The following is a 72,089-nucleotide window of genomic DNA, read 5'->3' as shown; positions in this document are numbered from 1 at the left end:
GTCTTCTGTGGTTAGAGTCTGGCGAAGCTTGATTCTGCGTCAACTACAGGAGATTGAATGAGGTGAACGTTAAAGATAAATACCTGATGCCTCAAGTAGATGACTCCATAAGACTTTCTGTCGACTGGACATAGCTTCTGAATATTCACTAGTGGATGTATACCTTCACAGCAGCAGCAACAACAACAACTTGTATTTATATAGTGCCTTTAACATAGTAAAGTGTCCTAGGGTGCTTTACAAGAGTGTTTGAAGACAAAACAAATAAATTTGACACAGAGCCGCATCAGAACAAATTATGGCAGATGACTAAAAGCTTGGTCAAAGAGGTAGGTTTTAAGGAGCATCTTAAAGGAGAGGTAGAGGGGTGGAAAGGTTTAGGGAGAGAGTTCCAGAGCTTGGGGCCTAGGCGGCTGAAGGCACAGCCACCAATGATTGAGCGATTATAATCAGGAGGGCAGAATTTGAGGAACACAGACATCTCGGGGGGGTTGTGAGGCTGAAAGAGATTACAGAGATACGAAGGGCAAGGCCATGGAGGGATTTGTAAACAAGAATGAGAATTTTGAAATTGAGGCATTGCTTAACTGGAAGCCAATGTAGGTTGGCGAGCACAGGGGTCATGGGTGAGCGGGATTTGGTGCGAGTAAGTACACAGGCTGCAAAGTTTTGGATGACCTCAAGTTTACGTAAGGTAGAATGTGGGAGGTCAGCCAAGAGTGCATTGGAGTAGTCAAGTCTCGAGGTAGCAAAGGCATGGATGAGGGTTTTAGCAGCAGATGAACTGAGGCAGGGGTGGAGACGGGTGACGTTACGGAGGTGGAAATAGATGGTTTTAGTTATGCCGTGGAAATATGGCCGGAAGTTCATTTCAGGGTCAAATATGACAGCTAGGTTGCAAACATTCTGGTTCAGCCGCAGACAGATGCTAAGGAGAGGGTTCAAGGTGTAATTTCACTCCAGCTAAGGGTTGTTCCAGTTCAGTACAAATTTCAGGTGTGCAACATTCCCACAATGTTTGTGCCTTATGAATATTCTGCTGCCTGGTCTCATTTACAGTTATTGTGGGGTGCACATGGATGACATTGTTGTAGCATCACCAACAGTACTAGAGCACCTGAAGGATCTGTGGCAAGTGTTTTGTGAGCTGCAGAATTGACTGTAAAATTAAGAAAGTGTAAATTTTTCAGAAAGAAAATAATATTCTTATAACATATTGGCCGAGAAATTCCATGTCATTTTGAAGTATAATTTAAATGTTTCAAAAGAAAAAGAAAGACTTGTATTTATATAACACCTTTCCTGACCACCGGATGTCTCAAAGCACTTCACAGCCAATTAAGTACTTTCAGAGAGTAGTTACTGTTGTAATGTAGTATTCGCGGCAGCCAACTTGTGCACTGCAAGCTCCCACAAACAGCAATGTGATAATGATCAAATAATCTGGTTTTGTTATGTTGATTGACAGATAAATATTGGCCAGGGCACTGGGGATAACTCCCCTGCTCTTTGAAATAGTGCCATTGGATCTTTTACAGCCAGCTGAAAGAGCAGACAGAGTCTCAGTTTAATGTTTCATCCAAAAGACAGCACCTCCAACTGTGCAGCAGTCCCTCAGTACTGCACTGTGTGTCAACCTAGATTTATGTGCTCAAGTCTCTGGAGTGGGACTTGAACCCACCATCTTCTGACTTAGAGGTAAGTATGCTACCCACTGAGCCACAGCAGACACTCATGGGCAAGTAATTTTTTGGGGTAGCAAAATGGGGCAGTAGCCCTTGTCACAATCCTCATGCCAAGTCCCAAGCAAGGTCATTTACATATAATCAGGGCCAATGGCAATACCCTAGGGGTAAATGAGGCATAGCCTATTGCTCAAATCAGCTGAGACAGTGGAAACGAGGAATTCGTGAGCCTGAAGTGTGTGGGGAGTTTCAATAATGACATCTGCAATTGGACACAACTTGTTTTGCCTTGGCTCAGTGGTAACACTCTTGCCACAAAACAATGCCCCAACTCTGACAAGAAGCTTAGGTAAAGTCTTGTGTTATACGTCAAGTTTCAAGTTATTGTAGTCTCAGCAAGCGTAAAGCAGCCAATCAGAATGTACTTACGTCGATGGTCATTTTCACACTTCACAAATAGGCTACAGCCTGGCTTAATCGTCATAGCTGGATTTTCTTCTGCACTTTTCAGCCTGTGATTTCCCCCATTCATTTTGAAGGGTAGAAAAGTAGGGGTTAGATAATGCAGAAACAGACAATCTGCCCTCATTTCTTCTTAAGGGCCATTAAATATAATGTTGCTTTGAGGAAATTAGAATGCTCAAGCAATGGCTCTTCACACTGCTTTTAAACCATTTTCTTGCCAATGGCCCGAATGCTTTTCTTGATGAACTCCTTGAAAAGTAGGATGATCTTTTCAGGATCAGAGAGCAGCCCATAATTCAAGGTTGGTGCTATGGTGTGGATTGCTGAGCTTGTCAATGTTTGATAAGAAAGACAAAACAGGGTTAATGGTCGCTACGAAGCCTACAACTGTTAGGCAGTATCTGGGGATGGACTTTTTTGAACTGCTTTGCCTGATCCAAGAAGGGAATTTGTTACTTATTTCACTAGCTTCTCCAAATTAGCAGGGATATTGCCCACTTGGCACATACAGCTAAGTTAGCTGCTGAGAAGTTGTTGCAGGAATTTCTTTCCATATTTTTGGACTACAACTGCCCAGCATATGACTAGAGTACCCTACTTACAAGTGTAGAATCTAAAGAATAACATAGCGGAATTAAGCACCATGGGGTAGATTTTGAGGCCTCCCGCCTGATGGAGGTGGGGCAATAGCACTCCCAAAATGGTGATGAATGACTTACCACTCCATTCCTGCCATTGTTGTGCCCGCCGCTATCATTTCCTGAACCTCCTGCTGAGCGGCCAGTGTGTCAGCAATATGCCCATTTAAAATGCAAATCTGGATCCTTTCCCATGTATAGGACCTCATTTGCCATTTTAGCACAGTACTGTGTGGAGTAAGCACTTTGTGTGCTCCGTCTAGCATCAAAGTCCAGCCAAAGAGAAGCTGACAGGTAAGTTTGTGGTTATTTTTTTTTTTTTGAAATTCGTAGCCAATCGTTCCAATTCTTTGTCAAATCACAAATGCCAGAGGTCACCTTGCACACGCCAAGGATCACTCTACGCCAATGCTCTTAGCCAAAAGGCCTAGAGCCACTGCACCGTTCCTGGAAGTACTGCAATACCAGGTTCGTGCCATGGAGGTGGATGGGTCAGGTCCCCCACACACCTCCGTGGAGGTGGATGGGTCAAGCCACCCCACCCGTTAGGATGGGATAAACAGGTGCTCTGAGCTCCCAAAAACCAACTTGGGCCCACTGCCACTTCAGGTTCTCCCCACCCCTTACCTCCCCCAGGACCGAGCTTCTTTGGGCCCAGAGGTCAGCTGGGCTCCACTTGTTTACTGCCCACAGATCACCGGCTAAATGTTAATGAGGCCTAGCCCTCAAAATGGACCTCGTTCCGGGGGCTATTTTAGTAGAAATTCAAATTAACCTTGACAACTAACCTCAATCCCATTATCCAGAACTTAGTTCAGCAAAAGACTTTGGGGGATAAATTGGGTGCATTTGTGCCTCTCGTTAGTGCCCCCAGGGGGTACTAATGGGGTGCAAATGTCTTTGCGACCGGGCGCGGTGCTGACATAGACTCCCCCAATATTGGGCAGGAGTTTAGCATCGGCACGACGGCATTGCGCCCCGATCTCCTTTGCCCGGAGATCATGACATCATCGACATGTGCTTCGCCCTGTTACTGGCCCAGACCCGAAATTCACTTCTGCCCTCTGCAACTGCGCCAGGCAAAGACACCAGCAGCGCCCAGTGTGCAACAATGCTGAGGTCTCCGCTCCACCCGCATCCTTTAGCGTTCCAAGAAGGAAGTGGAGTGATTTACCGCTTCACTACCTTCCTGGAGCGCTAAAGCCAATTTTTTGAAAGCTGGAAGGAATTAGCGCCTGCCGTTAAGTTTCCCTGCTTTCAAAAGCTACCGCCCCTAAAGGCGGCGATAATGAATTTCACCCCCTTTTTCTTTAATTTTATGCATAAAGGAAAATATACCCCAGTGCAAAGTTAGACTGCCCTGACCACAACGCTCACTAACAGGGATAGCAGGGCTCAATGTATGTACACTTGGATATGTGAAGAACTGGCCTGGAACTGCTGGAGAAATGTTTGGGTTTCCTCACAAATCTTCTCCAACATTTAAAACTTTAACATTAAATGTAGGTGGCTCAGCAGTTCATCCGAAAAATTTCAAAATTGGTTGCAATTTAACTGGTGTTGTGCACCGATTAACTCTTGTTGATAATAGGTATCTAGTCATATTTTATGCAGTTCAGTAATGAGAGAACCACTTCAGACCAGTGTGGGGTATGCAGTATAATTGCCCCATTGAAATCAAGTTTAAAAACAATGCAAGGTTGTATTTTTAAGTTGAGTCTTGTGCAGATTTGGGTCTTTTTTGTAGTGCTCAGCACCCATTGTGATGTCCTCTTGTCTGGGGCTGCGTTAATGTCCTATTTTAATCAGTGTTTACTTTTAGATATATAGGAGCTAGATGGTGAAACATGTTTAATCTAGTGATGTTTAGATATGATCTGTAAAATAAAATAATGTTATTGTGCTCCAATATGATAGGACATTTATCAGATAGGATGATAACATTATGACCAGAACCACTTCTTCCTCCCCACTACTTCTATAAATCTACCTTATTCAAGAACTTCATACTTGCAGTATCACACTTACAGCCTGCTCTGTGGAATTGAAATGGAGAAAGCAGTTTTTCTTTCTGTATAGTGGCCGATAGAAAATTTCACAAGAGATTAATTTTTTTTGTCTTTTTATGGAATCACGGAACTAAATATCAAACTAGTTGCATGACTCACTCATAAAACAAAGCAGTATTCAGGGCCATCCCTACTAAAGGGACTCTTTATCACTGCCGAGGGGATTTTAAAGATGGTGGACAGGCAGTGACGAGGTGACGAGCAGCTCATGTGAGACAGTGAAACAGTCCTCGCATTAATTCCTATTAAAACAACAAAAATAAACTCCTTAGTGTAATTATAATAAAATGATGTCTACACTTATTGTACAAACAGATCACGCAGTCGGGAACACTGCGATACCTCATTTATTCCACTTGCGACGAACCCTTCATAACACACTTTTGATTTTGTCATTTCTGAGTTATCAAATATTCTTCATAAATGAAATAAGCTGGGTACTTACTGTTTGGCATTGTGAATTCCCCTATATATCATAGCAAGTTACTGATAAAAGGATTTTTTTTTTAATCTTAAAAGATATAAATTATCATGGGGCTTATGTAAGCTCACCTCGTGAGGATGCAGCTTCGCTCATTTCCTGCAGCAGCACCCAGTGTTGTAAGTTCACTGAAGGTGAAGTGATTCCCGTGGAAGCAGGCAATTGTACCAACTGCAATGTCTGTGATTCATGAAGTGTTTATGTAAAGAAATTAAAATTCCAGTGGAAATGAAGTACTGTGCTCTGGAAGCAATTTCATTGATTGGGTTCAGCGGCAAGTAAAGGGTTTCCTCATCTTTTCCTGTCCTCTCTAACTACTTTTTGCTATTTCTGCCTATGATTTGTTCTTCATATGATTGTGTCCTTCAGCTCTTCCTTCCTTTTATTGTGTTCCTCCATTTTGCTCTGCTGTCATTTATCCAATAGTTTATACAACTTGGAACTGATGCTCCCCATCAGCCACTACCATGACGGCTGTGGGTCTCCGGGGAATCAATTGCTCTTGCACCTCCAGAATTCCTGTCTCTTCGCACCAGCATATCTTGGCTCCATCCCACACAACAGGAGGTCTGGGTGATACACATGTTCGAAGTAAACACATCAAAATTTAATGCTGTTAAAAGAATAAGTGAAGGCTCACTGTATTCTTAGCATTGCAGATAAACAGAAATACAAATGGGCCAAAGTAACACTTTTGCGTTGTTAACCTGTTTTATTTTATTAAAAAGAAGCCACAGAGTCCACAGATCGAGTTCATCCCAGCAAATCCATACAGACTTGTCAAGTCTCATTAATTTCAGTGAGACTTGCTGATTTTTTTAATGAAAAACAATTGATTGGTTTATCTGTGTTTCACTCTAAGAAAATAAACAAATGCCTCTTTATTTCAATGGGTTTTCCATTTAAACTCACTGTTGTCCCCAATATTATCATTTATTAATCTGACTTTCGCAAACATAGCAGCACATTGCTTTATACCTGTCGAGTGTTATTGTTTATTGCAAACATGTTAATACAAAAGGACTCAAATCTTTTTGACAATTTGTCCTCCCCTGGGTGTAAGCATTAAAACTGTCCCATCTCCCCCGAGTGTAACCTAACAAGTTATTATAGCCCTGCACACAGTGCAATGATATCTTCAGGACCCCTGCAGTCTTTCTGTGGACCCCTGGTTGAAGATTTCTGTGCTAATAGTTTATCACATTGTAATTACATTGGTTTTGGATCCTTGTGCGTGTTCTTTTAACAGTGAGCCACTGGTGATTTTCATGACCGTTATGATTGATAATCAATTAAACAGTTAAATCCTAGTTATCACTGTAAAGATATTTCTGTACGTTACTGTCATTTTTTAATGCTAATGATGTTGTAAGAAGGAGCAAATACTCCTGTACAAAGTATGATGTAAAAGATATGATTATATTTAGTCAAGGATCATTTGCTTCAAATGATAGAATAATTATACAACTACAAGAAATATAGCTGACGTCGGGAGAAATTTACTATTAATAATGTTATACATATGCACTACATATACAAATTAAAATAACTCAAAGTTAACATTATACCATTGGGATTTGGTCAGGTTCTTATTGGGCTGTTTTGTTGGAAGGGTATTCTGCTGCTGTGGAAAAAAAAACTTAAATGCATCATTGTTCCTGAGAACAAACAGTCATATTAATGCCAATGGCTGGAGGAAATGCCAAAAACTGCTGGTGCAGTACAGTTACCAGAGCTTCTGATCTTTCACTGGTAGCTGGGCTTTTACTATGGCTGGAATGGACTACCCAAATTCTAGACTTGATTCCCAAAGTATATAATATAAATATAAACTGATTTAATATTGTCTTGAAAAATACCCAATAGTTACATACAATCTTAGCAAAAGTCTTACAAAATAATGCAATTGTGTGAGTGCATGTATCATGTCATTTTATTGACAGTGCTGCAAATGATGTGGGCTGATAGCACCACTCTGCTGCTGTAATGTGACTGGTTATTATACAGTGAACATAACTAGTTGTACGTTTTCTTGCTCCTTCAAAGACAATGGGACGAATCAAATGTGTGTCATGCAAGAATAACCAAAATGCATTTGTTTGCATTATAAATGTTTATAATAAGCCTAGAAACTACAGCTAACGATATCAACAGACAATTATCGACTTCATTTTCTGCTATTTTAACAGAGGCGTTAAGTCATTTAAAATGACATCACTGACAGTAATGTATAGACTTTTCCAATAAATATATAATATATAAAATATTTTACCTTAAAACATTTAAAAGCATTAAGTTATTTCATAGTGCAGGGTTGGGAATGGGTTGGTTTCCCCACCACCTTATCACCATGTAATGCAATTTAAATTTATTAAATTACCATAGGATCAGTTACTTAAGCTGAATATTAATTTTCAGTCTAGGTCATGTTTAACATAATTCTGTGTAGCCACTAGCTAATTGTGTATTTAAATATAATACTCTGATGAAAGTGCAAGATGGGAACTGGCCATGAAGCTGTTCTCTAGTATCAGGTGACTCAAATTGTGGGAACTTATCTTGGATGTTTCGCCTTTAACCCTTTCCCACTGGATCAGGTCTCCAGACATTTGAAAAGAACTTATTGACAAGTCTGGTTTCCTGAAAAAAATAGTGCTGTTAACTTGGCTTTGGATGTGTAGCCTGAAGCCAGTGCCAGGGTAAGGTAACAGCCACACTATTATAGCCACTTCTTTTACCACACCTCTCTGCTGGCCCAGATTACACAAACTATTCCATTTATTGGGTCATATTTCCACAATCCACTCTTATCTCAATTTTAATTGTTCTGTTGTATATTCCTTTGGTATGTTTGATGATCAAACACTACGGTGCAAATCATAAAATGATGAAAGAGGGGCAGTGAATTTTGTGCCTTCGCCAACTGTCTTTAATTTAAATGTCAGAATGAAATCTAATATATAAATGGATCCAATAGAACGTAATCCCACAATTGGGTTTGCCTATAAAGCTCAGGTTCCAATAGCTATGATGACCAGTATAGCAATTTGTGTATTTAATATTTAAATTAATGTTTAACTTAGTTTATATTGGTTATACTTGCCACTTTATTTCATTACTAGTGGTGCTTTACTCGCTTCACGTTTAATAATGAGGGCATTCGAATTTAGACTGTCGTCACCTTCCTCATCAAACATCTTGCAATACCGTCTACATGCAAAGTCTGATTGTTCACTTTCTTTGAAGTAAGCCATCAATGCAGCTTTAATAACAAAATAAGTAAAACAACAATCTATATTTAAAAATGACAAGAAAGTGCATTTATTTCTGCTAGCTAATTTCATGTTCCAACATTTCTTACTATAGATTTTCACCTTTATGAAAAGTTATGATCAAATCATTAGCATAAGATGGTGGAGCATTGGTCAGACATAACCACTCTTGCATCTATAGTAATTTGACTAAATTATTATCATGAAACTGCTGCTCTTTATTAATAATTATTCCAGTACCTGAATCTTGCTGTATAGAAATCTTGCAACTCATCCTGATATGAAAAGCAGGTGTGTTAGAGTAATTTCGACACAAAGAGATACTAAATGCATGTTTTATATATTTCAGTTTGACTCAGAAATATTTAATTTTATGGATGAATAATGGATCCGTTCTTTTCTGTTTCTTCTTTATACTGTGTATCAGAGAATTTTTGTTCTAAATTAAACTTACCCAGTTACTCAAACAGTTAACTCTTTGAATGCTAAGCCCCTCTCCACCCGTTTCCCCCCCCGCCACCATCGCCCCCATCCCCGGGAGGAGTGACCTATAAGCTAGAGTGTTAGGAGCTTTTGACTTTCAACCAGATGGCGTGAGTTCAAGTCCCAGGGCTGCCTGTCACTCCACATCATTTGCTTCAGATGGGTGAGTTTTGTCAAGTTAAACTGAGTGGAGTACTATGCAGATATGAGGTACTCCAATTTGAGGGTTGGCAAAACCGATGTAAACTCATTCTTCCTCAAGATTCATGCCTCCATTTGGCCAATAATTTATTGGGATTGACTGGTGACGTCTATGGTACAATTTGTCTTGTATTCCTGATGAAGTATGGTGGTGAATAAAGCCATCAGTAAACTGAGAGAACATCTCATTTTAAATTGTCCCCTGCTAACATTACTATTTATTGTTTTTTAAAAAATATTCTTTGGTGTGTGTGTTAGTAGTGAATTCACTCTTAAAACGTGCTAAAAGTGTGAAATTATCACAATTAATCAGGAAAGCAGAATTTCAATCCCACTCTCAGCTGGCATTCACACTTAAGCTTCCTCCAGGGATTACATTTGCAAGTTTCAGCAAGGCTGCCTGGAAAAGAAAAGGAGAAATGCTCCCTTCTACATTTCCTTCATTTCTTCCACTAGTCAACAGGCAACCTAATAGGTCACCCAGAGAGAGTCAATGACCGTAACTGTGGAAATTCGTTCACGTACCCAATTTTCTACCTTCTGATAGAGGAGGAAAATAAGGAGATGGTTAGTTATAATGTAAAATGTTACAAAAATTGACATCCATTACAAAATGCTCTAATTATATTACTCGCCGGGCATTAAAGAGTTAAGAAAAGTCTAGAGAATGATCTTTGAAAAAGCAGCAACCATCTGTGGTTTCTTATTTAGCAGCAGACTTGTGTTTCTTGAAATAATGCAGATATCTGCTACTAACACAAACCAGAATTGCTATGGGCCTAAATTTCCCACTGAGGGAATATGGCAGTCTCTGCAAAATTAGTGGGGGGGGGGGGGTAGAAATATGTGCGGCAAGGTCATAGATGTAAATCAAAACACAGATCAGATTGACATATTTGTTTAAAAAAATGAGTGACTACTTATCCAATAGGTCTGGTTATCTCTTTCACCCTGTAGCATTATATGGTGTGATATACAAATAGTGACTGCTAGTGAGGGCAATCGAATCCAGCTCAGAGTTGCATAGGTATGAGTGACTAACAGTTTTATAATGCCAGAAGGCAAAGACTAACCAGAATTATAATGATGTAACACAGCTAGCAATTAATACTAACACATGAGTATGAAGTAATTGTAGCTGTCAGAAGACTATAGTGACTATTGGCTTCAAAAATCATTTTTGAATTGATGTCCTCTGGTTGTGAATCTGAGGACAAAAGGGAAAACTTTCTTAATACTATGTGAGTGTGTTTAGCCTCCACCTAAAGGTTAAAAAGATAGTTTTATTCTCCAAGAATCAAATTTTTTTTCTCAGTAATAATGTTAGTTTTGCTTCTGTCATGGAGATACTTAATTTATGGTCATTGGATGGTGCAGTGCTTTATAGTACTGTCCTTTCACCTTTGGTGCTGGGTTTTCACTTCAGCTCAAGCAGGGGGGCTGAACACTACCTTTGTGTGACAGCTGTTAAGAGTGCTGAGTGAAAATGAATTTCAGGCAATTTCAATCCAGTTCCCAGTGGACATGAGTCCACATCATAAAGTGCCATTAAATTTGACACTAATTAGCACAAATTTGATAACCTCAGATGTCACAGGATGAGGAGTGTGGGAAGAGAAAACGTCACACTGGTGTAGTAGGGGGTGCTCTTCTGAGGACAGAACGGGGCAAAATTGTCATGTCGGTAGAGCTTCGATCTACAGAATTGGCAAAATTGGTACGCTTAAAACTGACCTGATGTAAGGTGGAAAATATTACAGTTGTGTCAACTTCAAAAACAATTCCCAAATATAATCTTTCCAATTTTAAAATGTGTACATCAAAGTTAAAGGCTTATTAATATGTAAATATTTAATATGCTGTTACTGATGAATGTTTAACAGTACAAAATATTCATGTTTTAGATGATATATGTGATCTACTGCCTACTTTAAAAAAATAGTTCATTGTTTCATAAACCATTCCAAAATCTGTTCCAGGTGACTAAGATATTACTCCTGGTTTTAGGGTACTAACCTTCTCAGGGTACCATGTGAACATGTAATTTGCTGGAAGTTATATAGAAATCTAATGCTTGTTTTCCTGTCCCCAAAGAAAACCACTCTGCTCTTACCACCGGAGCAGTGTTTAGAGCCAGGATCAGTAAGAGGAGGTGGTGACCATTTTTTCTAGGTACCTGCAATTTGGGCATTTCTTGGCATAAATGCTGGAGGCGTCTGGGTCTCTGGGTTGGTGCAAACGAATTCAGAGTTCTGGCAAAGTTTGTGAGTTCAATGGGAGTTTGAAGCATTTAGTATTCCAGATAGATGTCATATTCAACTGAATTAGCATGCACATCCAATGTTCATTTACCACACTAAATAGGATAATGGGTGTTCTTCTTCCATCCTGGAGCCTTCATTAAGATGCAGATTGATGGTAGGCAGCAGTTAATTGTTATTATCTCTTTGATTTGAATGAATATTCTGAGAGGAGGGGGAACATTAAAATTGAGTATTATGGGTTGGTGGATCTCCAAAATATGGCTGGAGGCAGACTTGCATTGGATAGTATGTTGAGAGTTGGGTTTAATAGTCTGCACATCCAATGATTATATGAAGGTTAGAATTATTTTCCCTGAACATGCTTTCAGCAAGCTTCCAACCTATGCATTTTTTCACTTTTTGAATATTTTTCACAAAAAATTCATATCCATCCTGACTATGCCAACTAAGTTAGTCTGTCAACAAAGGTAGGCAATAGAGAACAAACTAGAGGACCAGGAAACAGTACATAGATATAAACGGGGTCACTGCATCCATGGCAACTATCAGTAAGACTGGAAGAAAGTGAGAACAAGCTGTGCAGCGTGATCAACAGTCAGAAGGAAATCTGAGCAAGAGAACAAAGGAAAGAGATTGCAACTCTCGATCATAATTGTTAGAACGCTGATCATATTTATACACCTTCTGAGTCTGATTGGTTAGGTTTCTAAAATTTTTTGGTGGCTTATCAACAGAATATTGATCTTGATAATACTAAAAACAAAATAAGCATAGTAATTGTTCTCTTGCCACCCTGCCCCCCAAATCTACATCATGAGTATTAGTATCCACTTTAGTGATGCCTACCTCAGCTTTCAATAGTATTCCCATGACTACACTTGAGGACATTTCCAGAAGGAGCATAGAAACATAGAAACATAGAAAATAGGTGCAGGAGTAGGCCATTCAGCCCTTCAAGCCTGCACCACCATTCATTAAGATCATGGCTGATCATGCAACTTCAGTACCTCATTCCTGCTTTCTCACCATACCCCTTGATTGCTTTAGCCATAAGGGCCACATCTAACTCCTTTTTGAATATATCTGACGAACTGGCCTCAACAACTTTCTGTGGTAGAGCATTCCACAGGTTCAATATTCTCTGAGTGAAAAAGTTTCTCCTCATCTCGGTCCTAAATGGCTTACCCCTTATCCTTAGACTATGACCCCTGGTTCTGGACTTCCCCAACATCGGGAACATTCTTCCTGCATCTAACCTGTCCAATCTCATCAGAATTTTATATGTTTCATATTCTTCTAAATTCCATTGAATATAAGCCTAGTCGATCCAGTCTTTCTTCATATGTCAGTCCTGCCATCCCGGGAATCAGTCTGGTGAACCTTCGTTGCATTCCCTCAATAGCAAGAATGTCCTTCCTCAGATTAGGAGACCAAAACTGCATACAATACTCAAGGTGTGGTCTCACCAAGGCTCTGTACAACTGCAGTAAGACCTCCCTGCTCCTATACTCAAATCATAGAAACATAGAAACATAGAAAATAGGTGCAGGAATAGGCCATTCGGCCCTTCGAGCCTGCACTGCCATTCAATGAGTTCATGGCTGAACATGCAACTTCAGTACCCCATTCCTGCTTTCTCGCCATACCCCTTGATCCCCCTAGTAGTAAGGACTACATCTAACTCCTTTTTGAATATATTTAGTGAATTGGCCTCAACAACTTTCTGTGGTAGAGAATTCCACAGGTTCACCACTCTCTGGGTGAAGACGTTTCTCCTCATCTCAGTCCTAAATGGCTTACCTCTTATCTTTAGACTGTGACCCCTGGTTCTGGACTTCCCCAACATTGGGAACATTCTTCTGCATCTAACCTGTCTAAATCCCCTTGCTATGAAGGCCAGCATGCCATTTGCTTTCTTTACTGCCTGCTGTACCTGCATGCCTACCTTCAATGACTGATGTACCATGACACCCAGGTCTCGTTGCACCTCCCCTTTTACTAATCTGTCACCATTCAGATAATAATCTGCTTTGCTGTTTTTGTCACCAAAGTGGATAACCTCACACTTATCCACATTATACTGCATCTGCCATGCATTTGCCAACTATGTCATGTATGAACCATGTGACAGTCAGGAAAGGGACCTTCTGAAGACTTAGATATGCACTTGAATTGCTGTAACCTACAGGGCTGCGGACCAAGAGCTGGAAAGTGGGATTAGTTTGGATAGCTGTTTTTAGGCCAGCACAGACATAAAATATTGAGCCGAATGGCCTCCATCTGTGCTGTAAATTTCTATGATTCTATGAAGACCTGACAGGGAAGTTTGGTTGCCAGCTACACTGCCTAAGAGCTCAAAAACCCTACAGGGAGAAACTCATCTTGGCCAGTCATGCACAATCGGGCGATAACTCATCGACAGCCCATTTTACACTCCGCCCAAAAGGAAAATCAGACGGAGTGTAAAAAAGGCTGCCGGTGTGCTATCGCTCATTTTGCTCGAATGTCCAAGATGAATTGTATCCTCTTAGTGTGGCGCAGTTACAGAGAGTACCATAATGTAAAAAAGCACAGCGTCTCGGGTGCAGCTGATACAAGTTATTAGCAAGGTTTCTACCAAACTCCTCTCATTCAATTAGCCAGCTTTGGACAAGTGTTTACACCCACTGGCTTTATGAGAGCTGATTTCCAAGTGGGATAGATTTCACAGCAACAAGCAGCCCAACGACTATTTCTAGGCAGTCAGTAGTTCGGTATCTAGGCTCCCTCAGGCCTCTTGAACACTTGGGGAATGAAATTTCTATCTATAAGAGCAGAACAGACTCAGAAAATCCTTCTAGTAGGAGTACTCAGCTCAAACATCAAGTATAAGTATTTGCAATCACCAAGGGTCCTGTTGCTGGGCAACTAGTATACAAACCCACTCTAATGGTAGAGTGCCCTAAGCAGATGGTGAGCATCTGCATGCTCCTGGGCTATAACTACCCGTAGGCACTTAAACAAAAGGAGGCACCAGTTCATGGATATATTTTCCTTCTCCTTAAAGGTCATACAAATAATTTCATGCAATAAGTGATAAAGAATAAAGAAAGTGAGAGTTTAAGGGGTCTTTAATAAAATAGTGCAAGCTGTAGAGCATTACAACAGCTTTTCCACATATTTGCCAAAGTGCACTTGTTTAAATAACTTAAAACAGTACCATAAATATATTGAATTAGACAGATGCCATATGGGCAGAATTTAAATTGTTTGGAGCAGAAAACAAGTAGAATATGACAACCTTTTTAATGATACAAATTGCAAGCAATTCCTAACGTCTTGGGTAGTGAGCTGCAAAGCAAATCCATGGAAGCCATCATCACTTTACCCATCAATGTTGATAGTTTCTGTTCTGCAGGGTGACCCAGCACCTGAAACCATTAATAAGAACATGCCTTGGCTGTTTAACCAGAGCCAACACAAGCAGAGAAACTGCAAGTACTCACAAGTGTGTGGGAGGAGGGAGGAACAATCAAATGAAGAATTTGTTAACATTACAGTTCTACACAATTTCTAGTGGTAGCTTCTAGTCAGTGCTACAGTGGGTAGCGCACTTGCATCTGAGTCAGAAGGTCATAAGTTCAAGCCCCACTCCAGAAACTTGAGTACATAATCCAGGCTAATAGTTCAGTGCAGCAGTGAGGGAATGCTGCACTATCGATGGTGCTGTCTGTCCAATGAGACATTAAACCTAGGTCCCATCTGCCCTCTCAGGTGCACGTAAAAGATCCTATTATTTGAAGAATAGCAGGGGATATCTCCTGGTGTCTCGGCTGATATTTAGCCCTCAACCAACATCACAAAACAGATTATCTGGTCATGTATCTCATTGTGGAAGGCATGGCTGAGGGACTAAATGAATACTGGCCTTACTAAAGAAGGTGATGCTGCCAATGTCGCAGCAAAGAAAGATGTAGTAGAGAAATAGGATAAAAATAAAGAGAGGGTACTTAAAAAGTTGGTGGCTCTCAAAGTATATAAGTCACCCAATCTAGATGGTATACATCCTATGTAGCTAAAGGAAGTAAGGGTGGAAATTGCAATGGCTCTGGCCACAATCTTCCAATCCTCCTTGGTTATGGGAGTGGTGCCAGAGAACTGGAGGATTACAAATGTTACATCTCTGTTCAAAAAGGGGAAAGGTATAAATCTGGCAACTGCAGGCCAATCAGCCCAACATCCGTGGTGGGCAAACTTTTAGAGACAATAATCCGGGACAAAATAAATTGGCACTTGGAAATATATGGGTTAATAAATGAAAGCCATCATGGATTTGTTAAGGGCTAATTTAAACGAGTTATTTGAAGAAGTTACAGAGAGGGGTGATGATGATATGGTTGGTATTATGTATAAGGTGCTTGATATGTTACCACATAATAGACTTGTTAGGAAAATTGAAGCCCGTGGGATTAAAGAGATAGTGGCTACATGGATACAAAATTGGCTAAGGGACAGTAGTGAAGAACGACCGTTTTTCAGACTGGAGTGAAGTGTACAGTGGTGTCCCCAGGGGTCGGTGCTGGGACCACTGCTCCTTTTGAAATATATAAATGACCTGGACTTGGGTATAAAGGACATAATTTTAACGTTTGCAGATGACACAAAACTCGGAAATGTAGTAAACAGTGAGGATGATAGTAATAGGCTTATGGAGGACACAGACAGACTGGTGAAATGGGCAGACATATGAAAGATGAAATTTAATGCCGAGAAGTGTGAAGTTATTCATTTTGGTAGGAACAATGATAAGAGACAATATAAACTAAATGGTACAATAGGAACAGAGAGACCTGGGAGTGTACGTACACAAGTCTTTGAAGTTGGCCGGACAAGTTAAGAAGGCAATTAAAAAGGCTTACGGGATCCTTGGCTTTATAAGAAAAAAAAATATGTTGCGGGATGTGGGCATTGCTGGCAAGGCCAGCATTTATTGCCATCCCTAATTACCCTTGAGAAGGTGGTGTTGAACCGCTGCAGTCTTTGTGTGAAGGTACTCCCACAGCGCTGTCAGGGAGGGAGTTCCAGGATTTTGACTCAGCGACCATGAAGGAAAGGCGATATATTTCCAAGTCAGGATGGTGTGTAACTTGGAGGGGAACTTGCAACTGATGGTGTTCCCATGTGCCTGCTGCCTATGTCTTTCTATGTGGTAGAGGTCGCAGGTTTAGGAGGTGCTGCCGAATAAGCCGTGGTGAGTTGCTGCAGTGCATCTTATAGATGATACACACTGCAGCCACGATGCACCGATGATGGAGGGTGTGAATGTTTAAGGTGGTGAATGGAGTACTAATCAAGCGGGCTGCTTTGTCCTGCATGGTGTCGAGCTTCTTGAGTGTTGTTGGAGCTGCACTCATCCAGGCAAGTGGAGAGTATTCCATCACACTCTTGACTTGTGCCTTGTAGATGGTGGAAAGGCTTTGGAGAATCGGGAGGTAAGACACTTGCCACAGAATACCCACCTCTGACCTGCTCTTGTTGCCATAGTATTTATGTGGCTGATCCAATTAAGTTTTCGGTCAATGGTGACCCCCCCAGAACATTGATGGTGGGGGTTTGGCGATTGTAATGCCATTGAATATCATGGGGAGGTAGTTAGATTCTCACTTGTTGGAGATGGTCATAGCCTGACACTTTTGTGACATGAATGTTATTTGCCACTTATCAGCCGAAACCTGAATGTTGTCCAAGTCTTGTTGCATGCAGACATGGACTGCTTCAATATCTGAGGAGTTGCGAATGGAACTGAGCACGATGCAATCATCAGCGAACATCAGAGGCAAAAGGCGAAATCTTAACACTCCCATGACGGGTGGGCGAAGAGTTAAATGGTGAAACCCGCCATGAATGTGTCTACTTCTGCTTTAACCGTGGTAGATTTGGGGGCGTCTGAGTAACCCACTTTGCAGAGGTTCCTTTCATCAGATTTTGAATTTAACGGCTGCAGGCCAGGTTTGCCAGGACTTGGGAAACTAAGTTACCTGCTGAATCTGGCAGCTAAAGGGAGGCGGAAGCTGCCAGATTCAGCAGGTAACACGTCTTCAACACAGCTTGTGTGTCAGGAGGAGCAAGAGTACTTCCCCTGGCCCCTCAAGCAGATCTTCTGCCATGATCTCTCTCTCCCCATAATCAATTCCTCACCCCCCGTTATTTCTCCACCCCATGAACTAACCTTTCCGCGATCTCTCCCTCCGCATGATCTCCTTCCCCCCACCCACCATAATATCTCAAACCCCACGATCTCTCCCTGCCTGTGATCTCTCCCTCCCTTTGATTGCCCGACTCCCCTCACAATCTCTCCTCCGCCCGCCCCTCCCCCCCGCCCCGCCCGCAATCTCTCCCTCCCTCCTCGCTGTCTTGCTCTGAGACCCCCCATGTCCCCCACCACCATGACCCGATCTTCTCAAATTGCTGGGGACAATCCCAGCAGTTCCCAGCTGTGGCCTTCTACCACAGGCTTTCCCGCCTGGCAGCCAGCCAACCTCTCAATCTGGCCGGCTGCTGGGTGGGAAATGAAGCAAAAAAGTGCTAATGAGGTTCAGCCGTTAAATTTGGCAGGACCTCAATGGTCCCGGCGTTTCATTGCTTCCCATCTGAAAACACACACTTCCGCTCCCTCCCCATCACCCCTAAAGAAGGAAAAACTCTTTCCAGTGGCAGAAGGGTCAGTAACTAGAGAATACAGATTTAAGGTCATTGCCAAAAGAATCAGAGTGGAGATGAGAATTATTTTTAGGCAGCAAGTTGTTATGATTTGGATTGCACTGCCTGAGAGATTGGTAGAAGCAGATTCAATAATCATTTTCAAAAGGGAATTGGATAAACACTTGAAGAGGAAACAGTTACAGAGCTATGGGGAAAGAGCAGGGGAGTGGGACTAATTGGAAAGCTCTTTCAAAGAGCTGGCACAATGGGCCAAATGGCTTCCTTCTGTGGTGTATCATTCTATCATTCTGTGATTGTAAAATTGAGTCTTTCCATTAGGATTATTAATCCAAGGTCTTATTATTGAATTATTTGGACAGGTGGACGACCTGCTTGCCTAAATAATTTTCTGATGGAACTCCAATGTATATGCTTGGGGATACAACAATAATTTGAGTATTTATAGTTTCTGTAGCTTGTGTACATTTTATAGGATGCCTGCAATATAATTGGGCAACAGATCTATGCATGATTGGCCAGAATCAGTCCAACAGCAAACATTTTCAAAGAGTGGCAATATTGTTGTTCAGGAAAGACAACCACATAATTACAGAGATCATTAGAGAATTTGTGTATCTTTAATAGTCACCATCTTGGTCTACTACTTGACTTATCATCAATTAAGCATTCTTTAAGGCTAAATATATCTCCCATATTAACACTGCTATGGAATATCTCAATATTCCATATCAGTGTTAATATAGGGAATATATTTATCATATTGCTTTCCCTAAGTTTTTGACCCATGTGTGGCCACTACATTTAAATGACCATATCACTAAATCTGAACAGAATTCTCCCTCTTTCCCCATCTGGTGACCTCTCACCAGCAGGCACAAGCTAGGGAGCTTGCATGGATTATTTAAATTGTTCAACCTTGCAAAATAGCTCAATGAAGTATGGATGAGTACTTCACTCACTCTGAACTCGTCCCAGCCCTTCTACAGTGGGACTAGCCAACTAGATGGTTTTCATAATTCTATACCACATTTCCCTATTCCAATTGTTGATTTCGTTCTTCTGGCTTTTCCATCTGTACTAGTAAATTAACCTGAATTTATTCTATCTCTAATGGAGAGTTTCATACCTTACCCTTCTCCTGCCTGATCTGATACAACAGATTGTAAAGATTTTGCCTAACATGCCGAGTGTCTTGACCTGTCTGAAGCACCTTGAGCCAACTTTAAATCTGTTCATAACATCAGTAAATCCAATATTGGAGCTGCTAAACAAGTGTTGAGAACAAGTGTTACCTGTTGCCTTTTTCTGTCTCTCAGCAGCCGTTTCAAAGCTCTCTCTTTTGGTAAAGAACCTTGGGCTAAAAATTCCGTAGTGCCCCATTTGGGACGTTAACTTTAGAAAATTAGACAAAGTAGCGGCAGGCACTAATGTTTCTCCCCTGCCGGGAAATTCAGCTTTAGCACTCCAAGAGAGAAGTGGCGTGCTAAATCAAGCGCTAACCACTTCTGTTAGGCTGCTAAAGTCCGAGAGCATGGCGATAGCGACAGAGTGCTGAATAATGTGGAGTGCAATCCTAGCAACATCAGAGGCTGCTTCCCTTGTTTAAAGGGAAGGGCCAATGATGCTGCACAATTTACTTCTCAGCAGTTCTGTGTTGTAAGGCGACCTGCGTGACGGCCATTACAGCCCCAAACACTCTCACAAAGTGGAGGGCTTGGATCTCTCGCAGCCATGAAACAGCCAAAGCTTTCAGCAGGCACCAGACTGGTGCAAATAATAAAGGTTGGCCGACCTGAAAAACAATCCCTTTAATTAGCCACCCAAGCGTCCAGCCAAGTTGACAATGCCTTCTCTTCCTGCCATTGTGGACGCCTGGCGATACAGCATCGGACGGAAAGCAATTTCACATCTGGGGCAGTAATGGGCCACTGCGCACTTTATGATGTCACGATCTGCGAGGTGCTAGAGGCCCAGGCGGTAAGTGTTAGTGCCAGCGCTAAACCGCCACTGAAGTTCGCAGGCGTCACTGAATTCGCTGTACCCAGTCGCTAACCCCTTAGCGCCCCATTAGCGCCCCCCCCAGGTGTTAATGGGAAGCGCTAAACAGTCGGATTTCTCCCCCCTTCCCTACATTGTTCCATTTTAATTACCAACAATTTTTCAAATTTCATCACTCTTTCCTCTCTATACTCCAGTAAGTCCTCAGAACCTATTGGAATCATTTACAACATCCTTAAGATGTGTGTTTCTATACTTACACCTGCCCTGCTCTGCCTCTTTAGGGAGAAATTTGCCTTTTTAGCACCTCCCGTTAATCCCCTGAGGAAGCGGAGGTGCAAACCGGCAGTGGCCCGGGCCGCTGCGCTGGTGATGACTGCGTCATTACCATTAGCTGCAACCTATTTTCACCCCAGAGCGAAACTTCTGTAGCACCACGTGAGGCCGCCGTGGGCAAAAATTAAAGGGCAGGTACGGCGTGCAATTTCTTTTCCATAGCCGACTGACCGGATCCAACCTTATCGTCTGGAACTCGTGAGGTCCGTGACGCGATATTGCAGCCCGCCACCTCGCTCCCCCGTGGTGAAGTAGTGGCTCCTCGTTCCATTGCTGAGTTTGCAGTGTCCCCTTCCCTTTAACACTGTGCTCCAGCCAGCGCTATGCAGTGCTCCACGGTGCTTCACGTAGCGCTGGTAGATTCCTGCGGTTAGCACCTCAGTCCCACCGCCGAGAGGAAGTGGAGCATGCGACACTGTGCTCCACTTCCTCTCGGGGGTGGCAACCCCAATTTCGCTGCTGGGGCGGGACGTCCCCGCCTGGCGCATGATGTCCCACCTCGCATCAGTTATCCCACCCCCCGCCGCAAACGTGGCACTATCAAATTTCGGCACCTTAATCTCTTAACTTCAGCATACTTTTCTTCTCCTTGGAAATTGGAAATCCTATTTAAGCGATCCTTAACAAAGTCATCCCTTTCTCTTTAGATCTACTGTTATATTGTCCATAGGGCAATCATTTCTAAATTTAGGCAAACTGTTATTAACCCTGAAATTGTCCATCAGCTTGAAAGTGGACTAATCCTTGATTACCAGTATGGTGCTCAGCATGTTCATCCAACTGGTCATCTTGTAGCCTCTGCCAATCACTTCTAAAACTCTGCTGTTAAACATAATTGTGAATAACCTGACTTTACCTTATACGTCTCCGAAGTATTGTTCGGGTGTGGAGTTAGCGCCTTGTGACTTCCCATAAAATCTATGTTCATGGCTGTCTAGTTTCCTTGCAAAACACCCTTTTGTCACATCAGCGACCTTGTCCAAGCATCATCCAACCAATGCAATTTTTTTCTAATGATTCCACTTTACATCTCTGACGTCCTTTGTATGATACACCCTTGGTTCTCACAACATCCAGTCCTCTCACAGTGTAATAGCTAAATTACTGTGTTTAGATCTTCTCCTCGCCCTGCAAGAGAGCAGTGAAAATCTTGTTTCTTTCAATTCTTCAAAGACGCATCTTCACGCCTCTTTCAGCCCAACCAACAGCTACCACTTCTTCCACTCTTAGTCCAGCTTCATTTGTGGCAAAATTTGTGGCAATACTATCTCCTCAGATCTCAAATAAACCTCCCACATCTCCTGTATTATTAATGCTGTTTCTAAGCTCTAAACATGCTCTTTGTACTCACTAAATCCCCCACTATATTGAAAATAAAAATCATCAGTCACCTATTCTAACATTTTTTCCCAGGGTGCAAGCTGTGGAACTCTTTACATCACTCAGTGCTTTTTCTCTCTTATAATCATTAGGCTTTTAAAAGACAAGCAGTTACAGTGCTTTAAATGACTACTTCCTCATTTACTTTGTTTTCTCCTTTACTCTTTTCAATGTTGGTATCAACTTGGCTAAGTTGGTAGCATTCTTGTCTCCGACTCAGAGGTTTGTGGGTTCAAAGCCCCACAACAGATTTGAATAATAATATAGGCTGGCACTCCAGTAGAGTATTAAAGGAGTGCTACACTTTCAAAGATGCTGGGGCTAAAATTGTCCATTTCTATAAGGCCCGTGGCCGCCTGAAGTCGGTGGCCACGGGTCGGTGTGGACTGGCCACCGAGTCGCTGAGGAGGGGCCGCCATTTTTGATATTGCCCTCCTTTACTTTTGGAGCAGTATAGGGGTTTTCCTGCCAGAACGTGCATGCACCGACCCCTTACCAACCGGCAGTGACCCCTTTCCGAAATTGCCCAGCGGAAAATTGCCCCTTTCGGAAATTGCCCTGCGATAACGGCGCCGCTGCTGGTCATTGTCCCCAACAGCTTTTGCTGTCAATACCTTTTCTGTGGCTTGGTGGTGCAGTTGCTCTTAAAGGGGCGGTGGCGCTGCCGACGACTCCATGTTATTTTTTGTTGTCGACCGATTGTCAGGTCGGACCGACAATATGGCCCCGGGTTTGGCAGGGTGGCCAACAGGCAACCTGGCACCCCCTCTTGGGTGCCAGGTCACTGGCCCAGCCAAAACCCTCCCTGGTGGCCCAGTGTTTGCCACTAAGATGGCTGCAGAGTTCGCAGCAGCCCTCCCCTTTAAATGAACATTGTGACGTGCCAGCACGATGATGTCATCAGCGCCGCCCCCACTTTTGCCCCGCTAGTGGCGGCTACTCCGACCCGACCGCACTTCCACCCAGATGATAAGACCACTTCTGCCCCACTCCAAAAATCCCCACAAAGTACTGAATTTCTTCGGATTGTCGGCGCCCTTCGGGATTGGTAGGTGCGCCCCGTTTCGGGTTGAGTGCAATTTCGGCTCCGCTGTCTTTTGGATGAAACTTTAAACCACGGTCATGTTTACCTCCTCAGGTGGCTGTAAAATATCCCATGGAACTACTCAAAGAAAAGCAAGGGAGTTCTCCTAGCTTTCTGGCCAATATTTATCGCGCAACCAAATATCACTACAGAACAGATTATCTAGTCATTTATCTCATTGTGGAACTTTGCTGTGTGCAAATTGGCTCCTGTGCCTGCCTATATTATGACAGTAGCTACTTCATTGACTGCAAAGTGTTTTGGGATGTACTAAGATTGTGAAAGGTGCTATTTAAATGTAAGTTCTTTCTTTCTATGCTGATGTCTTGGTTTCTCGTTAAAGAAAAACATCAAGGTTACTCTCAGAACATAAAGGTACCAGTGTAATTAAGAACTATGATCAGGTTTAGAACTACTTGTTTGAAAATAAGGAACTATAAACAAATTGAACCAAAGTCGTGTATTAACTGGATTGGAGAAGCTGGGAAATAGCAGTTACTTTGCAAATGTCCCCAGCTATGACGAGCAGTTGCCTTAATACGGAACTTGACATCTATCATAACACTGCAAGAAAGAACTGAATACTATAAACAAGGCTCTCATTACTGGTGGATACAAGAAAATATGTGATAAATATTTATGCACCAGGTTTTTCAGTTGACCTGTCACAGATATCTCTTTCTTTAATAGAAGAAGTGCTAAGAGGTGCCAGGCTACTGTTTAAAAGGTACTGCTACATGGTAATGGGGAGGAATACAAATAATAACGGACAGGAAAATACCCTCCGTACCACATAACTGCAATTCCTTGTGCATCACCATATATACACTCCCCAATCCATCCGAAAGCCATGTGATCTCCTAGGAGAGGTGAAAAACCAGATAAAATAATCCCGACCAATTAGGGGGATAAACCTGAAAAATTCCTCTCCAAACCACTTAGGCGACCAAAATGAGTGCAGGAGCTCACTTTGGGATGGACACAAGTCTTTTTTTTGGAGGAGTGGGACTCTCATATCTTTTTCTTGTGTAAACACACAACATTGGAAGAATAAAGTAGAATACTCATCAGAGAAAATGAAGAGAATAGACAATCTGAATGAGTAGTTAGTTATGTTTAAATCGATTGATGTTTCTATGTGATGATCTGAAGGAGGAAGCCATAATTTCATGACTATGATCATTTGAATTATTTGCAAGTGGACTCTCATTAATATAAAAATAGTCCTTAAATATGTTAGGCATTTCTGCGGTCGTACAGTGATCAGGATGTCTCGCCCAGCTCATTCCATCTCCTTGATGTGCGCCAGTGTACATTACAGATACTTAATCTGGAGAATGATGCAAAAAGAGAATTAGTAATATTTAATATTTTCTGTAATTACATTAGTAATATTTATATAGGATTGTTGAAATTGGCTCTTAATGATATGTTTAAGGCAGTAGTTTTCAATTATTCTGAATAGGGGACTGCTTATAAATATTGGCGCCCTGTCAATGTTAACACACCTGGTGACCTCTGTCCTAACCTCTAAAAGATAGTGTCAGGTATCCAAAGGAACACAGTGCTATGTTTGCAGAAAACACATATTATTAAGTCAACAAATACAGAAAAATGAAAAAAATCGGATGACCTTGCAGACCCCTTGGGATTCCCTTGTCAAGACCCTAGGCTCCAGAGAGCCCAGTTTGAAGGCCTATGTCTAAGGAATTATATTACCTAATAGCAGACTTAAAAGAAACCTTCAAATCCATTCACTTTCAATCTGATGACATATAGTAGGGTCCTTTTCACCCATTTATTACTTGCACAGCTTCTTTACTTCCTATGCATCAAAGTTTTTGCAGTAAGTCTTGCAAAATATTCCATATACTTTTTTTAAATATCCAATTTGTTTTTCTGTGTAACTTAACCTATGTTAGCTGTTATTCTGTATATAATACTTTGATGAAGATTTATGCTTATTTGTAACTAATATAAATCAGCGAATAATTGAAACACGAGACTGGTCAAATGGACTGGTGCAAAATACTTTTGTTATTAATCGATGTTGTATAACTATTTGAATGAAACTTATTTTGAATATGTAAATATGCAATTAAACCACGATGAGCTGAAATGAAAGCCTCCAATGGCTGATGTCTTTTACAAAACTTCAGCACTAATATACTCGTTGAGAATGTTACATTGGACTCATATATTCTTCTCAGTGCTCCCCCATTTAAATACTGAACCCTGTACTTTTACGACTAACAGTCAGTCCAGTTATGAGGTGTCACGACAGAAAGTGGAGCAAACATCAGATGCACGTAAATTAATGTGCTGATACCCCAGTGCAATCTTTTATTGGATCAAATAGTAATAACGAATTTGCAGGTGCTGATTGTTTCACCACTTGGCATTGCTTCATGCCACAATAATCTCTGGTGAAGTTAACCCCTGACTATACACGAGTCCAGATTTGTTGTTGGTTAATTATTAGGATTTATCATTTGTTCTCTTTATTTTCTGTACTCAAATTATACCTTCTTTATTACAAGTGCTGAAAATAGCAAATTTAACAAATTAGTGCAATTACTAAACTCATTCATCACATTTGGAATGTCTGCATCCTCAACTGCCAAATTTATATTACACTGCAGAAATGCTTCTGTAAAATGCACATTACAATGTGTGCTGAATTCAGATCTGCTGTGGAAGAGAATTAAAAAAGTTGACGTCCTCAAAAAATAAAATCTATATTTGTGCAGAGACCACAGCGTTAGCTTTCTATTGCACAGTGTATATTTTCCAACAACACATAGGTTTTGTGCAAGGCGTCAAAATAATAGATGTGTAGAAGCTAATTTAGCCAGAATGCTGCTTGTTCTTTATTATTTGACAGAGTGCATATTTTTTGTTCCTCATTAAACGCTACAATTACTGTGGGATGTAAAGTGGTGAAATTATTGGCATGTGCCACTTTCATCGTTTGTTTATTATTACTCTTGCAGAAAATGCTTCAGTGGTATTAGTCTCTTCAGTGAGTTGCAGCTGAGTTAATAAATATTATTTGGTGTTTTCCCTGAGAAGCAGTGCATTCCTTGATTGTTTTTTACAGTTGGATTGGGAATATTGATTTATTTACCCCTGCTACAATAATTGTATACAAGGAGCAAAAAATTTCAGAGGTAAAATTGTATCAGCTACAACACTTTAATTAGTTGTAATAGATTAGGCACACTGCTACACAGCCAAAAAAAAATTAGCATTTAGAGAGAATAAGTGGAAAAGGGGAGAAAAAGCAAGAGAGTGGAAACAACATAGACAAAACTCGGTGCAAAAAGCTGATGTTTGGGGAAAAATAGAGGTTTGGTAGAAAATAGCTGAAGTAATGTAAGATACTTTTGAATGTCTTCAAGCTTGTAAGTAGATTATTCAGTACCATGTCATTTACCTCTACTGACATTTTCTTTAAAGTCATAAAGGCCTGCAAAGTAATAAAAGGGCTCTGAATAAAATTAGAAATATCATGGATAAATTATCCTTAACCTTGGCTACATTGAGGCTATGACTTTTTAGACTTGAGCAATTTTCATAAAACCATCCACATAAAACTATGAAAAATATTTGATCCTCGATTTTCATATTGCAGGGTTTAATATCAGGAGCAGCTTGTTGTTAACTGATGAGAGAAATAGGAGTTAGAGGCAAAATGTCTCCTCTAACAGTTCTGTTTGGTGAAGGACAGCAAAATGTACTTTGAACAGATTGTACCTACTGCCATGACTATAATAAAACATTTATGTGGAAAAATAGCTTTATTTTACAGTATAGGAAATTACTGGTGTTCGTGTCAGTACTAAGGAAATTATCTTTGGTATATAGTCAGTCCAAATTTAAAGTAGTATGTTGGTGCATAAGTAAGGGATAAAATGTAGGTGGAAATGAGAAGTGGTACAAATAGATTAACAACAAAAATGAAATCCTTCGCAAATATCCCAGTCACCCCCAATAATTTAAATAATGACAAATATTTTAAGTTGTAATAAGTCAGAATACTAAATGAGATGTTGACATTTTTGTGATGCATTATAGGAGCACAAAATAAAATAAGTAGTTTTGATTTTTACAGGGAATTTCTGAAAAAATCTTGAAAATGTCATAGTTTTTTTATTCATCAGCCAGATATTATGCAAGTCCTTCTGTAGAGTGTATATTTTCATTATCAAAAACATTGAGCCATTCATTATGAGAATTCAGAATAATCTTTAATGGTAAAATTTCATGCCAGAAATTTATGGTGCAAGATTTTAAGTTAATGTGAATGATTCCAGGTGTCACTAATAGCTTCAGTGATATGTGTAGCCATATTGGACTTCTACTAAATCTGAAGTAATATTCACAGTCTTTTATCTGGACAGATGAGCAGGAGCGTACATTAAATAACATATTCCCATTCCTAGCAGCATCAGATAGTGACTGGTGCAGACTCTGTTCGGGTACATGTAAGCACTTCATAAACACATTTTGTGTTATAGATGCCACCTGACTCCTGTCAACAGGCTCAGTAACACATAAAAATAAATTATCTGCAGGTTTACCTGTCTGAAAGATAGATTCTGCGCATCCGACTGTTGCAACCATTCTAGTGACAGGAGTGCCCATCATGTACTAGTAATAGGGTTAAACAGCTGGATTGGGATTTGTGGCTCAGCAAGGCCAGAAGGCTCAAGCACTGAAAGTGTAGGATGAATGGACTGATAGAAGGCTGCAGGACCTGTTCATTACAGCATTTTTCTGCTTCACTGCAAACCTGTAATGATTGCCACACTGTTAGATTGACAGTTGCCCTCTTTCTTCTCGAGCTTTTCAAAGAGGGTGAAGGTAAAAATTGTGCCTATTGACCTATCTCGATGCCCCATAAATAGTTCAATTTGCTATTACTGACAAGCAGGTGATAAGTTGTTTTTATAGTATTTGATCACTTTCAAAGGTTAAACAAAATAGGGTTTAATTTGAAGCAAAATTAATTTGCAGTAAAGAGATTATCCAAAGGGTAATTTTTTTTTTGTTCTAGGATATTTTCAAAACCTGAAAGTTTTTTCTTTGATGTAATCAGTATTCTAATATGTCTTTGCATCTTCCCTTCAGGTCTCTTGAGTTTGAAATGATATAATGGTATCACTGGTAAATGTCACATATGCTGAGGAGATGTCAGTAGAGTAGAGCCTAGAGGTCTGGAATTCAAATTAGGAGACTGATCTTTATCTTAAATGATGTGCCGGTAGATTTCTCCCCATCAAGTGGAAATAATAAGAGGACATTTCCGCTGTAGTACATGCACAGCTACTACTGTCTGGCTGTGTAGCCATATGAATTGTAAACTGCTCATACAGTATAGAATATAATTAAGATAAGCATGGCTTTACTGTTTGAGGCAAGATCAAAGCTTGCTTAGAAATTTAGGTTGGCTCCTTGATTTTAATTTTATTTATGGAAACACAAAGTGATTCTAAATGAACAAATCTGAAGTGTAAATTATGACAATTATGTCACCTTTGGTATATCTAGTTCTTTCCTTAAGTTAAAAAAATACCTTGAAATGGAGCTTAATATGATTCAGTTGAGAAACTTAGCCAGAATCCTATTTTTTATACATTTTAATTATATATAGAATACTGTATATTCAAGGAGTTCATCTATGGTCAGTAGCACTCATTTTGCCCCAACACAAGTTGTGATGGCTTGTATTTGCAATTCATCTCAAATATTCATTAATCTATGTCATTTTTCTTGCGTCTGTTCATGAAAAAGATGAGTGTTCTACATTACTACAAGTTAATTACAAAGCGGCTGTGGGTGAACAGGGACGGCCAGTGTGGGATAACAGACATGAAGGGGAAGACTTTCAACTGCTGGTCGCCTGTCAATTGCCTGAAAAACAGGCCGCTGACTGTTGAAATCTGGTGAGGACCTTATGTAACCATTTGTCTGCCTGAATCAACTTTCAGGTAGTCCTTTAAGTGGGCACCCAGCATTACCACCCAAAACAGGAGGGAGGGAGGTTGTTTAAATGTGCAAATCAGGATCCAATGTCAATTGTAGGACCCCGATTGCAACTTACAAGGAGAAATGCATGAAGCATGCACACTTTCTGCAGGCATTGAGAGGCCTAACCAACGGCCCTAACAGGGACACCTGAATGCCTCTCCCCAAAGGTAGTTTTTTTTTGCTCAGATTTGTTTGTGGCGAAGAGGAGCAGGAGTGCTGCTCCAGGGACACCAAAAAACTTCCCACTCACTGCCGGCCTGTTCTTTTTGATAGCCCATCAACTTGATGAGCACAAAAGTGAGCACAATATCAATTTCTCATAAACTGTGATTTTGACAATGCACCCAAATGCATTTATTGTAGATAATATTGCAATGAATAGCAATATTCAATGCATCCCACTTCACTGAGCAATCGGCTTCATGGCTTTGTTAAAACTGCTGCTATCCTTTGTTTATAAATAACTGCAACTGCTCATTGACAAATTGTAAGTGTAATAGGTGCCATGGTATTTATCCTGTTTTTTCTAATGTTATGTCAGAGACCAAACTGAATAGAACCATAATGGGAATGGGGAGAGAATTAACACAGGCTGGTATATTGAACGGATGCAATGCAGGTGGTGAACTGAAAAAGATCTGGAGATTGGGACATGTACATAGGTTGGGGGAACAATGACCTTTATAGCTCAGGCAGTTGGAAAAGACCACACAAAATGGAGCACTTGTATAAAAGATTAGTGCGGAAAGTAAAAAAGACAAGAATAGGCCACTCTGTGAGTTAACTTGAGTACTATTAGCTTAATCAACTCCCTGTTTAATAACCGTCTACTCTTCAAAGTATTGGCACAACATTACTGATAACACAAACTACATCCTGAAGTTGCCCTCAGTACATGCCATAGAATTAAATGAGACCTCATTGATGCCACTCCCCTCATTAGAGCACAAGATTTGGCTGAATCCCACATAAAAAGCATGTGCTTTAATAGTATTTGTATTTCAAATCTATACCCTTGTATTAGCCATGTAGTAGTCATTTCTGTATATGAGTATGCTTACGAATGAGCTGTATTTAACTAAATTAGCTACCTTCCTTTTTGTAACCTTGGAATATTCAGAGCTTTAATTTGTTTGAGGGAGGGGGTTGAATCTTGATAGCGTTATCTTAATAACTGATTTCTCTAATAACTTTAAAATTGGCTCAAATTGTTTCGTCATGCAACATTTACCTGACATTTATGGGAAAATTATGAACGAAGAAATTATAGCAGTTAAATTTGTTTGGTATCATCAAATGTTCCTGTTTGCAGCAGCAAAGTGACCCTGTCTAGCCTTTTCCTGGACCCCCTGCTTGGCCACCTCCTGTATTACATTGGAATGTACCACCAGACCCAGTCTGTAGAACTTTGTCAGTTATAGTAACACCAGCCAAACATGCGCAGATCTCCAGGGACTTTCAGTAGCACAACTCACAGCACATAGATTTTTAACCCTTTCAATTCTGAGCAGCAATACTTCTTACAACATGAACATTTTGAAACAATATAAAGTGTTCAAAATACAAAGGCATTTTGATAATTCTCCAGTGTAGCACTGACATGTAAGATTCTGAGACATTTGTTACATTAAAATGAAAATGGCTTTTGGCAATAAAGTCAAGCTAAGCCTCAAAGCTGCCTTCAGGTTACTTCTTTATGAGTATATTCTGAAGCTGCCTCTTAATACGAGATTGAATTCTAGTTCTCACAACCAGTTCCTCCACTCCCCCACCCCCTCCCCCGCAAATCATACCATTCTCTTCCATGCATTTTGTTTTTCACTTTGGCTGCATCTGGCCAGAATAAAATAATGTCCTGATGTCATTTTTCATGCAATTCTTGGCACTCCCATGGAAATAATATGGTTCATTGATTCCAAATATCACTGAGGTCAAATGTCTAAGAGCAAAGATTTTGGAAGCAGCCCAGTGAAAACTATCAATTTGGACCCCGTACAGCTAGCAAAACCAAACTGTTAGTCATTGCTTTTGCTCCTGCTCATTAGATTTCACAGGAACTCTGATCATGTGTTTAGTTATTGTGTAATTTCCAATGAAAACATTATAGAAACAACGTTTAGAAGAGGAAAGACAGGAGGAGGCTCGAGTGGAGCATCAACGCACCATGGACTAGTTGGGCTGAGTGGCCTGTTTCTGTGTTGTATATCCTATGTAATCCTATGTAACGTGAAATGTGTATTAAGCAAACCTGTGGCAATTTTGACTGCTGTTTGTTGGGTAAAATGCTAAAGGCTAGATTTTCGGTTTTCGGTAAAAATGGTAGTTTTATGTCAAAATTACCATTTTTGCTGCGCTACCATTTTTAAGCCGAACTATCAGCCTTTACACATCGCTAAAGGAGGCAGTGCATGATGATTCGCAGTGCAAACCGTGAATTTCGGCAACTTTAGTCCGGGGCCAGGAGTGCCGCGAGAGAGGTCTTGGGAGGGGAAAGAAAAAAATTCCCAAAACACTCAAAAACATTTACATTACCATTACCTATTGAATCGCTGAAAAAAAATTACAAAATAAAAACTTTAACTTACCTTTTTTGCAGATGTTCATACTTACTGCTGCTGGCAGGGCTGCACCGACAGGTTTGACCTGTCGCTATTCTGGACACAGTGTTAGGGTCGGGAGAGTGCCGAAAGTACAACGCAAATGCAATCTGCATCGTTGCAACGTCAGCACACCTCTCCCCGGCGGTACTGGGAAGCGCCGCCGCAAACAGGTACCCAAGGATCCTGTCAACCAGGTTTTTGCCACGGAGGGTCAAATCGCGGCAAAAACCCAGTCACAAACCTGGCGAAAATCCAGCTCAATGACTTGTAAACTACAGTATTAGAAATGCAAAGCACTTTTGTCAGTTGTAATTATACTTTGGTTCAGTAAGTACAAACTATGCGAAGGCACATCGGGTTGCTTTGTTCTTTGGAAAAGGCTAACATTTCTATCAATTTTCAATGGTTTCCAGAAACAGAATTAATATTTTCTTCACATAAAACATTTCATGAAAGCCCTTTTTTCAAGTTGTTGCATACGGTAGAAAGAGAAAAATATCATATTGAAAGATATAACGCATTTTTGTCAACCTCCCACACTGATAAATCATATTTCTGAAATTAATCCTGCTGTTATTGAAATGAAAATTTGTCTGTTCCCATTGGATTAATTTTGCCAGTTCACAACCAGCCCATTAGGTGGAGTTCTCTGTGGCGACATTGAACACCGCCTTGATGAGTGTGATGGGCCAACCCAGCAAGACCAAAATTGCAGCAGTGCAGTTCCTGCCAACTGATCATGGAGCACCATTAATGGTAGCACTAGAGAATTACATAGTGTAGCACGAGAAAATTAAATATTGTGGCACTGTCCCACATCAAGCTAAAAATGAACAGATGAAATTTAATACGGATAAGTGTGACTTGATTCACTTTGGGAGAAATAACATGGAGAGGCAGTATAATCTAAATGGTATTATTTTAAGGGGGATGCAAGAGCAAAGGGACCTAGTGGTGTATATGCACAAATCCTTGAAGTTAGCAAACCAAGTTGATAAGGCAGTTAAGAAAGTGCATGGGATACTTGACATTGTAAATAGGGGCATTGAATGCAAAAACAAGGGAGTCATACTATTCATTTATAATTTTCTGGTTAGGCCTCAGCTGAAGATTTGAGTACAATTCTGGGCACTACAATTTAGGAAGGATGTCAAGGCCTTTTAGAGAGTATAGAGGTTTATCAGGATGATACAAGGGATGAGAGACTTCAGTTATGTGGAGAGATTGGAGAAGCTGGGATTGTTCTTCTTGGAGCAGAGAACATGAAGGGCAAAGCTAATAGAGGTATTCAAAATTATGAGTGATTTTGATGGAGCAACTAGGGAGAAACTGTTTCCTCTGGCAAGTGGACCAGAGGTCATAGGTTTAAAATAATTGCCAAAAAAACAAGAGAGGAAATGAGGAGAAATTATTTCAGAGGTTTGTTATGATCTGGAATGTATTACCTGAAAGTGTGGTGGAATCAGATTCCATAGGAACTTCCAAAAGGCAATTGGACATGTACTCGAAGAGCAGTACTTTGCAGGGTTATGGGGACGAAGCAGGAGTGTTGGACTAAATCGGACAGCTCTTTAAAAGAGCCAGCACAGGCATGATGGGCCGAATGGCCTCCCCCATGCTGTAAGATTCTATGATTCTATAGAAGAATGCAGCAAATGTTGGGTGTAAAAAGAGGGAATTGTAGAAATATATAAAAGATATGTTAAACATAAATGTATTGTCAGTTTAGTAAAAAACCTGAGAATTTGAGCACCAAGCATTATGGATGAGATCTGAAATAATTTCAAGATCAGATATGCCAATGCCCAACAGTTCAATTGAGTATAGCTCATATTAATTTGAAGAATTCTTCTGTCTGCTTGAGGGACAGTTCAGCATTCCGAGTAGTATGGCCCTCTGTTGTGTTTTTGATGGTTCTTTAGGGACTTTGAACATCTAGATAGATCTCATGTAAACTACATAGAGTCACACATAGTTATGCGTGAAATCTGTGTCTATGTTTGATGCTAATAGCATAATTCCATCAGCATGACAAACTCAACTATCAAATTGAGTGATGCCTAGCATACTTCTAAATCAATCAAAATGAGCTATTTTGATACGATTTCGATGTATTTAAATATTGGATTTAGACAATTTCTCCAGAGATTCTTGAAAAAACTTGTCTAAAACATTTAAAAGCTAAATTTTCAAACAAATAAAATCTGAATTAATTTTCAAAAGACAATGAAGATCAGTCTCCAGACCTAAATTCAACATTTGATTTCTGAAAGAATTGGAAGTTGAACTGATTGTTGAATTGACAGAGTTTAGCTCAGCTCGGAGAACCTGCATTGGAGTTTCTCAGTCCTTGGTTAGTTGCGGGTTGAGATACCTAGCATCAGTGAAGCTCACTTTAAATGAAGAAAATATTTTAGTTTTTGCTCAACCAGCAATAATCGTGCCTCTTGCCAGATGAGGGGTAAAATTTGGCACCTATTTTTCATAAAGAAACATTGCTCGCTGCCCACAAATCCCAGTTAAAATAGTGCACCTTGAGGCAAGTGCCCTCTAGGAAATGCATTGAGCTTGAATTACAATATTTTGTTTCATAAAGTTTATTTTTTATTAACGTGCAAGTATATGCGGTGATTAGTGTTGAAAAACCTAGTGCAATCTAACATAATTAACACAAAATAGCTGTCGCTAACTAATTTTATTACTATATTGGATTGAAAAAACAGACATACAAAATAATATTTTGTTAATGAATAAAATATCCTTTATTTATTTGACCGAACCACAAGCTACAAAATGAAACATTCAATAGACTGGTGTCCAGCTCAACACATATGACATCAGTATCACAAAACACTCTGTATGTTATTGGAATTCTAAGGTAACAATAGATAGTTACAAGAACCAAGGTTAAACTTGTGAAACATCTGTCCTTCTTATGGTTCCCTCTGGATACAAGTATTACATGTCACCTAATAAACAAAATAAATAAATAACATCTTACTGGTTAATGAGTGGCCACTAATTCCCAGTTGAGTCCTGCACTCTAACAGCATAATTTACATTGCAAAAACTGTGTCCATTCTTAAAGGGAGTTCACATTAAACTATTATAAATAGTGCTGATTAGAGCCCTATTAATTCATAGTTACTTCATTCTCTGTCCCTCATTCTAACATAAAGCCTTAATGTCCAAACACTAGAGCCGTACAAATAAGACAATGTTGAACTATTTATTATTAGTTAATGATGCGTGAAACAGAGTAAAAATAATATATATGAAATAAAATAAGGCACGTAATTCATTCCTGCTATGTTTTCCCTTGTTTAGTTACCTAGCTTAACACCAACAAAAAAATCATCCAAAGCAGTTGAATAGTTAAGTCTGGCATTGTATTAACAAAGTTTGGTAAACGTGTGAACACCCCATGCATGCTCATAAATATTTCATGGCTGATTGTCTGAGAACCCCACAACATATGAATTCAATAACATTATCTTCTGGAACAAATTAACACTTCTTACATTTGCTTAGCTTTAATGAAATCCCTTTACTGCGCACTATATGCCAAATCAGCTCGCAGTTATGTTTAAAAGTGCTGCACCAAATCAGTTGTGAACCCTTGTTTTTAAGGGGTTAATCGCCTTAGTCACTGCTCTGTTTTTCAAAAGCTTCCCATTGTGTGATAAATTATTTCTTATTGGATTAAATGAATGGGGAAGCTCTTATCACTGACTGAATTCATGCATCTCTTTCGGTATCAGTCATCCTCAGAAGCAGGACTGTGCCAGAGGTGCTAGAGGGAGACAGCACCAGCTGCCGTGCATGTGAGTTAAGGATCCTGCTTGGTCCTCATGTTTCACGATTACCTCAGCTTCCTGTCTTGAATGGGAAACACTGCTATTGAGTAGTTGTAAAACATTTACTGAAGGCTGAAGCTATGAGGAGGTACAGCCATGTCAAACATCTGGTTTACGCATTACACTGAAATTGAAGCAATGGGTGTACAGTAGGATTTCAGCCTTCAATAAATATAAGTCCTGTTATGGTTTTACTTATCCAAGATTTTTAAATGGCCAAATCTATAACACAGGCATAGTATGATCACAAATTAATGTTTAAACATATCATTTAGACAATGCAATTTAAAATGATCTCTAGTTATTACTGTTTGAGTGCTAAATTCCCTTTAATTGTATTTACACATTTAACATTTGAAAATGCTATTTTGTGCAATTCATATTCTGGCGTAAAATACAAGAGCAAAGCACTGTAGTACAAAAAACAAGTTTATTGCTAAACTGAAAAGGATGATGTTTTTGTGCATGGCTCTTCTATTTGGGAAAGACAAGTTCCTGTGTAATCCATATGGCGATTTCCTGACCTCAGCCAGGATGCAAGCAGGATGTTCATAGCAGTGGAGAGCCACTTCCATACACCGAGAAATGAAAAATCAGACAGTCAGCAAAGCAAGGCTGCTCTTGTCCATCTTTTAGCGACTTACAAAATATCACAGGCAGAGTTTTGGGAACAGGCCAAGCGCTCACACAATTAATGGGGGAACAGTGAGCGACACAGGAAGGTCTAAGGCATTAGTAGTGCGTAGGAAAGAATAGCTCATGTAACCACTTGACATGTTTTACCATTTTACATGTTTGATGCCTGACAGAGTGCATATTTAACAATATTTTATTGAACTAGACACACATTATCTTGATGGTCTCTTTATTATATTAGACTAAAGAGTAAATAATTCTCACCATCAAAAAAAACTATTTATAAATTTGCATCATGAAAATAGCCCCTTCAACCATTGACTAACATCCACTGAACAACAGTAGGGGTTGCTTGGGACTTGACAATGCACTGCAGCAAATGGTGCACATATGGCTGAGGACTTCCAGGGGCTGAGCAAAGCACTATAGTAATGACACAACTAATTCCATCACACAGTGCTGCAGGTTCAGCTACATCTTCACAAAAGTGAGTTGTTGTACAAAAAGTATGATGATTTTCATAGTATGAATGGAATCTGTGGTAAGTGACCAAGGAATAAAATATTCCCTGATAATGAATCCATCATTACTATTGGGTAACATAGTCCAGTCACCGTGGAATATTTCCTGCATTCTATAGTGGCCTTTCATGTGTCACATGCAATTTTTGTAAATTATTTTTCGTTGCTAATTGATCTCCCATGTTTCATATAAAATTATTAAACAGATTTTTAAAATATTAAACAGAATAATTAAAAATAGTCTGCTATGCTGTTCCCTAATTATCTTGTTTACTTTCCATATCAATTTACTTTTTAAATTTAATATATTTGGACTCTGTTCATTTTTGTGCTCAATATAATTATCCTTTCTGCTGCTTTTAACTGCATTTCATCATGAAAAATCATATTAATTTTTGTACATAACAAATGCTATGTATGTTTTTAAATGATCTATTTTTTTCAAGAAAGGGAGGGACAGGAGTGAATGACAGAGTCCAGGGCTGGAGCAGGGACAATGCTGCAGTGGGGAGCAATGCTGAGGTAGGAATACCAGAGGCTCAGAGTTAAGACCCACAATGTACCTGGGGAGGGAGAACTATGGAAGAAGGTCATATATCAAATGGAGCGTGGCAAGAACAGAGTTTATATGGGAGCCAAAAGTTGGACTTTTAAAGTGGTAGTGTGGGCTTCAGGATAAGGGAGAGCTAGATCAGGATTAAAGCCATACTGGAGGTTGCATTGGGTACGACGGAAGGAGAGGGTATGTCTAAGGCGATATGGTAATTTCTAGGTTTTGTAATCTAGCTCAGCATTGTCCAATAGATATTGTTGACTAGCCACGAGTGTGGCTATGGTGGCAGTGAGCTGGATTTTACTCTGAGCGGTGCCAGTGGGTCGTTAGACTTTCTATGGGGCTTTTGCATGGCAAGTTACTGTCAGCCATCCATCCAAAAAGTGCAGTGCCCTCTACAGGGCATCAGGGACCTGTGTGACCAGGTCAAGCAACTGTGTATCTGCTTAACCAATCAGATTGATGAATCGTTGATGAGCAGTGCAGAGTCTGAACCAGGAATTGACAGTTAGATATTTAATTCAATGCTGATCGGGTACAGAAAGCAAAATAAAGAGATGGAAAGAAAGATTGGATTACGAGCGAGAGCAATAAAACAGACAGAAAGAAAAAGCTTAAAAAAAAATTAAAATCTCCAACAATAATTATAATCTGAAGTAATGTGACCCAACATTTGTAAAAGTTATCTTCAGTACCAGAGAGGTTGTCTGTCAGTAATTAAGACTTATCAAACCGTTAAAAGGATGCTTAGACTGGAATGGACAAGTCCTAACTGTTTTGGGTGAGTTTAGTTTGTCTTTATGAGGTAAGTACCAGTAGTTGTCATATATTTGGCTTTCCAGAAAGCATTCAATAAGGTGCCACATAAAAGGTTACTGCACAAGATAAGAGCTCATGGGTTTGGGGGTAATATATTAGCGTGGATAGAGGATTGGCTAACTAACAGAAAACAGAGAGTCGGGATGAATGTGTCATTTTCAGTTTGGCAAACTGTAACTAGTGGGGTGCCACAACGATTTACAATTTATATTAATGACTTGGATGAACGGACCGAGTGTAATGTAGCCAAATTTGCTGATGATACAAAGATAGGTGGGAAAGCAAGTTGTGAGGAAGACGCAAAAAATTTGCAAAGGGATATCTATAGGCTAAGTGAATGGGCAAAAAAGGATCGAGTATAATGTGGGAAAATGTGAGGTTATCCACTTTAGTAGGAAAAATAAAAAAGCAAATTATTATTTAAATGGGGAGAGATTACAAAAAGCTGTGGTACAAAGGGTTCTGGGGGTCCGTGTACATGAAACACAAAAAGTTAGCATACAGGTACAGCAAGTAATTAGGAAGGCAAATGGAATGTTGGCCTTTATTGCAAGGGAGATGGAGTATAAAAGTAGGGAAGTCCTGCTACAACTGTACAGGGCATTGGTTAGAAACATAGAAACATAGAAAGTAGGTGCAGGAGTAGGCCATTCAGCCCTTCGAGCCTGCACCACCATTTAATATGATCATGGCTGATCATGCAACTTCAGTACCCCATTCCTGCTTTTTCTCCATACGCCTTGATCCCTTTAGTCGTAAGGACTACATCTAACTCCATTTTGAATATATCTAAAGAACTGGCCTCAACAACTTTCTGTGGTAGAGAATTCCACTGGGTTCACAATTCTCTGAGTGAAGAAGTTTCTCCTTATCTCGGTCCTAAATGGCTTATCCCTTATCCTTAGACTGTGACCCCTGGTTCTGGACTTCCCCAACATCGGGAACATTCTTCCTGCATCTAACCTGTCCAAACCCGTCAGAATTTTATATGTTTCTATGAGTTCCTCTCTCATTCTTCTAAATTTCAGTGAATATAAGCCGAGTCGATCCATTCTTTCTTCATATGTCAGTCCTGCCATCCCGGGAATCAGTCTGGTGAACCTTTGCTGCACTCCCTCAATAGCAAGAATGTCTGTCCTCAGATTAAGAGACCAAAACTGCACACAATACTCAAGGTTGGTCTCACCAAGTCCCTGTACAAATGCAGTAAGACCTCCCTGCTCCTATACGTAAATCTGCTCGCTATGAAGGCCAGCATGCCATTTGCTTTCTTTACTGCCTGCTGTACGTGCATGCCTAACTTCAATGACTGATGTACCATGACACCTAGGTCTCGTTGCACTTCTTATTTTACTAATCTGTTACCATTCAGATAATAATCTGCCTTCCTGTTTTTGCCACCAAAGTGGATAACCTCACACTTATCCATATTATACTGCATCTGCCATGCATTTGTCCATTCACCTAACCTGTCCAAATCCCCCTGCAGCCTCTTAGCATCCTACTCGCAGCTCGCACTGCCACCCAGCTTAGTGTCATCTGCAAACTTGGAGATATTACATTCAATTCCTTCATCTAAATCATTAATGTATATTGTAAATAGCTGGGGTCCCAGCATTGAACCCTGCGGCAGCCCACTAGTCACTGCCTGGCATTCTGAAAAGGACCCGTTTATTCCCACTCTTTGCTTCCTGTCTGCCAACCAGTTCTCTATCCAAGTCAATACATGACCCCCAATACCTTGTGCCTTAATTTTACACACTAATCTCTTGTGTGGGACCTTGTCAAAAGACTTTTGAAAGTCCAAAGATACCACATCCACCGATGGACCACACCTGGAGTACTGCGTATAGTTTTGGTCTCCTTATTTAAGGAAGTATATACTTGCATTGGAGGCAGTTCAGAGAAGGTTGACGAGGTTGATTCCTGAGAAGAAGGGGTTGTCATATGAAGAAAGGTTGAGCAGGTTGGGCCTATACTCATTGAAGTTTAGAAGGCTGAGAGGTGATCTTATTGAAACATATAAGATTCTGAGGGGGCTTGACAGGGTAGATGCTGAGAGGATATTTCCCCTCGTGGGGGAATCTAGAACTAAGTTTCAGAATAAGTGGTCGCCCATTTAAAATGGAAATGAGGAGGAATTTCTTCTCTCAGAGGGTTGTGAATCTTTGGAATTATCTACCCCAGAGAGCTATGGAGGCTGGGTCATTGAATATATTTAAGATGTAGATAGATAGATCTTTGAACGTTAAGGGAGTCAAGAGTTATGGGGAGCGGGCAGGGAAGTGGAATTGAGCCCATGATCAAATCAGCCATGATCTTATTGAATGGCAGAGCAGGCTTGAGGGGCTAAATGGCCTACTCCTGCTCCTATTTCTTATGTTCTTATGTTCTAAGTGCAGGAATTTCAGGCCATTCAATGTATTTGAATGGTGAGTCAGATGGTGAGATGCCGTTTTCAGGAAGCTTTTGGAGAAGCAGAGCATCTCGGACAGCAGATTTCCACGTTTAACTCTGCATGTGTGGGTGCCGAAAGTTTCTGTCAGGCAAGTGCAGAAATAAAAATGACGTTGTTAGCCTCAGCATTATTTCTGCAGCAAAATCCAGCCCACATTTTTAGCCTCATGCACTAACTTTAGCAGAAAATGCCTCGCACAAAATTCAGGAAAATGTACTTCATCATGTGTATATTTACTTAACAAACATCTATCACTGTACAATGCAAGACTTTGTAATCTTTTACCAAAATTTGGAATTTGGACATGGATTTATCAGGCACAGTGCATCTTAATACAGCTCCTCGATTTTTGTCCTGCAGTTGCGAGTGGAACTTTGACTTCATCAGAGTGATTGCTGAGAATGTTGATCCACACAATGAGATGTGCCAGACCCGCCCCTGCTCTCCATTCAGTACACGGTTGGATGCTGCTTACTCTTTGCCATGATGTACCCTGTTGAAGTATCAGTAAGGAGTAACCGAGGAAGTAAAGCACACACAACAATTTTTTAAAAAAACACTCGCACACTGTGCTTTCCAATTTCAATCTTCATGTGTCTTGGTCCCAATCTTCCTACACCAATCTCCCTATTTTGTTCTTGAGTAAGACTGCCTTGTGTATCAATGGGCCATAAATTGCAGCCTCTCCGGGTGCGTATGATGTGCGCACGAGCACGAAGAGGCCTCACATGCACCGAGAACCGGCATTTGCGAACTGTCAAAATTTCTTTTTACAGATCGCATGCATCCCCGGGAGAAGGACATTTGCACACAGAGATTTGGGCTATTTGCCCAACTCCTGCCCAGTGAATGTCTTTCAAACTCTTACGTCTGGTAAAAGCCTGGCGTATAGTCTGCTTTTACCAGCATAAGAGTTTTAAAAGATAGAAAAATTAAATGTTATCACTAATTTTTATTTTAAAAACTTTGTCCATTAAGATAAGTTTTTTCTTATCCCTATTAAACCATATTAAAAAAATGTTTTTGGTCTGAAACATTTAAGTAAATTAAATTTCAATTAATTTTAAATGTGTGATGTGTTTTTTTAAATTTAAAGTGTTGTGTTTCTGTGTTTTCGGGTATTCTCATTGATAGTAATGGGATCTCATACAAATGGAACTCACCATTATTATCAATGAGAATACTCCATGTTCATTGGTGGTCCAGGCCCACGTGATCCCAGGTTGCGCTTACGTTCCTGGGATGCGTAGGCCCATATGCTGGACTGCGAATGGAGGCCTCGGACTGAAAGTTTACATTCCTCCGGGATCACCAGGTACTTTTATGAAAATAATTTAGGTTGGAGGTGTGCGTCCGCAGGAAGCCTCCGACCGCAATTTCTGGGCCATTATGTGTAGAATTAAAAAATATTTTCTGTGGACTCATAACCTCTGAAGACGGAGCTAAGACGATCCAAACCTATTTGTCTTCCTACCCCTGCAACATCACCTCAGGGGTCACCACCAAATGTCCTTCATGACCTCTTCCTTATCTACATGCTGCCTCTTGGCAACATCATTCAAAGCCATGGGGTCGATTTCCCCAGGTATGCCAGTGACACTCACGCTGCCTCTCCATCACCTGTCTTGACGATTACACTGCCTCTTTGCTGTCAGAGTTCTTGCATGACTTCAAATCTTGGATAATCCGGATGTAATTTCCAATCGCTAAACATTGGAAGACCAAAGCCATCATCTTCGGCCTTTGTCATGAACTCTGTACCCTTGCCCCTGACCCCATCCTTTCCATGTATACTGTTTCACGCTGAATTATGTTGAATGTTTGCATCCTGTTTGACTCTGAGTTGAGTTCCTCACCTCCTATTCTTTCCATTGCAAAAACTACCTACTTCTATCTCTGTAACATCTCCTGCCTCTACCTCGACCACAGCTCAGCAACTGTGAAACCCTCATTCATATCTTTGTCATCTCCAGCCTCAATTAATCCTTAGGCTGGTTTTTCGGTTGTCTATAGCCTCAGTTAGCAGCCAGAGGGGGTGTTAATGCAAGCGTTAGAGCTTAGCGACCGAGCGTGCAGCTTTTAGCGCCCCGATGGAAAATTCATCAGAGGTTCACCGGGGGCGCAAACCATTAGCACCTGGCTGCTGACGATCATGACTTGTTCCTGGTGCAATGCGCACGCTTGCGCCCCTGTTGGTAAATTCGGTGCGTGCGTCTCATTGTGCGCCCACCAATAACAATGTCTGGAAAAACAGTCGGTACAGGCTTATAGAGTCGTTAACTGGTGGCTACTTAAAGGGATGAGGAAGCATTTCCCTCGGAGGTCACAGTCAGTGCAACGTTTACACAGAGCATCGTGCGTGAGCCTCCGAGTTTGCAGCGGCAGACAGACATAAGAGTACAGGTTGAAAACAAGTGATTTTGAAAACTTTAATGGGTGCAATACTATGCCACACCTTTAAGACTCGGTTTTTCCCAGGATCTGATTCGGAGTTCCACGCATGCGCAATGTGTCTGCAAAATGTATCGCCCCCCTATCCGCCAGCAACGGCTAATTTATCGCCCCTGTCAGCTCTTCGACCGATATAGAAGAATTTCTGGGCGGGAGGCACAAACCTTTTCAAGGCACTAAAAGTACTGCTCCATCTGGATTAATGCCACAACAGAGGCGCGACCGAATTTCACCCCCAAATCTTTATGGATGTACTACAATCCTCCACCCTTTTTATACCTTAGCTTATCCAAATCTCTGCTGCCCATATCCAATCCCTCGCCCATCACACCTATGCTCATATTGTCCTCCTTTCCCCATGCCTCAAATTTAAAATTCTCACTATTATATTCAAAACCCTCTGTGACCTAACCCCTCAATATCTCTGTAATCCCCTCCAGCCCTACAAACACTGCACTCTCCATTCCTCTGACTCTGACATCTTGTGCTTCCGCCCCCCCCAACCCCCAACTCCCCGCCTCCCTTTGTCCCATCATTGGCGGTCATCACTCATGGGTTTAGTCATCTAGCTCCTACTGGCCAGAAGTCCCTCCCTAAATTCCTCTGCTTCTCCGTCTTCCTTTTCTTATTTAAATCCTTCCTTAAAACCACTTCTCTCCTATACTAATGAGAAAGCGTTTGGTCACCTCTCATAATCTCTCCTCCTTTGGCTCAACGTCCAGTTAATCTATCCCATCATATTTACTCATTTTCATAGTAGGTGAGTAGCTGCCAACTCTTGTTTGAGTGACTACAATAAAGGTAGCTATCTTTTATTGTTATTCTGCCTGTTTCACTCAGTGCAATTACATCCACTTTGTGGTGATTTTGTTTCCATCGATTTTGTTGGAGCAGTAGGGAGCCCTTGTCTCAACTATTGTTGGTTGCGTAGGTCTGGAAGAGTGTCTGCATTCAATTCCTGTTAGTATAGAGGCAGCTAGGTGCCTTTGCAGCCTGGTGGTGAAAATGTAGGGATCCTTGTATCTGGCCAGCAAAATCAAATGTGAAAAATGAATTGTGGACTAAATTTGAAAGTGAATCCAGAAGAAAAGCAAGTTTTTATTACTAGCTGGTATGATATTGGAAATGAGATAGACTTTATATAGTATAACACATTCTAATCACTGTTTCAATTATATTGATATTAATATTGCTGTTTCAATTTCTCACGGCTAAAATAAAGAGCATATCACAAGTTTAAATAAAAATAATAGTATCAATACATTGTGATATAAATCAAATGCAATATGATGGGCCCTTTTTCCTGCATTAAATTGCAGTACCAAGGCACTGCATATAACTGGGTGACCTTTTTAAGATATTTACAGAATGCTATTAATAAAAGTGCCTATAACTTTCTCCAATATACTTTTAGAGGCAGAATGTCAATGCCATATCTTAAAAAATGTCAGCGTCAAAGTTAGCTTTTTGCCATTTTTGTCATCCTACTCTTCAGTTCAGTGTCTCTCTTCCCTGCCATTTTGAAGATGTAGAAAATGTAATTTTATAACCCATAATATATATCAAACTCGTGCTGCATTCCCACAAGGTTATCTGATGAATGTCATTCCAATCCTTTACAATAAATTCTCCACGGGAAACAGAATAGAAGAAATACAAAGAAATTGTGAACTACAGTAAGAAAGATTCATAAAAAGGAACTGATCAAAATGTGCATAATTATTTGAAAAATAAAAGGAAGAAGAGTTGCAGTGACCATAATACAACAATATCCAAAATCTACTGGCATTGGTGTGTGCAATGTGGATATTGTTAATTCAGTACAATTTGGATAAAAGACTTGATCTTAGGCCTGGGGTCTGAGAGCAGAGGAGTTGTTGAAGTTGGAACTTGGCAGCACAGAGTGGGGAGAATGGGAACTCACAGCCATAGGACCCAGGACATGAGAGCAACAGAGTCCAAGCACAGAATGTAGGAGTGACAGAGACCAGGCCCAGGATGCCTGGGGGAGGAAGGACAGAGTATAGGAACAGAGGAGTCTGGGCCCTGGATATGGGAGTGACAGAGACCAGGCCTGGGAAGTGGGGGTGGCTGAGATGGTGCCTAAGCACACGTACAATAATTTGCAAAGGAATAACTTAAGTAAATGCAATATAAATTTAGAGTGCACTTCATTAAATTGTTTTTGTTTCGGTGGGGTGAGATGATGCTCTGAGTTCAAGTTATGATGTTTGTTCTCAATTGTGACTACTGCATTGCGGTGCTGGTATTTACATATGGCATTTCGTGATTTTATAAGATTTTCTCTGTGTGAACCTTGCAGAGGATGATGATTCCAACTGCAAGAGATCATGATCAGGGAGTATTTTATTTCATAGCTGGGCTCCAGTAACTGATCAGTAATTCAAATGTGACTCGTAGAAGGGAAATCTAAGGGAGAAAGCAAAGAATCATTAGTAGTGATGAGGTCAGCACTGAGAGAAGACAACTAAGAATACATATATTGTGGGAAAATCGGAGAAGCTTTGGATGCACAGGGTCTTAAAAGTAACAATCGTCAAAGGCCCAGTTCTGGAAATAGAACAGATAGAGGAGACTCATGTAGAACGATGTTTCAGTCTATTGGAAGACGTGCTAGATAAGTTTGTGATTTTTCATCAGAATTCTTTAGTTTCATGTGATAATTTTGTTCAGAATTTTATTTTTAGGATTGGCTGTGATAGGAAACCAATATGGTCATTTCAAAGGACATAGAAATGTTTTTTTTCCAGGGATTTGATTGGTCCCTTTCGTGTTGGTTGCTGCTTACTCATTGATTTCTATGCAATGGGCACTTTTGCCTTATGGATGTGTTCCATAAGCAAAACTTTTACTTATATAGATTTGATTCTGTACTACTAAAATGATTTGATAGCATGGGATTGGCAGGGACTGGATTTTGATTTTAATTGAATTTTCAGCACATTCATAATTGATACTTTTAATACATAACTCAATCAGGGTAAAGTCAGAGAAACTCAAGAAGGCATGTCACTGAGTATGATAATTCACTTACCATATGAATCTGAGTTAAGGAATCAGACTAATCTACATTTTTTTCAATATTGCTGGTCCCACAATATTGTACATCAGAGTTTCCATATTGTATGATGACCTAAAATGAGATAGTGGTTATGATAATTCAGTCATGGAATTCTGCAGATTTTGTGATACAAATAACTGCTGTTATACATATTAAGGACTTTGAGTGCAAAGTTTTAAAAAATTCACACATTCAACATAAATTTTTAAAATGTTTTAAATCCAAAGAAGTAAAATTTAATTTGGCATGGCATCAAATCCATTTGTACAGTTCTTTTTAATTAAAAATGCAGCCCTTGCTATCAAAATTTAGAGAAGAGCCTTCATCTTCCATTCCTTTGAGAACCCGAGTCTAAAAAATTATGATAATATCATATTGCCTAACAGCCTTTTTCAGCAGAGTCCGTTTTCATGGGAAAACATGTTAGCGAGCCAATCAAGGTACATTTTAAATGGTCAAAAACCATAGCCTAGAAATTACTGTCTGTGTGGTCTTTGAGAGTTGACTGTAGGTTACTAAAGGTTTTGGAGAGAATTTACTCCAGCTGATGTATACACAATTTTGCTGTTTTCATTCTGTGGGCTAAAATGTTGGCTTTCTCTCCTGCGTAATGGGCTAACCAATGATGAGGGAACAGCAGTAATCCTCCAAATCAGCTGTGAGCTGCAATTAGAATGTAGTTAAGCACCTGAAATAGCAGTGAGAAGGCGAAGACAGCTGTTTAATTGCCAAATTGCTGCAGAAGTGTACATTATTAAGCGAGAATAAACAGGTTGGTATGTCAGACACTGCAAACCCTTCTATAAGGATTTGGGAAGAGCAAAATACACAATTTAAGGGTCTGATGGCTACTACTTCCCCAGAAGCACGTGGTGCACCAGCCATGGGGAAAATAGCTTCAAGTACGCAACACCAATCAATTACCACAGTCTCATCTATGACGGAGTTACATGCAAGACCCTCGCAAGACATAGCCCAGGGAGGTCCCAGAGCACCAGAATCCCAGCAGGCTGCCAGTGAAAACCAGCAACCAGTCTATGCATTTGCATCTTGTGCAAGGGATTCAATAAAAAGAAGTAATAGGTTAGGTGTTGCCCATCTGCAACAAAGAACAAGCACTAAAGGGCAGCATTGTGCCAACACAAACATCCATCTTTCACACAATACATAATAGAGGGAATGAATGTATTGCATTTTACTTGAACCTTGTGTTGAATATTTTTTTTGTCATCAGTTACAATATAGGAGGTCAGCATCAGATGCCAATAGGCTGTATTTGAAAAACTGAGCATAAACGGATGGTACAAGGTGGTTTGGACATATTTAGCAAATGTTGTTTGTCATTATGGGAAATAGTGTAACTATAGTACTTCCTGGAAGACCAGTGTTCCTTGCTACATTGCTGGTACCACTGCTAATTCTTCATTGGCATTTTTACCTTCTTACTTTGCATGGCTTCACCATTATGACCATTGAAGTGCCTCTTTTCAGGGAGGAGTTCTCAGCATGCAGAAGATAACAATTATTTTGGAAACCCGAGGAATTGTGCCGCAAGACTCTTCCTGATCAGACCAGATTTGTGAAGTGTGCTTAGTGATACCAATGATATGTTTGACAATTCTGGTTTTTTTATTCATTCATGGGATGTGGACATTACCAGCAAGGCCAGCATTTATTGCCCATCTCTAACTGCCCTCAAGAAGGTGGTGATGGTGGGCCACCTTCTTGAATATAACTGAGTGGCTTGTTCAGCCATTTCAGAGGGCAGTTAAGAGTCAACCACATTGCTGTGGGTCTGGAGTCACTTGTCAGTAAAGACAGCAGATTTCCTTTCTGAAAGGACATAAGTGAACCAGATGGGTTTTTACAACAATCCAGTAGTTTCATGGTCGCTATTACTGATACTAGCTTTTTATTCTAGATTTATTTAATTGAACTAAAATTCCCCAGCTGCCATGGTGGGATTTGAACTCATGTCACTAGATCATTAGACTAGTCTCCGGATTACTAGTCCAGTAACATAACCACTATGCTACCATGCCTCGTAACATGAACCCATCAGTTTGCTTCATTCCATGGTTGGCATATGGTAGAAGAGCCTTGATCTTATACTCCTCTCTTCACTTCTCAAATAAGAGGTGGCACAAATGAAGGCATTATGAGAGTTGTTGAGCTTCTTGCATGGTTGTGTGCTAGCGGTCCTACTTCATGAGATACATTTATGAACACATGCTGGGAGCAGGAACCCTCGCCTGGAAAATCTCTGCAATTTTCAAATACGAGTTGACAACGGCCAAGGTTCCCTTGTAGCACAGCTAACTTATAAAATTACCCCAACCACATTCCACATTGAGATAAAAATGCAGGTCCAAATGGCAATGTGGACATCATAAGCAACCCTCTGAACTCTGAGAAAGCTAGCCATAGAGTAGAATTGTGTTCCCTGTTAAGTTGCTATTGGTGGAGAGTAGAAAACATGATGAAGTCACCTGCCTAATTTAATAATGCATCAGAAAATTCCTTGATACATCACTGGGCAACAAACTGGCACTAGCGATATCCCTAGAATTAAAAGAAAATCCAGTTCATAAAAGTTGTGGATCACATTGACTTTGACTGCCACGATTCATGCCATATGGATGTAATCTGTTGAGTGGAGGTCTTGGTGGAAGCACAGCTACAGCAATGTCGCTTTGCTGAACCTTAGCCTCCTTAGGTACATTTCTGTTGTCATTAACAAATAGCTTGGTTTGGCACAGGAAACTTGCTGTGTGGCAGATTGGCAGGACTTGACATTATAAAGTGTGCCACTTGGCATCATGAACAGGCATTTCCTCTTGCTGGTCGTCCTCTGCCAAAAAACTGAATGCAGTCATTGCAAAATCCTTCAAAGTGGGAAAGGACATAGAACGTGGTCTCCTCTAAATGAAAACTCTAGCTTTCTCTCTGTTGCTTCTCCCTTCACACCTGCTTGATGTGCGTAACATAAATACATTTTACCAGTAATGCATTACTGCAGCAACATGAGCTAATTCCCTTTTAAGTACCCAATATAAAAACATAAGAACATAAGAAATAGGAACAGGAGTAGGCCATACGGCCCCTTGAGCCTGCTCCACCATTCAATAAAATCATGGCTGATCTGATCATGGACTCAGCTCCACTTCCCTGCCCGCTCCCCATAACCCCTTATCCATTATTGTTTAAGAAACTATCTATTCTGTCTTAAATTTATTCAATGTCCCAGCTTCCACAGCTCTCTGAGGCAGCAAATTCCACAGATTTACAACCCTCTGTGAGAAGAAATTTCTCCTCATCTCAGTTTTAAATGGGTGGCCCCTTATTCTAAGATCATGCCCTCTAGTTCTAGTTTCCCCCATCAGCGGAAACATCCTCTCTGCATCCAACTTTTCAAGCCCCCTCATAATCTTATATGTTTCGATAAGATCACCTCTCATTCTTCTGAATTCCAATGAGTAGAGGCCCAACCTACTCAACCTTTTCTCATAAGTCAACCCCCTCATCTCCGGAATCAACCTAGTGAATCTTCTCTGAACTGCCTCCAAAGCAAGTATATCCTTTCGTAAATATGGAAAACAAAACTGCACGCAGTATTCTAGGTGGTCTCACCAATATCCTATATAGTTATAGCCAAGACTTCCCAGCTTTTATACTCCATCCGCTTTGCAATAAAGGCCAAGATTCCATTGGTCTTCCTGATCACTTACTGTACCTGCATACTATCCTTTTGTGTTTCATGCACAGGTACCCACAGGTCCTGCTGTACTGCAGCACTTTGCAATCTTTCTCCATTTCAATAATAACTTGCTCTTTGATTTTTTTCTGCCAAATTGCCTGACCTCACACTTTCCAACATTATACTCCATCTGCCAAATTTTTGCCCACTCACTCAGCTTGTTTATGTCCTTTTGCAGATTTTTTGTGTCCTCCTCACACATTGCTTTTCCTCCCCTCTTTGTATCATCAGAAAACTTGGCTACATTACACTCAGTCCCTTCTTCCAAGTCGTTAATATAGATTGTAAATAGTTGGGGTTCCAGCACTGATCCATGCGCACCCCACCAGTTATTGGTTGCCAACCAGAGAATGAACCATTTATCCTGACTCTCTGTTTTCTGTTAGCCAATCCTCTATCCTCTAATATGGTCACTTAATTGTGGTATCATAATATTGTTCAGAATAGGACTACTATGCCATACTCCCAGCATTGCTTTAAGGCAACAACTTCGAGGCTCATGAGAACTTTTGAACATACTCCTGCATTAAAACCTTGGGCTGGATTTGGGAGTGGGTGGTGGGCTAAAACCAGTGAAATTGAAAGCGCATTGGGAAGCTGGCTCCAACCCGCCAACCTCCACATTTCACTGCCCCGCATTAGGCTGCGTACGAACAACCCTCTCGGGAGAGATGGGTTAACCGCTTAATTAAAGCAATATTGACATGGGTTTTTAAATGTAACTTTGGATGCACAGATTTCCCGGGCTTCCTGGAACTCGCTAGTGAAAACAAGGTGAGAACACAAAGGACATTGAGGGGGCTGAAACCATTTCAGGGAAATATGCCAAAAGGTACTCAGTGGTGACAGCTGTTTTCTTACCTGCTTGTGGGAAAGGGTTTGTTCACAGTACTTGATCTGAGCGGTTACTTTACATACTTTAGAGGCTTCTTCAACACTCTTGGAAGTTTCTTCAACACTTTGGAAGTGTCATCTACCGCCCTCAACCTTTTTGCTTCTGGATCCTTCCAGGGCTCTGCTGGATACATTTGCAGGATTGCGCAGTCAGCGACACACAATTACATAAGACAGGCAAATGATGGCTTGTTTACAAGAGTCAACAATTGTGCCAACTTTGCCTGCGATGGCGCCAATCAGAATGAGCAGACACATCGATTTGTGGCTCTAGCTGGCTTCCCACAGGTGCAGGGCATCATCGAATGTACACATGTTGCAATTAAAGCACCCATAGATCACCCAGGGATGTTTGTCAGTCCATCAATATGATGTTGGTGTGCAACCACAAAAAGATCTTTGTGCAGGTGTGCACAAGCTTTCTGGACAGCTGCAATGATGCTTTCGTCTTGTGACACTCCACCTCTCAGACGCCTTTGCACCTGGAAGCAAAGTTACTGGCTGGCTGCTCGGAGACAAGGGATACCCCCTTAAAACATGGCTGATGACACCTCTCAGAAACCCGAGGAATGAGGCCCAGGAGCGCTACAATGAATGCCATATGACGACGATATGTGTCATTGAACAAGATGTGCTTCAGGTGCCTGGACTAATTTGGAGGTTCCCTTCAGTACACACCAGCCAGGGTCTCCAAAATGGTCGTGGTGTGCTGCGTGCTGCACAACATTGTGCTACAGCGAGGTTTGAACCTGCAGGAGGACCACTGCGCAGACCACAGAGCCTCTTTGGAGGATTCAGAGGAGGAGGAAGACCAGAGGCAGAAGGTGATGAGGATAATGCCACCAGCAGTGCACATGGATGCCTGATTGTGCAAGGTTCACATAGGTTCCAACAGTGCACCCATCTCACAACCTCATGCAAAGGCCACATTTTCCCCCCCATCCCATCCCCCAATCCCAACAATGCCACTAACACAAAGTCTGAAGACAACCAAGCATCCTTTTACATCCCCGCCTTGGTTGCCATCAATTCAGGTGTTCAAATTCATCATTAAACAACTGACAAGGCCACTTGTCAACCAGCAACCAAGAGTTGTCAATATGGGAAAGTGGTGCTGAAGAATAATACTAATGTATAACACACTCATGTGCATAGCCTTGTGCAACTGCAAATCTTTACTCTTCATTTTCCTATTGCTTTTACATGGTGCAACTGCTGTGACTTCATTAGAGGTTGGGGCAGGCTGCTCACATCCCTGCTCTGACTGTTGAATTGCTCTTGGCCGATGCCCTCTGCATTTTGGAGCCTGTGAGGGCACAGCCAAAGACTGCTCCACCTACACCTGTGCAGAGGCAGACTCAGCCATCGGGGCAGAAGGAAGCATGTTAGGTACTAACTGTGGAGGGGGAAATGGGTCAGAAGTGGAGTCCCCACTTCCATGTCCCCTTTCGCCATCATCCCTCATTAGCCCAGTCACAATTCCCTGTTATCACTGTGCTGGAGAACACTTTGCTGCGGATCAGTGGGGTGCTGAAAGACCAAAGCTTAGGTATTGTTCTTTAAGGTGGTATCCAGATTGTGCAAACCCTTGTGAAAGCCTGCTTGCACTCATTCGATTGCCGCGATTTATGCTCTATGCAGTTGGTCACTCTATCCATGGATGAAAACATCATCACAATGGCCTGTGACAGTATCCCATTCATGCTTGAGGTGAACTCCTCCAATTTCTCTGCAATTTTGCACAGCATGCGTGGAAAATTCTCTGCTGCTCAGTAAGTATCCTCTTCATCGACGGCCCCTGGGTTACAGCATCTGCGCCCAGCTGACAGAGCATGGAGAAGACTCCACAATTGTCCCTGACTTGCTCACTTGTGAAGTGCGAGTCACCATGTGAAAACCCAACTATCACTCTAACTAGTCCCACCAAAATGCAAGTAACTAAGCTGGTGCGTGATCTGCATAAGTGCTGTGACGGTGCACCCTCAGAGGGATTGAGGGATTGAGTGACAGCAGAGACCTCAAATACCTCCTGTGGGATGCGTGAAGGCCCTGTGAAAGATAAAAGTCCTTATTCAGTACTGTACTATCAAGGTAAGAATGCTTGAAGTTGCACATGATCATATTCCACTCGCTGCTGACATCAAGTCAATATGACTGTGTTGTATGCCATGTGGCAGTCGGATATTTAATTCTGTCACCAGGTAGCTGGGAGGCCCCTATCTCCCTATATCCGACTGCTCAGGCTTGCTGAGACTCTGCTGATCTCCAGCGCCTCCTCCTCTGCAGCTGTTGGTTGCACAATGGCTCAGGGCCTCTTCTGGTTCTCTGCCTCTCCCTGGTGTTCTGAGCTCCCTTCTCCTGTAAGGAGGGAAAGGAGAGACCTATAAGTGAGAGTAATGGCATGTGTTCGCCTGGTGGATGGTGAGCATTTGTTGAGGGTAACTATGAGCGCTAGGCATGACATTGCATAAGGATGAGGGTGAGTGTCAGTGGTGAATGAATAGATGGGAATGTGAAGAAGTGCATAGACATACAGGAATGGGTGCACCTGTAAGGCAAGTTGGTGTGAGGAGTGATGTGCTGGAGTAGGCTTGAGGAGGCAGAGTGAGGGGGTTGGGGTGATATGCATGTAGGTGAATCTGCCATTTCTCTCACCTTTCCTTCCCTGCTTAGGTCATTGAACTGCTTCCTGCATTGGATCCAGGAGCGTGGCACTGGGCTCCTGCTGCTGACCTCCTGTGCCACCTCTAACCATGCCTTCTTATTTCCCCAGCCAGCTTCTTCCTCCCATTGCTAGGTACAGTATCTCCCTCTAGGTCCTCACAGCCCCCAGCGGCTCTTCCAGGGAGGTGTCGGTGAGGCGGAACACAAACTTGGACTGTTTACCTTCCATGGCAACACTTCTTTCTCTGTCCTTAGCAACACCAATTGCCTCAACATGCATGTATGGAGTGCCCCTTTAAATACTAGAGTTGAGATCGCATCATATAGGTCATCATCACTCCCGGTGACTATAATTTGACGGGCAACCCGGAAATCAGTTGTTAATGAAGTGGTTGCGTTAAAAAGCCACTGACAGTTGCGCTTCACATATTTCTGGGTTTCCCATGCACTATCGGGCCTCCCCGCTCCTAGTGTGTCTATGCATTAAAATCTTGCCCCTTGTTTCTCTTCAGTTAACTCGGTATTTGGGTTATGTAACAAAGCAACAGTAAAAGTCTTGTACATGTATGTCACAGTGAAGTTGGCATCAGTTTTGTTTGTGAGCACACATGTAATTTAGCCACTAATGCACCGATTATTCAGCAATGTAATTTTATTTGAGAAAAAAATATTTTTCAATTATTCTTGCAAACTGAACCAGCATACAGGTAATATGCCAGTGCTGGCTTAATTAGTTCACTCTGCATATATAAAGGGAGCACAGCTGTGGTGCTAAAGGCATAATTCCCAATCGAAATATCAAGCTAAAGGAATTTGATTTAGAAGTAGCTGGTTTTTCAGTGATCAATATAGATGAGTAGGTGATTCCTAAATTTAAATAATATTGAAGGTCGGTTTGTGCCAACAGATTGGTGCTCACATATTCTATTGATTATTGAAACAATTCTTCAGCTGTTCAGACACATTGGAACCTGATAAAATGACACAGCACTCTGGTTACATGTGGATTCGAGTCTTGCACAATAATGTGTTATTGTCAGACTATATGAAACCCAGCTTATTCTGGTTGCTGTTTATGGCTAGTACATTTATCTGGCTAATAGATTGAAGTTCAAAAAATGCACTGCGGTACTTGCTTTATTATCGTAACATTTCCAACTGGTTTCTGTAAAACACCATCTGAACAATTGGATCAAATGGAGGTGCAATGCCGGACCATGCCAATACTGGTTAGCTTGATGATAAGTCACCGATCTGTCATTTAAGTGTAATTGATTTAAATGATACTATGGTTATAATGTACTTTCCACCAATTGAATATCTCCATAGACTGTACAAAACATAAAGATGATAAATGCCAGTGTGTGACATCATGTTAAAAGACAAACACATGTCTGGCATCCTGTTTCGTTCAAAACAATCTATTTTCAAGGGAGCCATCAGAAGCGATCCCCAAGTCTGAACAAATCATCAGCAATGTGAAATGCATTTATTTCATTATACTTTAATGTCGGATGAATTTTGAACAATTCTTTTAAAGTGCAGTAAATTATATGGTGATAGGTTGTTAATATGCTGCAGCCTACGTAACCCATCATATAAACCAATCGTATAACCCAAAATTTAAAAAATGACAAGGTCCTCGGGGCCGAAATTGTCCACTGTGCGAAATGAGTCACACCTACCACTCTTGAAATGTTCTGGCTGCCCCAATGCAGGGGGCGGCCAAACCGTAGAAATTCAGCACTTCGGGGGTTTTTTTGGAGCGGGGCGGAAGTGGGGACGGGGCGGAGTAGCCGACGCTAGAAGTCATCAGCGCCGTGCTGATGATGTCGTCCCGAAGGCACATCACAACATCCCTCCCCATCAATTAAAGGGGAAAATACTGGGCCACCAGGTAGGGTTTCGGTCAGGCCAGCAGCCTGACACCCAAGAGGGGGTGCCAAATTGTCTGTTGGCGGCCAGGCCGAACCCGCGGCCATAGTTGTTGGCCCGACCTGGAAGTTGACCGACAAAACAAAATAACATGGCATCACCCACAACGCCACCTCCACTTTAAGGGTGGCAGCACCGGCAAGCCACAGAGAGTGTACTGACTGGCGGTGGGGCTGCTCCCGTGGGGCAATTCCAGGAAAGGGGCAATTTCCCAAGGGGCAATTTCGGGAAGGAGGTCCCTGCCAGTCAGTAAAGGGTCGGCATGTGCAGGCCATGGTGGGAAAATGGGTGGAGCGGTCCCGGGCACCGCTGCAAACCTGAGGAAGTGCAATTTTTAAAATGGCGGCCCCGCCGCGGGGACTCGGTGGCCATTGCGCACCGACCCATGGCCACCACTTTTAGGCGCACAGAGGACTTATAGAGAGGGACAATTTTGGCCCCCTAGTATCAGTCAGGTGACATTATGTTAGGACATCACAGCATGGATTCTCCTCTTCAGGATGGAGATTTAGCACCCGCTCCTCTCTGTTTATCCTCATCATCAACCCATTTTCTTCGGGCGGGGCTAATCACAAATGTATGACGAGCTTCCTGAAGGAGGGAGTCCACTCGGAGAGGGGAGAAGATTACCAGTGGTGTTGCAGGAATGCCACTGCAATGCCAGAAGCTCTGACAAGGGACCCAGCCAAAAGTGCCTGAAGATTTGAACGCAAACTCCCACTGAAGCCTTGACTGACACCGAGGCCTTCAGCAACTAAGGCCTGAATTTTGCACATCTCGGCGGGTCCAGTGTGGGCGGTGTCCATGGGGGGTTGCGACCCCGCTGCTGGCTCCATCCCGCTGTTGAAAATGAAGTTACCTTAATGAGGCCTATTAAACCCGCCCAGCGCGTTACCCAGCCCAATTAGATGACAATGATTGCACAGACTCAGAGGGCTCCACCCGGGTTCTCCTATGACTTCATCCATATGCCTATGGAGAGAGTCAGAGCACGCAGAGAGGTTCTCTTCCCTTCCGTTGGGCGGAAGAGACCTCCCTGGGAGACTAAAACAGCCTGGATGTAGATTGTAGAGGAGGTCACATGCAGAGATGTGGTCAGATGAACCTGGGTGCAGTGCCGCAAACATTTCAATGATCTCAGTCGATCAGGAAACGTTCAAAACCATACTCAACATCATCCTGCTGTGCCTCTCATTACATCCCCATCACTCTGCCTTCCCTACCCTACTCCTGCACATCCTTACTCACACCAACATACTTTGCACCTCCACCCATCTCTCTATCTCTATCTTCCCGACCCACTGTCAAAAATAACAACTTTCTCACCTACCACCGATCTCGCCCGCAACCACCCTGGAAAAGTCCATCCTAATCTCTGGGATGGTATAGAGGGAGAATCTCTTCCTGCACTCAGAGCACCACATCTCTTACTTCAGTTCTCCCATACCATTGGGAACACAAGCATTAACTGCTGGCCTTACCCTTTTTACTCTATCTTCATCCAGACAGCTATTCTCTTCTTAGGTGTTGGTTGAGGGATATATATTGACCAGGACACTAGGGAGAACTCCTCCATTCTCCTTAGAAATAGTGCTATGGGATCTTTTATGTTCACTTGAGAGGGCAGATAAGCCTGGGTTTAACGTGTCACCCAAAGGACGGCACCTCTGACAATGTAGCACTCCCTCAGTATGGCACTGGAGTGTCAGCTTAGATTTTGTGCTCAAGTTTCTGGAGTAGGACTTGAACCCACAAACCTCTGACTTAGGTGAGCCATGGCTGACACTTGTGCACCAACCAAAAATGGAATGATAGAAAAGCCTATCATTCCATAAAGGTTGAAATAGTTTGAGACCTATACTGAAAACAACATGATGCTGTCATTCTGAATTGTGCCACTGCTCTTTAAAAGAGAAAGACATGGTCAGCTGGCTCTTCGGAAATATGTCAATGAGCTGCAGCTATGCCTGCAAACCCCTCTGCACACCATCTATATTCCAGCTGAGAATAGATACAACAAGATACATGGCAAACTAGGGCCCTTGCTCACCAGGTGCTTAAGGTGGTAGAGCAACATTTTTGATTTCTAGAATGGTTGTGGTGGTAGGAGGGATAACATAAGTTACACACTTTTATGCCACAGACAAAATCCTTACCATGGACTTGGATAAGGACCAACTGCAAGGCATGGAAGAGGACAGGATGATGATGTACAGTAACCAGTAGCAGCAAATTAGCTACTGCTAATTAGATAGGAAGAGAGGTATGTGAGGGCCTCATTGTCCACTTCTGGTAGTAAGGTTTGTACTTGGCTACTATTATCTTCTATCAGGCATATATAGTCACACAATTGCTATTTCCTTTCTTTTTCCCGAAACCACACATATCTGGTATTTTTGGACAACTAACATTTAGGGGTCAAAATTTGGTGTTTTTGAGGCAGTGACACTGCCTGAAGGATGATTTTATCATCATCATCAAAGGCAGTCCCTCAAAATCGAGGAAGACTTGCTTCCACTCTAAAAGTGAGTTCTCAGGTGACTGTACAGTCCAATACAGGAATTACAATCTCTGTCACAGGTGGGATAGACAGTCATTGAAGGAAAGGGTGGGTGGGACTGGTTTGCTGCACGTTCCTTCCGCTGCCTACGCTTGTTTTCTGCATGCTCTCGGTGACGAGACTCGAGGTGCTCAGCGCCCTCCCGGATGCTCTTCCTCCACTTAGGGTGGCCTTTGGCCAAGGACTCGCAGTTGTCAGTGGGGATGTTGCAGTCTATTCTCCCAGGGGATTTGCAGGATCTTGCGGAGGCAGCTATATGCTGGAGAAGTACCACCAGCGCTGCCTCCACAAGATCCTGCAAATCCACTGGGAGGATAGATGATTTTACCACCAGATAATCACCACTTCAAATTGCCAAATTCAGTATTTTTTCCCAAAGATGAGAGTGCAGCGCTAAAAGAGGCGTTGCACATTCGTCCTCAGGCACCAACAGAGCGATAGCTCAGGACGCTGACTCAATTTCCCGATTGTAGGTGGCCAGCATCCTAGCAATAAAACTGAAAAAAAAACGTTTTCAAAAATGTATTTCATCCACCCTTCCCTATTGGTGCCATTAATAAATATATGCTGAGAAAATTTAAATTAACAACTTACCTTGATCTCTGGATGTTACCACCCCGGGATTCCCGATGTACTGACAGCTTTTCCAGTCGGTACAAATGCCTGCCGGTGAAGCCGCCGAACCTACCTAATATCGCAGCCAGGGCGCTTGATGACGTCACTACGTGGATGGTGCTGGAGCGCTGTCCCCACCGCCCAAATAAATTCTTTGGGAGGCGACGGTAAGTCCTTAGCCACCCGTTAGCTGCCCCTCTCCGGTGCTAACAGGTGGCGTAACAAACTGAATTTCAATCCCTTAATTTCTCCACAATGGTCGTATTGAAGGTATGAGGCGTGAATTGGCTAGGATAGATTGGCGAATGATACTTAGGGGGTTGACTGTGGATGGGCAATGGCAGACATTTAGAGACCGCATGGATGAAGTACAACAATTGTACATTCCTGTCTGGCGTAAAAATAAAAAGGGGAAGGTGGCTCAACCGTGGCTATCTAGGGAAATCAGGGATAGTATTAAAGCCAAGGAAGTGGCATACAAATTGGCCAGAAATAGCAGCGAACCTGGGGACTGGGAGAAATTTAGAACTCAGCAGAGGAGGACAAAGGGTTTGATTAGGACAGGGAAAATGGAGTACGAGAAGAAGCTTGCAGGGAACATTAAGGCGGATTGCAAAAGTTTCTATAGGTATGTAAAGAGAAAAAGGTTGGTGAAGACAAACGTAGGTCCCCTGCAGTCAGAATCAGGGGAAGTCATAACGGGGAGCAAAGAAATGGCGGATCAATTGAACAAGTACTTTGGTTCGGTATTCACTAAGGAGGATACAAACAACCTTCCGGATATAAAAGGGGTCAGAGGGTCTAGTAAGGAAGAGGAACTGAGGGAAATCTTTATTAGTCGGGAAATTGTGTTGGGGAAATTGATGGGATTGAAGGCCGATAAATCCCCAGGGCCTGATGGACTGCATCCTAGAGTACTTAAGGAGGTGGCCTTGGAAATAGCGGATGCATTGACAGTCATTTTCCAACATTCCATTGACTCTGGATCAGTTCCTATGGAGTGGAGGGTAGCCAATGTAACCCCACTTTTTAAAAAAGGAGGGAGAGAGAAAACAGGGAATTATAGACCGGTCAGCCTGACCTCAGTAGTGGGTAAAGTGATGGAATCAATTATTAAGGATGTCATAGCAGTGCATCTGGAAAATGGTGACATGATAGGTCCAAGTCAGCATGGATTTGTGAAAGGGAAATCATGCTTGACAAATCTTCTGGAATTTTTTGAGGATGTTTCCAGTAAAGTGGACAAGGGAGAACCAGTTGATGTGGTATATTTGGACTTTCAGAAGGCTTTCGACAAGGTCCCACACAAGAGATTAATGTGCAAAGTTAAAGCACATGGGATTGGGGGTAGTGTGCTGACGTGGATTGAGAACTGGTTGTCAGACAGGAAGCAAAGAGTAGGAGTAAACGGGTACTTTTCAGAATGGCAGGCAGTGACTAGTGGAGTGCCGCAAGGTTCTGTGCTGGGGCCCCAGCTGTTTACATTGTACATTAATGATTTAGACGAGGGGGTTAAATGCAGTATCTCCAAATTTGCGGATGATACTAAGTTGGGTGGCAGTGTGAGCTGCGAGGAGGATGCTATTAGGCTGCAGAGTGACTTGGATAGGTTAGGTGAGTGGGCAAATGCATGGCAGATGAAGTATAATGTGGATAAATGTGAGGTTATCCACTTTGGTGGTAAAAACAGAGAGACAGACTATTATCTGAATGGTGACAGATTAGGAAAAGGGAAGGTGCAACGAGACCTGGGTGTCATGGTACATCAGTCATTGAAGGTTGGCATGCAGGTACAGCAGGCGGTTAAGAAAGCAAATGGCATGTTGGCCTTCATAGCGAGGGGATTTGAATACAGGGGCAGGGAGGTGTTGCTACAGTTGTACAGGGCCTTGGTGAGGCCACACCTGGAGTATTGTGTACAGTTTTGGTCTCCTAACTTGAGGAAGGACATTCTTGCTATTGAGGGAGTGCAGCGAAGGTTCACCAGACTGATTCCCGGGATGGCGGGACTGACCTATCAAGAAAGATTGGATCAATTGGGATTGTATTCACTGGAGTTCAGAAGAATGAGAGGGGACCTCATAGAAACGTTTAAAATTCTGACGGGTTTAGACAGGTTAGATGCAGAAAGAATGTTCCCAATGTTGGGGAAGTCCAGAACCAGGGGTCACAGTCTGAGGATAAGGGGTAAGCCATTTAGGACCGAGATGAGGAGAAACTTCTTCACCCAGAGAGTGGTGAACCTGTGGAATTCTCTACCACAGAAAGTAGTTGAGGCCAATTCACTAAATATATTCAAAAGGGAGTTAGATGAAGTCCTTACTACTCGGGGGATCAAGGGTTATGGCGAGAAAGCAGGAAGGGGGTACTGAAGTTTCATGTTCAGCCATGAACTCATTGAATGGCGGTGCAGGCTAGAAGGGCTGAATGGCCTGCTCCTGCACCTATTTTCTATGTTTCTATGTTTCTATGTTTCTATTACACTCTGCAAGATATAAAAGGCGAATAAATATTTGAAAGTGCTTCATTGCATGTGGAGTATGTGCTTAATATACTTTGCTGTTGCATTTTCCCCTTGTGGGTCATAATGTTCTTGTTGGTTGTGGATGTGCCCAGTGCTAAGGCCCCACCCCACTTGAGAGAGTAACACTGGTGCAAGTTGTACAGCCAATTGACAAATTGCATAGAAATATAGAAAACCTAATACTGCTATCTGCAGCGAACCCTGATAGTCAAGCATCTGAGCCAGATTGTCTTTGCTGCAGTTATTGTAGGCTTGTTGCTTTCAGAGGCAGAGCCTTTGTCACTTGTGCAGGGTTACATGGTGGCACAAAAATTGTTGCTGACATGATGCCAACTGGCTGCTCCTTTGCTACTCCACAAATTCTATGCTGGAGGAAATCTCCTGTGTTCATTCATGTGTATAAGCATAGAACACTGATCATTTATGAGTTTTCTAAATCCTTCCCTCATGGTTGCCTGTAACCATTTTGAAGCGAGTTGAAGCTGACTATGACCATCTTGGAGTTTAGATGCCAAGGCCATAGCAAAGCAACGGGAGTATCCTTAAGGGATAGTCCAACTGTGTCTATAGCCTAGAGCTCTCTACTCCAGATGCTACTCATCTAACTCTCACTATGTTATCCCTTCAGCACTAGCACATTGTGCCTTATCCTGTGTTTTTACTTCAGCTTCTTGAGTATGTATACCTGTGCTGGTGTGATTAATGGTAGTTGGTGTTCTGGTGAGGGGCTGCCCCTTATATGCAGCATGATAGTCAGATGTATTACAGACAATGGAACTGAATGTCAGGTGCTGTGTATAATGGGCGGCCGATCTGATATGGCATGTTTTGTACCACCGCCCATGACGACTTTCTCGGCTAGAATTGAGGTGTATAATAAAGTTGGTGGAAAAAAACATCTAAGTCTTAATAATTGTGTAACTGTAAAATATTCCAAAGGTGAACATGCAATTTTGCTGAAACTGGTTGAAAAAAGATTTATTTGTGTAGACAAAATATGTATTTCAACCATCACCCATTTATCTCTTTCTTCACCAAATATTTAAAATCAGGTTTTACAAAATCACGTTCTAGGACATTTAGCACTATTAGCTATGACAGACCTAAAGAACAGAGTGAACTCAGTGAGAACTAAACTGCATTAGTAATAAAAATTATGCACTTATACTTATCTCACCTTATTATAGGAAACAGAGGTCATTCACCAAATTGCAGTGTGGGGCTCTGTCCTTAATTGTCCTTTTACCCATATGGTAAATTTCAACAACAAAAAATTTCCAGTTCAGTATGCGTCACTGTTATAACGATAGATTCCCTATGGATTTCCAGAATTCTTTACGAAAGACTGTTGGAGATTTATTACACAGGAACATCAAGCATGGTTTTAATATACTTCTCATTTGAATCAAATTGACACATTTTACATTCTTTTAAACATAATGAAATTCCCTTACAACACATCATATTATAAATGACCTCACCATTTGAATTTATGATATGGGTCCAGCCTATAATTCAATACTCAGTGGCAAATATTTTAGTTTTTAAAGTTTTAAAAGAGAAAGGGATTAAGTATGTTATGGCTCCCCAAACACTGGCTCCATGGACATTCCTAAATTTAAACTAAACATGAAGTTGAAATGCATGGATTGCAAGAATGTGATGACATAGGTGCTGACATAAATCACAAGTATATTAACTTTGTTTATTCGACTAAAATAATATTTCTCAAATACTTTTACACAAAGATTATGACCAAAGGTGACAGGCGTATTATTTCTGAAGACTTTAGGCAGCTTTTATGGGCAATAAGAATTTTGAAATGTATGCACAACAAATACCAGTTTGTTAAATGCTATGGTAACTAATTGAGCTTATCTTGTACATCTTTAAGGTGTTGTTCACTTCCCAGTAATTGCATGTAATTTTTTCATAATTTTGAAGCCTGTAATTTGGCATACTAGTAAATTAGTATGTCATAATGAGTGTAAACGAATTAGTGGTTTTTGATGAACTGATTTTGTGGCATTTGTGAATGTGTATTTTGCACAGGAATCTTAAATTCATTTAGCATAAATTATGCTGTGCTATACAAACAAAAAGACAAGGTGAAGGGCTATTAGGAGTATCCTGTTTCTTTAATTTAATAATGGTCAGAGAAGGAGTTTTAACAAGAGACGTGCTATATTTTCTAGAGGAGGAGTATTTATTGGTTCATATCTCATATGATAATGATACACGCTAGCACTGCCCACCACCTCACATAAATTACAAAATGATAACCACTGAGTGACTGGATTGAAAAGGAGGCTTATTTTTAGTTGCCGTATATGATAGTTTTTTCATCAAGATATTTTATCCCACCTTTATAGGAAGAGCAAGGGAAATGACCGGCTTAAAATGGCTTCTTGATGCATCCATTACAAAACCGTTTAAGCTTTTGCAGTGCGGGTTGATTTTAGGAATGTGCAGCTTGTTGAGGATCCGTGTAGCTACACACTACCATAAGGTGCTAGGACATGGACTTCTGCATATGATTTCCTACAACTCTTTTGGGAGTAAAAACTAAACATTAAATCATGCCCCCCCGATCTGGGGGACACACCAAACATTTTGAAGGCCCTTTTTTGTGTGTGTGTTTTTGGGGGGTTTATTGTATTTTTTTTTGGGCACTAAAATCAATTTTTTTTTCCAAGTGCCCCCTATAAAAGGGGAGGGGGACACTAAAAACACCGGCAATTAAAACAAATTAAACTTTAAAACATAAAATCAAATTAAAATGTGATTGCCGGGGGTGATGATGCACTCCAGTCCCTCCGGTGCCCACCTCTCGCGGAAGGCCGCGAGCGTACCGGTGGAATGATTTCCTGCATAGCAAGTTTTCAATCTCAGCTGGGGCATTAGGTGGCCTCTGAGAGAAGGCTGAGTGCTTTTCCACAGCAAGTGAGGAAAATGGGAGGGCAAGAGGGTCAGTTGGCTAGTTCTCTCTTGCTTGTCTACATGAAGCTAGTTACATAGCAGAGGCCTAAGAACAGTTCACCTGCCTGCCCAGACTAGGGAGTTGTTGGTGGTGGATGAATACCTAACTGATGGGGAAATAAGTAACAAAAAAGAACATAATGTTTTTGAATACGAGAATCGTGTATGCTTATGTTGCTGACCCCTGCTCTTTGCTCTCGAGTCCTGGTTCTGTGATTGGCAGGAACCTAGAAGAAAAGCGCTGATGTCAGCAGCGTGAGTACACAAACCATGCATTTCCAAAATTGACTTCTGCTGCAAAAAAATCTGAATATCTTCACAATGGATAGTGCGAGGAAGGAATTTTTTAATAGGTACACTTTTCTAGCTCCTGACTTTAAAATGGAAACAATATCATGACAACTATTGGGTTATGCAGCTTTAATTTTATTTGTACTTTTTATTTATTGCTAAATGCACTTATTATCATTTCAGTTGAATTCTAAGGTTATAAGAAAAAATACAGGTGATCTTCACCAACTAAGAGACTGTTTGCCATTTTTGTACTATTATCAGAAGTTTGTTTTCAATTTTTCTATGCATTATATTTCTATATATACATAGGTAATACAAAAAAATGACATTCTGTGAATAATGAAACTTGAAATCAGTATAATCTGAAAATAACGATCTCTTCTGTGGTTTCAGTATTCAAGCGATTTTCTGTTAAGAACTAGCTGTTTGTTATTGTACGAAAGCTATACTGGCCATTCAAAATAACTGCCTCATTGCATAATGTTTAACTGAAACCTATGTAAGTCAAAAAAAAATATTTTGTCCAAGACCGGTTGGCGTTTTGGATTCTTTAAGTAAGTCCAGCTCTGGGCCTTGGATAAGCAGACCTCCCATAGCAGACATTAACTGGTTGAGAGGCACTTTGGTATGTAACGAAGGGAACAATACTGGGAAAGGAGCCAAAGTAGAAATACTGGCGCCTGGAACCTAGGGATTTGCCTCCTAGTAATATTACGAGTTGAACTAGGCCTAGCAGTTCTGTTAGGTTGGAAATGGCATACTGTGATCAATGCCTTTGCCAAAGGGATTTAAATAGAGGGAAAGGCTGGCAAGTAACATTTTTCTACAGTTTTCATACTGTGTGCTGAATTGAGCACAGGAAATAAAAAGGGGAGGGGGTAAAAAACTGCAGTCTATTAATCCACGCTACTTCATGAGTCCAACCTTCAGCTGATTTTTTTTTTATTTTCTGATCGTGCTTTGCCACCCAGAAAGCAGAGACATAAAACAGAAAGTTAAAACTGCTGTCATTCAGAGAAAGGCACGCAAACATGAAATTATTGACATGAGCTCTAAAAATGACAGCAGTAGAATTGTGCAGTCGAATCTATTCCCTAAGTGCCTGAACCATATAATGTTCTTATTAATTCTATTTGGAATTGTTAAAATAAGAGAGGTTACAGGCTGAAGAAGAGACCTGGTTTCCTCATGAATACTTACCTTGCTTCTTCCCCGGTGTCCTTGGACTGTCATCGCCAACCTTTGAAGCTGTATCTGATTATCCATGCAGCAATTAATCATAATTAAGCAGGGCTGAGAATTGGAAAGGTAGAAGGAGGGTGGCTGCAGATCTGGCATTCATCCTGAGCGGTTTCTGTTCCCTTTTGGCTTGCGGACTACTTGTTTGGTTCCATGTTTTGAGAAAATGACCCCCCTGTGATCTGTCCCATTTGTGTTTTGGTAATCTTGGCTGAACTTGGTTCCAAAGCACTCACATTTGTGCTATTTCCAGACGGGAAAGAGCTGGAAATAAATTACATTCTCAATGCCAAGTGACTTGAATTTTTTCTAATTAAACATTCAAAACAATGTATTCCGGAATAAAAATTTCACCAAACACTTATGTCACTATTAAACATTGCCACAGATATAAATACATGATTGCGCCATTTCATTTCCTCCATGTATGTTTAGTTTATCTGCTATTTCTTTCTTCCAGAATAAAATTTAGATTAGGAAGCAGAGGAAAAAGTGTGGTGATATAAATAAATAACTGTCTCACATAGCTTTTTATTATTTTGTGGCGCTGCTACTTTTAATTCAAGGAGTATTTATTCCACAATGACATTTATATTATATTTGTTTAAGCACAGGGTAAAACAAATAAATGCCTTATTGAATATACCCAGGGCAGAAATATATCTTTTTAAAAAATTCAGTTCTAAACTGAGCAATTTAAAATTTTGAAATAATGTACCCTAATTTTCACGATAGTCTGGTTTAATGTATGTTTAAGTCATTAAAAGCCTGAATAAATGATAATTTATTAGAATCAGCTACAATGTGAAACTTGCAGATTGGTCTCATCAGTAATAAGAAATTAACAACCAATGGATAAAAAGGGCTCAGTGATCCATTATAGAAAGGTTCTCCTGACCCTCTCTGGAGCTGTATCACAGAGGGAAAAAAATCTTTAAAAATGCAGTTGTTAATGTATTGTGATGTGACAGTTTTTAGAAATCATAATGTTTAAACAATGGTGACTAATTCTCCAACATTAAAAAAATTGTGGTTGCTTTGTAGATTGCACTCAGCAACATTGCAGTTTTCATTAAATGTACAAGTTTATATTATAACTAAATAATACATTGAGAACTGTAGAGAACCAGAGATGAGAGGCGAGTGTTGAGAAATTGAACTGCTGACAGCAGGGGTTTAAGCAGAATTAGCAATGTCAATATTGTGTCTTATCACAGATTTTAGTTTCTTAATAATATTGATTATCATTATTTCCTTGTCTCTTACTGTCCCGCTCATAGTGAGAGTATGGCCAGGGGCCTCTGAAATTAACACTGGACAAATGAAATGGAGGCTGGGAAACAGGATTAAATCAAAATGAATTTTAAGCAGTAGAATATAATTGCAGCTGTTTTAGGTATAAGGTTTAATAGTTAATTTATTAGACATTGGCTAGTTCATTATTTAATTAAAATATATGCTCATCGGATAATGCACTCTGGCTAACCTTTTCATGAATTTCTGCTATTTAATAGCATATACAGCGTTACCTGAGGGAATAAACATAGACAAAACACTGACACTTTTCTGAATGAAGCATATGAAGTAATGATGAATTTCTATGGTGGTTTGCTGGAAATTCATGTCAGGTCCATGGGCTATAATAAGCACAGTATGCATGCTTAAACATATCTGTTATTTCTTCCTTATAAGGTGTTGAGATCTGAATCTTATCTATATATCATTTAAAAATCTTCCAGAGTGCACACTTCCTGTCCACAAACCGTGTTTCACATTGTCATGATTTTTGGTCACAATTTGTATCAACATTTACATTGTAAATTGCTAAATCAGCATTAACCACTCAGTTTTGTTGTGCCAACTGCCACAGGCCAGTTACAGACTGTGACCACTAGGTGGCTCTATAGAGTGAGTTTCTTTCCCAACTCCATCACCATCTTGTATTTAAAAAAACTCAAATGACTGTGGGCAATGCCATGGGCAATTTTCTAGTATTTTGTGAAAAAGCTGTGTTCAATGTTATAATAAGCTTACTTGTTATAACAAGCATCCTTATCAATGTTCCAAAGAGTTTCCTTGCAAAGGAATGCTCATTGAGCTATTTAATGAGTAAAGAAGTGGGCATAGCCCTGCATATATTTAGGTTCTGGTCCACTCTTCAGCCCTTCTTGACAGAGATACTGAAGCTATGATGGGCCTGACTACCATTCTGGACTCCAGTCCACATCACAAGCCAAGGAACTCCGACCACTCTGCCTCATAAAGATCTCACTCCTTGCAACAAGAAGATACATTCCCCCCCTCTCTTGTGGCACAATCCAACAGCTCCCACAACAAATGTTGTCTCAGGACATGTGGGACACATGCCAAATGAAAGCAAATAATGGCCATAAATTGCAGTTGGAGGCTTCCTGCAGGCGGATGCCTCCGACCGATTTTTTTTTTAATGAAAATATCTGGTGGTTCTGGAGGAACATAGACTTGCGCTCCGAGACCTCCATTCGCAGTCCAGCATAGGGTCCCACGTATTCCAGTGTATGTGCAGCCTGGGATCACTTGGGCTGAACCAACCAATGAAAATAGCGTATCCCCATTCACAGTGTTTGTCCAGAGATCACCATTTCTATGAATGGGGATACCGTCAAAAACACAAGCATTTTAAATAAATAAGAAAAACACTTTGCATATTTAAAATTAATTGAAATTGAATTTAATAATTGAATTTTAATATGTTTTAATAGGGGTAAAAATAAACTTACCTTAATGGACAGGGTTTCTAATATAAAAATTATTGCTAACATTTTATTTTTCTACCTTACGTGTTCGGCCTGCTTTTGCAAGGTGTAAGAGTTTGAAGAACATTAGCTGGGTAAGAGTTGGGCAAATAGTCCAATTCTTGGCCAGGCCCTTCTCCTGGCGATGTATTGGAACTGTCAAAAGACATTTTGACAGTTCACAAGTGCTGGTTTTTGGCATATGTGCATTGCGCGCCGTGAACTGGCACTTGCGGGGCCTCTATGGGTGTGTGAGCAAATCGGACACAACCGTAGAGACTGTAATTTTTGGCCCAATGTATAGGCTGCACATAAAGGTAGGGAAACACCAAACGTTATAGTGGCCTGGAATTTGTGGTCAGCGGCGAATGAATGGACATCATCATTCATTACGCTTACAGCTGTTCAGAGACTTTTTGTGGGCTTTTGAGTGGCAACTTATGGTCATCGGGAGTCTGATACAGTATGGTGCCCTCTAAAGGGGATCTAAGACTTGTGTGAGCAGGTAAAGCAGCTGCATGACTGTTCAACCAATCAGATTGAAAAATCCTTACTAAGGCGCACAGTGTCTAAACCCGGAAGTGTAAGTTTGAATAATTAATTCAATGTAAAATCATGTACAGAAAGCAAAATCAAGAGAAAGAAAGATGCGATTAAGACAGAGATTAAAAGAGACAGAAAGAAAAGATTTTTTTAAAAATTTACATTTTTTAAAATCTCCAACAATAATTACAATCTGAAGAAATGAGACTCCACACTTGTAAAAGTAAATTTTCAATGCCAGAGAGGCAAATTGGCAGTATTTAAGACTAATGACGCCGTTAAAATTCACGTTCACTTGAATGGACAAGCAATTACTTGTTTAGTGGGTACATCATGGATAAGTACTGCACCTTCACGCCGTTGCAAGTGTTTGAATGCCGAATTTTTCAGCGAGATACTGTTGGAGCAAAGCTTGTGGATGAGTAAGGCTACTCCAACAGCAGTATGCAGACACTGGAAGTTGCTGTCCAATTTACTCCTTAATAATGGTGAGCACTGATAGCTTACCATTACTCTTACCACAAAGTTCAGGGCATAGTGTCTGTCTCTCATCCACCCCAAGCCTCCACAACTGGTTAGGGCTGAGGATACAGGATACCTTATGCAACCTCGACAAGCATCTGCTGCTCTCATAATCTATTGCAGTGATTTGCACCCTAGCCCCCCAGTAGGCCTCTAGCACCTCCTGACTCGGCCTATCACAGAGTAGCCATTACCCTAATATATAGATTTGTATAACTACATATGACCATCACTGCATTTACCTGCCAGTATTCTCAAATCTTTATTATAACATGTGCTGTCTTATCATACCATATCCTGACTGAACATCTTTACGCCTTGTATAAAATAACACTTTTAAAAAAGCAAAGAAGTAATATGGTTATTGTGTAGTCTTGTTTTTAAAATGTCACTATTGAGAGTATAATTACCAAACACTGTTAGAAACTGTGTCATGTCAAATGTGCCTGGAGCATATGAATATAATATGTTCATTACACAAGACACAGCTATGACAGAATGTGTCGTAGAAGAAAATGGAGAAAGATAGCCAGGCATGTAAGAAGGACACAGCAATATTTTCTAATTTAACATGAGGGACTTCAGTTGAAAGTAATGTCATCAATAGAGATTTATGCATTGTGTGAAGCAGTTGGAATAAAGTTGTTACGGTTTTACTTGCACATGTGAATTGCAAGAAATTATTTATTTTAAATGGCTTTTCAAATTTGTTAATTAAACAAATGATCAATCACAATTCAAGATTAATCAGTTGTATTATACAGAATATTTAGGGAAAGTATGAAGTAACAAAAATTGAAATGTTGCCAAAACCATAACAATAGCTAAACCTTTTATATTGTCCTTGTTACCCATTTTTGATCAGATATAGTAAGTAGTACAGCCTGTGAGGAATACAGGTACTGCCATATGATTGGTCCCACCCTATAAATGTAGGGCATACCATAAACATTAGCAATGGGAGTGTATTGTAGCAGATGTGTGCACAGTGCCTTCAGAGAAAACAGTATTTTGCATATACACTATAAAAAGTTGTTTAAGAGTGGCACAGTTTACTTTCAGAAAGATTTGCATGCACTGGGGCTGATCATTCAATCACAAATCTTAGAGGTATAATAAAGAGATTGGTGTAGCACTTACAAGACATATATTAATGTAATGTCCATTAATTCTCCTTTAAGTTACTATATTATGACAATGAAATCCAATTTACTGGGAATTTATAAAGTGGTAATGAGTTTTTTGCGAGATGAAAAGTTGAGTTGCCATTGAAATAAAAAGATGTTTAACTTTCGGCATTACTTGCATTAACCCCAGAATGTGGCTGGAATCAGGAAGCTCCTGATTCCCTGGACCAACCTTTATTTTTGTTTTTGGTTCACACCCTGCTACCGAAATAGGCATCAATATTACAATAATAAAATTAGTCCAATCTCACAATATTAAGTGTAATCTACCAAAATTAGACATCTAAACCATAATTACATGTTTAAAAAAAGCTCAAAATAAAATAACTGCTCACTCTACGGTCACTTTTATTTGCATCTATTCCCTATTATTCATTTCTATTGAATCTTCTTCTTCTAGCCCTATTTATTTTAACTTAAAAAAAATAATTTTTGTTCTTCTCCCAACTCCCTACTCCCAACAATCCCTTTTGAAGCTGGGAGCATTTTTTTTAAAGGGAGTTTTTTTAATTACTGAAAACCAATGGTAAAAGCTTTTTTTTAAAAAAAGATGTTGCATTGCCACGTCTCTGATGTGAAATTCAAATCAAAATGAGGAATTATTTGTCACAGATAAGTAAAAATGTTGACTGTCCCAAAGCCTAATAACCCCGAGAGAAGTTAACTCATTGGTGGCACTCAAGGGATTAACATTATGCAAGGATGTTGCATAGCTGGGAGAACGAGATGGAGACATTGTAATGCCTATTTTCCAAATCGCATTCTCTTTTGAGTGCACTTCCCTTCTGGAAGTGAAGGATCAGCGAATTCATCCTTTTGTATATTGGAGTGACACCAGAGTGGAGTCGCACAATTTGATCCACGACAATCTTGTTTTCAATCTCATTGTTGCTGCGCGGTGATGGGTGAAGCAAACAACAACAACAACTACTTGCATTTATACAGCACCTTTAACATGGTAAAATATTCCAAGGTGCATCACAGGAGCATTATGAGACAAGCATTGACAACAAGCCACATCATCATCACAGGCAGTCCCTCGAAATCGAGGAAGACATCCACTCCAAAAATGAGTTCTTAGGTGACTGAACAGTCCAATACGGGAATTACAGTCTCTGTCACAGTCGTTGAAGGAAAGGGTGGTTAGTACTGGTTTGCCGCACACTTCTTCCGTTGCCTGCGCTTGGCTTCAGTATGCTCTCGGCGATGAGACTCAAGGTGTTCAGCGCCCTCCCGGATGCACTTCCTCCACCTAGGGCGGTCTTTGGCCAGGGACTCCCAGGTATTGGTGGGGATGTTGCATTTTTTCAAGGAGGCTTTGAGGGTGTCCTTGAAATGTTTCCTCTGCCCACCTTGGGCCCGCCTGCTGTGTAGGCGTTCCGAGTAGAGTGCTGGCTTTGGGAGTCTTGTGTCAGGCATGCGAACAATGTGGCTCGCCCAGCAGAGCTGGTCGAGTGTGGTCAGTGCCTCGATGCTGGGGATGTTGGCCTGGTCAAGGACGCAAACGTCGGTGTGTCTGTCCTCCCAGGGGATT

The sequence above is a fragment of the Pristiophorus japonicus genome, chromosome 3 (genome assembly GCF_044704955.1).
Source record: "Pristiophorus japonicus isolate sPriJap1 chromosome 3, sPriJap1.hap1, whole genome shotgun sequence".
Lineage (NCBI taxonomy): Eukaryota > Metazoa > Chordata > Chondrichthyes > Pristiophoridae > Pristiophorus > Pristiophorus japonicus.
Note: the sequence above shows the minus strand (reverse complement) of the source record.